This window comes from Peromyscus eremicus, chromosome 14 (genome assembly GCF_949786415.1).
Source record: "Peromyscus eremicus chromosome 14, PerEre_H2_v1, whole genome shotgun sequence".
NCBI classification, from domain to species: Eukaryota; Metazoa; Chordata; class Mammalia; order Rodentia; family Cricetidae; genus Peromyscus; species Peromyscus eremicus.
In genome coordinates, this window is record NC_081430.1 from 68,579,662 (window position 1) to 68,651,750 (window position 72,089).

Below are 72,089 nucleotides of genomic sequence, written 5' to 3' on the forward strand. Positions count from 1 at the left end.
TATCTGTGTGGTCCTTGTAACTACCATGTACCACAAGCGAGCATCTTTCAAGAGAACAGTTTTGGGGTTACAGCAGAAGCAGGTAGAATGCTCTGGTTAATCTTGTCCTTTTTGTCACGGACAACTGAAAATTGAGCAACCCATTGTGGTTGGGTTTTTTTGTTTGTTTTTTAAATCTTACTTCTCCATAGCAACAAATGCTTTTCTACCATCATTAATTGGGAGTTGCAGTCGGCAGTAAATGGTGCGTTCAAAAGTAGTTGTTCTCATCGGTTAACCTTTTTTTTTTTTTTAATCAAGTTGTTAACTTTTACCAATTAAAGATGAAGTCTGAGGTGGAGAGGTGGCTCAGTGGTTAAGAGCCTTGCTAAGGACCAGTTGGTTTCTCTGCACCTACCGATGTGGGTCAGCTCACAACTGCCTATAACTCCAGCCCAGGGGATGCAACGCTGCTGTTCCCCCTGGGCCCACACTCATGTACACATAACAAAAAAAAGGATCAAAAATCTCAACATTTTCAGATAACAAAACAATTTAAAAACTGTAAAGGTGTGTTGAGAAAAGCCAGGCTCTTTTAAGAAAGCTGTCCTTATAAGAAGGCTTCTTGGATTTAAAAAAAAAAAAAAAAAAAAAAAATCCCGTTCCGCAGACACTGCGGTTAGGGAGCAAAATGCAAGCACTTAGGTCTTGGATGCCAATCTTCCTATTGTTGAATTTCACACTTGGATATATTGACTACACTGGGTCCTGGTAAAATGGCTTCCATTTACTCAGTCCTGAGAGCGTGGGGATCTGCTGTCGTGTGCCATCTTGTGGTTTAGTTTTCTGCCTTAGTAACCGAAGTCGAGGGCGTGCTGATGGTGAGGCATTTATTGACCTTGGGTCTCATCCTGAATTCCCTTATCCTCTTGCCTGTCACCCTTATTAGGCTGTCTTTGGTGAGGAGGGCCCCTGAGGCATTGGGGCTTGCAACCCCGCACACTGTATGTTCTACCTTACCTTACTGAGGGTGGGGACTGGAGGGTGATGGTGATGGCAGTGCCACATCCCGGGTGTCATGGTAACGGTCTTGGCTGCCACTCAGCTGCTCAGGGTGTGCTACAGTCTGCATAAACACTTGTTCTTCCAAATCTATTTCATATGTGTGTGCATGTTTGTATGTGGGTGCGCACGTATGTGTGGACGTGTGTATGTTCATATGCTAGGGATCTCGGAAATCACCCTCCATAACCCAACCGGATTCTCTGTGGCAGGTTCTCAATGGAGCCTGGAGTTGTTGATGTGAGTCCTGCACATTGAGGACCCTGGGCCTGCCTTGTGAGGTTGGACTTTCAGAAGCCACTGGCCCACCCAGCATTTCCGTGACTTCTGGGGAGCCGACCTCCAGGTTTCACACATGCATGAAAGCAATTTAATGGCTGCCCCAGCTCCACACAGCCCCACAGCATAACTGCTGCAAGGGTTGTTTTAATGTGTGTGGGTGTTCTGCTTGCTTGCATGGCTATGTGTACATGTGTACCTGGTGCCCACAGAGGCCAGAAAAGACAGTCAGATCCCTTGGACCTGGAGTTCAAGAGGTTTGTGAGCCACCATGTGGTACTGGGATTTGAAATGCTGCCCTCTGGAAGAGTGTTTATTGTTTTTTTTTTCTTTTCCGGTGATTAATAGAAGATTTATTTATGCAAGAATAGTCATCCTTGCCAAACTTAATAGGAGATCTTTAAAGTTTGGTCCAATTTTCCTTCCTGGATAAGTCTTTCTTTTTTGTCCCTGTCTGTTTTGAAAACATAAAACCAGAAGATGTGGGGCCCAAATGCCGCCACAGCTCCTAAAAGTGAGTTCTTGGGAATGGGTCTGAAATTAGGATAAACATTTGTTGATCTTGCATAGGTCAACAAATCAAGGCAGGATCTTCGATTCGAGTTTGGGGTTGTTGTACTGAAGCAGATTTCCCGTTTAAGTCGGGCCCTAATGTCAAGTGCTCACCTGTGCCTTTTGGGTCTCCAGAGACACAGGGAGAGTGGCCAGGGGCGCACTTGGAACCCGACATGTTAGCTCCCTCAACACATCTGCCTGAAAGAGTGTTCTTAACCACTGTACAATCTCTCCAACCCCGAGATTGCATAATCTTTGATGTAAATTTTTTAGTTGAATGTCCTTCTAAATATAAATAATTGTGTCTGGCAGGTTTTGTATTTATTTTGAAACTTAACATTCCTAGAATTCCAATGCCATAAGAATGAAAATACCTCTTTAACACACAAGTGCACACACACCCAGACATATAGGCACATATACACACAGTCCTTAGTTCCTGAACCCTTGTAATTTCCTCAGTGACAAGGATTGCAGCAGCATCTTTTGTTAAAACATTTGGTCTTTTCCTACTTTATGATACAGGAACTTCTAGGCCCTTTGAATCACTGGAAGTGAGTGGTGAGGGTGTGTATTGATATAGATAGGTGAAGGCTGAGAACAGCCCCCGCTAGGGTATGGGCTCATTTCTAGAGCAGCATAGGGAACGGGTGGTTGTGCTCTACCCCTGAAGCACCACCCCAGTAGGCAGCAGGTAACTGGTGGTACCTGCCCTCCTGGGGGCATGGCTGAGGGGGACCCCTTAAGACCTGGGATGTCTCGTGCCCTTTGATGTTAGTGCAGGTGACTTGAAAATTAACTCTACTTTATGTTCTCACTTCAAGATTTTAATCAAGTTTGGCCAGAATTTGTCATTGCATCCCTTAAGAGAGGGTGATACTTTGAGGAGAGGGGATGACTTATCACAATAATCAATGATACAGGTCTCTCTGCCCAAGTGTATCTGTATCTAACCTGTGTTCTATCTTAGATGGCCAGCTACAGCCACAATGAGCTACAGCACATGGCCAGACTCAGGACACAACAATGGCGACTCCTTCACCTGCTGTAAAAGCCTGTCCTTCCATCAGGCACTCTGACTTCCCACAATCTCCAAATGACACCCACAGGGTCCTCATGCTCATGAGTCATGTTACATGGGAGCCTATCTGAATGCAAAAACAGTGCAACTAACTCCCCAAAAACATCCTCATGCCAGAAGCTGGACAGTTGATCTCCAAAGAGAGAGCCAGGCTAATTCAGACAAAGGTTTAACGCTTTTCATGCTTATCCACTGAACTTTCCAACATTCTGAATAACTACAGAGAATGCACAGTGGCCCCATGGCCATGTGTGCCCAGCAATCCCCAGTGTTGTGCGTCAGTCACGTTTTATACCCACCACCCCGTCATGAGAAACTCTGGAAACCTGGTGGTTGAGAGACTGCAGCTCCTGCACAGGGGAAGCATGGACTTGACAGAGTCCTAGGTCAGAGCAGGCTAACAGAACGAGCTCCCAACACTGCATAAATTGCAAGTGCATGTGGACAGTAGGCCTGAAACATATCTAGACAGAACGATTATTCACAAACACAGTTATTCAGGTGGAAGGCCCATTGAGTATAGGACAAGTAAAAGCAGGTGCTCCTAGGATTCTCACATCTTATTCTGGGCTCTGTCTGCAATTCATTCTATTGTGACTCATGAATGCTGTGTATTTATTCACTATCGATCTATATATTTTCGTACTGTTCCCTCTAAAACTAAGGGCCACTGGCCTTGCAGGCTAACACTCAGCTAACAACCCGCTACCCACCACAAGCTGAAAGATGAGTGGTGCAGAGGTAAATTAGGAAACGAGATATGGTTACATTTGGAGTCAGATGCAAGGGGCAGAAAATGGTACCTTGCAGGTGAGTGCCAGCGATAAACCGTGATGCCTATGGAGAATCTGAGATGCTGAGGCGAAGTGTGAGTTCAGACATTTGAGATGAGGAAGCAGCACTGTCAACTGTGTGCCTCCTCTCAAGGATGAAGTGACCTCAGAAAAGATGGAGGGCTGCCACAAGATGTACGTGATTCCCATGGAGGTGTCTCTGTGAAACACTTCCAGCTACTTTCCCAAGTCTATGTGTTTCCAAGGACACTTGACACAGTTTGGGAGAGAATAAGTATGGACCAAGCTGGGAGGTAACTGAGGCCAGGATGCCCTTTGTGATTCTCGAATGAAGTGAGGTGAGGCCTCTGAACTCACAGGTACATCTCTGCTGCAGTAACATCAGTTTCTTGCCTGAGGGCAACACAGAGTCCACCAAGGAGGGTTGGGATTTGAAGCAGGCCAAGTGTCTGGGTAAGTTTGGGCTGTTTTCTGGGACAGATGCTACCTGAAATTCATCGTGTGAGTGACTCAGTCAGTGTGGGGCACTTCTTCATTGAGGCCTTAAATGGGGAGAATGAAACATAGCAAGGTCCTTGAAGTGTTCCTGCCTGAGGACAGATCCTCCTAAGAACTAGAAAGATCAGGGATCAGACATCTCACAGCAGTGGGACTGGTCCCTCGAGACCACAGGGAGAGACACCCTTCGTCTCACCAGAGAGAGAGGCCTTCGGATGAAGCTGTACAGGTGTCTCGACCAGGACTCAGCATCCAGCAAAGGTAATGGAGAAGGATCCGTTCCTGTTTGGCCACATTAGACCATCACTCATGGCTTCTCCAGGGAAAGTAGGAAAAGCACCCAGGGACTGCCATCTGCTCTTCCTTGAGGACTCCAGTCCCTGAAGTAGCAATGTTTTCACTTGTACTCAACTGTCACAATATGGAAACAAACATTAACGTCACTATCAGAGAAAACGCCATGAAAGCACTCTGCCCTCTAATTCTGTAACCATGGACATTTGCACTTTGTATGTGTGCTCATGTGTGTGCTTCTGTCTGCAGGTCCATGTCATACGTGTGAAAGTACTTATAGGGGGACACTGAATGCTGTCACATATCTTCCCTACCAATATATATCATTGTTATATGAAGCAGGGTAATTTTATGTTCAGGCTTTGTTAATAAGATGAACTCACCACAGGGAAAGCCTTCCACAGTGCTGGGACGGAGTGTTCAGTACAATTTGGGAAAACATAGTTGTTCCTCATGCTACACTCAGGCACAGAGAAATAAACTGGACAGAGGTGTGGTCAAGCCTCTGTTGCTTCATGTAATAGCTCATTGCCAAGGTAAAGGCTGTGGTGTTGATGTGAGGGAACTCAGTATCTACTGGGGTGGGCTGGGATTCAGAGTTGCTTTCAGGTACGCAGTGAGGTTTGGGCTATGTGGTGGGAAAAATACATAGATTCCTGGGATGAAGGCCTAAGTAAACAGTGTGTTATACTGAAAAGTAGGAGGGTGTAATGTATGAGGCACAATGTGGTCCTTGAGGTGACCTTTAACAGGACCTGTGCTATAGCAGTAGAAAAAGTTGCAGTATCAGTGGGATGTGTGCCAAGAAATTGCCAAAATGAGGACTCAGGGAGATGACACCCACAACTCACCAGACAATGAGGCCAAGGGATGGCCACACCCAGTCTGTACTGCAGACTGGTACAGGGTGAAGTTCTGCTGTTGTGCTGTTCTACGGTGAGTGACATTTCAGAAGTCATTGATTTCCATTGCAGAACCAGGTAGAGAAGTTTTATGACATCTTGCTTTCTGGGCAATCCTACTTCAAGCTGTGTTTAATGTGGTGAAGGAACAGGTTGTGGGACAGTTTTATCAATCAGTTTGGTACCCAGAACTCAGCAGATGGCACACTCCAAATTTCATGATGAGAGACCCTTGCTGATAGCCAGAGCATCAGAAATGATAGACCAAGAATTACACTTTGCACATGGGGCTGAATATGCATACCACATCCCCACTGGATTTGCTCTTCCCAGGGGTAAAGTTCCCTAGAGGAAGAGGAGGCATGGATCTGAGTTTCTTCCCTTAAAATGGTCATAAAAGTCACCTTTGGATACTTCCCATAAGTACTAGCCCAAAATATACCTATGTTCCTGGACAGCCTCTGAGATTTCCCAAACAGTGAGCCTGGCCTCTGTGGCCTCACATGAAGGTCACTATCATTGTGATATGCCCTATATCTAAGGGCAGCAGAGTCAGAGTAGGCAAGGAGAATGCGGGCAGGGATGCATTTCAGGTAAGTGACACAGAAAATTCCTTAGGTGAAGAAGTGATCTCACACCAGTGTATGTAGTTGGCAGGGGGACTTCTGGAAGGGGGTTTTGAAGGCACAATTCAGTGTCTTAGGGGCTTTTGATGGATGAGACAGATGTGATCTTCAGAAGAATTGCAATTCAAGGACCAGAAAGAGATCCTCACAGAGCATGGACGTGCATGACATTCAGAGACAAGACACCTTATTCAAATCAGGGAAAGAGGCCTTGTGAATATTTGCACAGCCTCCAGTGCCTTAGCATGGCATCCTCTAGACACACAGAGAGCTACCCTCTATTGTAACTACCTGTGATATTCCTTCATAGGAGGGTACCACAGGAAGAAAATGCAGCATGATATCATATTGGGACTCTCTTGTGGGTCTCCCAACTTAGAAGCATCAGTCATTCCGTATGAGTTCATGGGCACTCCCCACCACAGGACCAGCAGCTGTGTAACAAGAAGGGCTTTTCCAACTCTTTGTTCCCTATAGATTTCATCTTTCTATTTGTGTAATGTAAAGTTATATCATCTGGATGGTGGGCTATAGATGTCTGTGTCTGTGCATGTTTCCCTGAGGACAGGTCAATGACATGCCATGAAAGAACACCAATATTATCCTCTATAATTATCCACAAGTCTATTGTTTTGTTTTTTTCTGTTTTTTCAGAAATGCTGACCATATATGAACACTAATGTAAAAGTATGTTTTGACCTACAAGAACTCAGAATGATCCACTACATCAGCTGTAAAGAAACTAATGTGTTTGACCCTGAGGATGGAGAGACCCTCAGTGGTAAGATATGTAGACATGTCCCAGCAGCTCAAATGAAAGAGGCCTTGAGCACTTAAAAAAATAGTGTGAGTGGGCCTGAGCCTGACCCTGAAAGGCCAAGCAGAATGCAAAAACAATGTGGTGCTGAACAATTCCTAACAATGAAGAATATTGTTATATTTGACACAGGCCCAAAATGAGGAGAGATGTGGGCCTGGGCCTACCCTTAAACCCAAAGAGTCCCAGGCCAAAAGAAGAAGAAATGTGCCAGGCAGTGGTGGCACACACCTCCAATCCCAGCACTCAGGAGGCAGAGCCAGATGGATCTTTTTGAGTTCGAGGCCAGCCTGATCTACAAAGCGAGATCCAGAAAAGGTGCCAAAGCTACACAGAGAAACCCTGTCTCCAAAAAACAAACAAAAGAAAAGAAGAGAAAAGAAAAGAAAAAGAAATGTGGGCCTAGAACTATCACTAACTCTAAAGAGGCCTGGGCCCAAAAAAGAGATGTGGGCCAAGGACAACCCATGATCCTGAAGAGACCTGGGCCCAAACAAGAACAGATATTGGCCTGGGACTTCTGATTCTGAACAGACCTGGGCCCAAACAAAAGACATATGCTGTGTGGATGTCTTTCTGTATGCTATGAATATGTGTTGCTCTGATTGGTTGATAAATAAAATGCTAATTGGTCAGTAGCCAGGCAGGATAAGCAGAGAGGAGAATTCTGGGAACAGGAAGGCTGAGCATTAGATGCCAGCATGCCATTCAGGGAGCAGCATGTAATGGCACACAGGTAAAGCCATGGAACATGTGGCAACATATAGATTAACGGAAAGGGACTGTAAGAGCTAGTCAGTGGTAGGCCTGAGCTGATGGCCAAGCAGTTAATTAATATAAGTCTCTGAGCAGCTGTAGGCTGGGTGGGACACAGAAAAATACTCAGCTACAGACATGTGGGCCTGGGGTTACACTTAAACCTGAAGAGTCCCAGGCCAAAAAAAAAAGAAATGTGGGCCTAGGCCTACGCATGATTCTGAAGAGACCTTGGCCCAAACAAGAAGGCATGTGGGCCTGGGCCTACTCTTTAACCTGAAGAGTCCCAGGCCAAAAGAAAAAGAAATATGGGCCTAGACCTGTCCATAAGCCTAAAGAGGCCTGGGCCTAAACAAGAAGAGATGTGGGCCTGGGCCTACACTAACACTAAAGAGTCCTGACTGACTCTGCCTCCCCCTCCCCCGCCCCCAATGCTGGGATTAAAGGCATGTGCCACCACTGCCTGACTCTGATGATATTTTATAAGTAAAACTTCATTGTAAATAACTCACAATTTTTTAAAAAATTATATAATGAGATTGATCAGACCCAAAGTCTATATATGCCAGTGAACTTCTGTACAGTTAGAATAGTCATTCTGAAGCTGTAGACCTTCATATTGGAATTCACACTTCCCTCTCAATTACAATTCCATGCACTTTCAACTACAAAAAATGAAAAAAAAAATCCATGAGGTTAAAACTAGAAAAACAATTAGCTTTCTGTCCTCTTTGATGGCGTGTGTCCATTACCTGATGTCATCCCTCCTCAGCACCGTTTCCTCTTGGTCCTTCTCCTTTCTACAGGTTATACTGGACCCACGTGTGCACACATACACATGGCTATGATCTGATATGTGGGAGAACATGCTTTTTTTTCTTTCTGAGATGGTGGAACCTTGCTTAATACATACTTAAAGTCTATCCATCTTCCTGAGAACTTTGTGGTTTCATTTTCCTTTAGTGCTGACTGACTAGTATTCTTTGTTATAAACATCAGATTTTCCTGTTCGTTCATCTGCTGATGGACAGCTGGGTTGATTCTATGTCCTTGCTCTACTGAATCAATGAGCGATAAACATGGGGGCGCAAGTATCCTTGTGATAGGGTGTGGAATTCTCTGGGTACATGCCTAGGGGTGAAATCGTTGGGTCTTGTGGTACCCTGACGTAGCAGACAATTTGAAACAGTACAAGAATTCATATGGAATCACCAGAGACCACAAACAGTCAATGCAATTCTAAGGAGTAAGAACACTGCTGGATACCTGATCTCAAATTAACACTGCAGAGCTATAGTGATAAAGGCAGCCCTGTCCTGGCATAAGAATAAACAGATAAACCAATGGGATAGAATAGGTGGCCCAAAAATAAAATAACAAAGCTGTGCCCACTTAATTTTTGACAAAAGAGGCCGAGGCGTACATTGGAAGGAAAGGTAGCCTAGCCAACACATGGTGCTGGGGAAACTGGCCATCCACCTATAAAGAATAAAATTAGACTCTTACCTTTCACCTTCCATAAAAAAATCAGTTCAAAGTGACCAGAGATCTTAGTTTAAAACCTGGAATGCTGAAATTTCCAGAAAACATAGAAAGTCTAGTCAAGACATTAGGGTCGGCAGGAACTTCCAAATAGAACTTCAACAGCTCAGGAACTAGCCCCAAGAATCAGCAGGTGGGATGGCATGGATATAAAAAGTTTCTGTTCAGCAAAGGAAACGATCAGCAGGACACACGGACAGCCCCCGGCACGGGAGAACATCTGACCAGCCACTCTTCAGACAAGGGGCTGACAGCCAGCGTTTACAAGGGACTGCAGAAATTAAACACCAAGGAAATAAAACTACCAGTTAACAAATGGGCCAATGAATCAAATAGCCATTTTTCAAAGAAAGAAACACAAATGGCCAATAACTAGTTTAAAGGGTGTTCAATATCCCTAGCCATTAGAGAAATACAAATTAAAACTACTTTGAGACACCACCTTATCTCAGTCAGAATGGTTGTAATCAAAAGCCCTGACAACAAATGTTGGAGAGGACGTGGAGAGGGAATCCTTGTTCGCTGCTGGTGATGGTGCTAATATCGGCATCTTCACAGACGCCAATATGAAATCTGGGAGACTGATTCAGTTCCGTGTCCTGAGTCTCTTGATGGAAGGGTTTGTCCAGCCTGAGTGGCATACTATAGCTATTTGTTTTTGCTCTGTCTTCCTACCTCTAAAGCCTCTTGTAAAGTAAGCTGAGAAAGCCTGAGGGAGAAAAAAGAAAGCAGCCAGAATTTCCCGCGAGTAGTTAGGCATCATTTCTCAGATCAGAGCTTGCCTTTACTCCTTCCACTGAGTTATATAACCTGTTCTCGGAGAGCTATTGGTGAATCAAACAGATCTTGGGTGGTATTGGGGACCAGAACCAGGGCAAGTTTTAATTTATCAAGCTAACAAAGCCCTGTCTGGCTTGCAGTGGGTAGCCAACAGGCGTTTGTATTACTAATCCAGTCACCAGTGGCTAGTCTGCTTTCTGTCCAAATTTCCCTACTTGGGTTGTCAAATACTTTGCTATGATATGGGGTCACCTATGAAGAATGTTCTGGTCCAGGCAATGGAACATACAGTGCCAAGAGTATTAATTAGGTGACTGTGAGACAAAAGAGGGCTGATGCATTTTACCTGTCAAATTGGACAGCGGAGGATGGCCTTTAACAACATGCTTGCACTGTAGGTCTGGGGCATAGTTTTGACAGAGACAGGAGCCTCTTTTTCAAGATAAGTTGATAGAGGATTTTAGATTCTTAGCTATCCTTGTGTTGTAAGCCACTGAAAGTCTAATAGGATGACTGTTTCCAGTCCACCAATAAACAAACAAACAAATCAATAAAATTACTTGATCTCTTTACAAGGAAACGGAACCAATAGAAACCGGGTACAGGGCCAACAGTCAGTTTTGTGTGCTTTAGCTGGACAATGAAGAAATAAGGGAATGTGCTCAGACAGATAGACAGACAAGTTCCTGGTTTGAAGTTGTGTAAGGTTTGTGATGAATAATTTTAAGGAAAGGCTACTCATGTCTGTTGATGTTAAGACAAGAGATCCTGCCTAAGTTTTTTCAAATATTGGCCCTGTACACTAACATTTGGAATCTGGGATTGGACATACTATTTCTAGATGCTTGGGCAGGTCTGTTACAAGGTGAAAACTGTGATATCCCACAGTGGATTATTAGAATAATTAGAATGAAAATTAGCCCAGAGAAAGTTCGGGATCTCTGAGAGCTTCGCTAAGTTGAGATTTAGAATTTCGTTTTCCTCTGCTTTCCCTGGATGTTGGGGGAGCACTGTGGAGAGACAACTTACTGAGTATTCCCACTTTATAGAAGCACCAAATAAAATGGATATCTCTGTCACTGGAGAGAAGTTTGAATCCTCCAGCTTGGGGACATCAGTATTTTTTCTAAGGCAGGGAGCCCTTGCTTCCTGGGGAGGAAAAGCTTTGTTCTCTGCTGAGAATAAAGGAAAAGGTCAGAGCACATTGGAACTCAAGTGCAGAATGTGCTTCTGTGAAACCCCTTTGTAGGTGCGAAAAGAGGCCAGCGTTTGGGGTTAGCAGTTTTAGTAGTTTCTCACCAGAGACCATCCAGCATAGTGGCCCATTCTCTTTCTTTTGTGACTTCATCTAAGACTTTCACCACATTCCATGCTGAAAGTTGCCGAAGGTCACCCTCATGCGGATTGCATCCGGGCCTCCCCCAGTAACCCTCTTCTGAGTCCTGATCTGATCGTTGACATTCTTCAGTGGCCATTTTGAACCTCTCCAAAGCTTTGCTCTCTGGAGATCTCCTAGTACTAGGATCTTAGCAGAGAAGGTGTATCTTACATGGTGACCAGCCTGGCATTTTGTGCATCCTTTGGAATGAGTTCTGGCCTTTATGCTGCTCACCCACCTCAGGATGTATTGGCACACTTAATTGTCCATTAGTCTGCCACCTGATGTCAGATTGAGAACCCAACCAGAGCCAAAGCATTCTGAAAGGGACCGCCTTGAGAGTGCATCTGCTACAAATGGACACATTAACTCTTACCTACACCTGGCTAACAAGCTCTACTGAGAGCCATGATTTCTGCTGTCTAGGGCCATTTTGCTTCATGTCATATCCTCTTATCCACTCTGACATTTTCCCACTTATGTCTTTAAAATTTGGCCTGACCAGTAAGCTGAACTTGGGCTTTTCCATTCAGCTGTGGTATAGCCCCTTCGCGGTCAGTCCTCAGTCACCAGTTTCTCCTTCAGGTAATGGCAGAATGTCAGCATCTCAGGTGTGACAACAGTGAGCAGAAATGTGTGAAAGACTAACAGGACCCCACATCAGGCTAATCTACAGTGTGCAACACAGGTTTAGAAGTGACGCTAGACCAGGACCGCAGTATGATTTCAGTATGAGGTCAGAGGTTTCCACAAGACAGATTGTCTAAGCCCTTGGCTTCTAGTGTTTCTTAGGAAGCTGAGTCAAAACATTTAAGCTTGTCCAGAATTTTCTTACATTAGCAGGCAGAAAGATGTATGATAACCAAGAAATCCAAGAATCAGATGCTGAAGAGCTCAGCCCGACTGTTTTGGCATAAACCAGCCATTTTGATAGCAAATGAGTAACTAGTTCTATTTTGGTTACACTTAATTTACCAAACTTATGGGGGACAATGGCTTAGAATGGCAGTTATCTTCTTTTACTGAAGAAGTCAGTCCTTTAGTGCTTACTGTGATTACTGATATATTCAGTTATTTCTACATCCTATAGTGTACTTTCTAAGTGTCCTGATTGTTGTATTTAATTTGCAGCCTATTAGTTACTTTTTGCTGTTGCAAAATATCTGACAAACAGAGCCTAAGGAGCGAGGGACTTATTGGGGTTTGTGGTTTCATGATTGGTGGGAGCGTCTTCACGTCATAGCACGTAGAAGTAGAGAGAGAGGAGTAGACTGGGTACCAGGCATAGCCTTCACAAGTATACCCCAGGTGACCAACTTGTTTCAACCAGGCCCCATCTCCCTAACGTTTCCAAACTTCCCTAAAGACCTCTAGGAACCAAATCCCCACATGAGCCTGTAGTGGGCATTTGCATTCAAACACTGAAGAATTTTTAGCTAACTTTTTTTTTAAAATTATAAATGCTCAGCTGACAGATTAGGCTTGTTTCCAGCCAGCTCTTACAACTTAAATTAACCCATGTCTATTCATCTATGTGCTGCCCTGAGGCTCATTTACCTCACTTGTGAGCTTCCCATGTTGCTTCTCCCGAGTCTGACTCACGACTCCTCTTTAGCTAACTTTTTAAATTTTATTTTTCTGATTTTCCTAAAGGTTCTTACCAGTCTGCTTAACAAATTCTACTGTTGCCAGCCCTCCAAATATATTCCGTGATTTTATTGTTGTCTTACCCAGTCAGTAGAGTTCAGATTTATCTCCATCTTTTTTGTTCACCTTGCTTGTCTTTATTTCTTCTATCACAGCCCTTTGGGGGCTTGTTTTACTTCTTGTAACGGATCCTCTGACTCTTAGAAGCCAGTCTAAACTGATTTCTTTCTGGATGATTTGTGGTTTTCACTCTGGCTGCTGTTGGACTCTGTCCCCCAGCCCCTTTCCTTTCTAGTCTGAGTAAAACCTGTTTAAGTCTTTTAGGGTTCTGCAGGGCTTTTTGATCTGAGGATTTTTGTCAACTTTCAGTTGAGGAAAATTTTGGTCCTTATGTAATTGAATATCGTCTCTTCCTATCTTCTGTTTCTTTCTTCTGGCCTTACTAGAACGATGGTAAACATTCCTCTCTGCCCTCCATTTCTATTCAATCCCTTCATAACTTTCTCTTCTCTTTACTTCACTCTGAGTAATTTCTTCAGAACTATTTTCAAATTTATTAATTCCTTCTTCAACCACACCGCTTCTGTTTTACCTTCTCTACTTCGGACTTCAGTGGCATATTTGAAACTTCCAGGCACTCTATGAGATGAGCCCATTCACGCTTTGAGTGCGAGCTTCTCGCATTTAAACTGGGAACTGAGTCCCTCACATCCTTCTTTTTCTGCCGTCATTGTCTCTGGTGCTGGTTTCTGCTCAGCTCTGTCAGTCATGGTGATTCGTATCATCCTGTGTGTCTGGGACATTGACCCACAGTTCCCATTTACTCATGTGTAAATCCGCCGAGGCCCGAATTGCAGGTGTGCCCGTCTACTTCAGGTGTGCCCCCTAGAATTTGCACTCACGTCTACCAGTCATGTGGCAGTGTTCTGAATTTCACCCCCAAGAATAGGCAGAGTTTTGTCCTTGAGTACAGGCCAAGGTGAAATGGGCACATTTTCCTGTAGTGGGATCTCAGCACCGGTGAGTGTGAGGTTCTCATCTGACTCTCCCTCCAGGTCCCTACATCTTTCTCCAGCAGCTAAAGGCCCACCCAGCAGCTCCATGGACAGCTGTCACTTCTTGGCCTCTGGAGAGGGTCTCAAATGTCTATTCATTATTTTATAGAGGTTTTTAAACAATTACTCAGATTGTTTGGGTGTGTCTATCATAGGAGTTTTTCAAGTTTTCCCTCTTACTAAAGTACCTGGAGCAGACATACTCTCTTGATATAATGGGTTCATATTTTAACAAGCTTCCTTCCCTTTAATTTAGTATTTTGTGAACATAGAATATGAACAAAGCTTTTATTGTAGAAGATTACTCTTCCATTACATCAGGGAATCTGTATACTGAAGCATAAGGACAATGATGTCACAAACACAGAAAGAGTTTAAAGAGTTAAATATGGCTCTCTCTTTGACTAGCAAACATTACTAAGTCAACTGAGCGTTTGTGTTCCTGCTTTGCACTCAATTAACTATTAGCTGTAACTAATACATTATTTTTTTAGTGAAAATGCAAAATATGAAGTATTATGAAAATATAAATGCAGGGGTTTTTACTTCTGTATATACTTTTGATAAAGTTAGCCCTTACATGTCCTGTGTTGGTGTGTCCAGCCCATGGCCTGTGAGCCACATGTGTCCCAGGATAGCTGTGAATGTGGTCCAACATATTGTAGATGTATAATGTGAGAAGGTTGGACATCCCTGTAGAGAGTGACTTTTCCCAGAAGAGGAATTGTAGTAGAAATGCTTGAGAGCTGCCTTCTGAAGATCTCAGATAAAAACTTATGGTATATAACACAGGGCAATTAATTTGGTAAAGTTAATTAACAGAGTTCATTAATTTAGTAAAAAGTAATTGTTCTTTTATCTTGGAAAAGGTACATCTGTAATTAGTTTTATTGCTGAGAGAGGATTGATGCTTAAGAAAAATTTAATTCAATTGGCAAGATGTGAGCCTTGTTTATTTGTAAAGAACAGTAGAGCTAGGGTTCTGAACTGTGATCTGGCCCTTCATATGACTTGGGTTCCCTTAATGTATGTAGAGTTTTACATATATATGTTTTGTTCATGCATTTTCTAGTACTCAACTTTCCTTGGTCCTCGGGTCCTGTACTGGCTAGTTTATGTCAACAACACAAGCTAGAGTCATCAGAGGAGGGAGCCTCAAGAGAGAAAATGTTGGGGTTTTCCATCAGGTTGGGGTGGAGGCAAGCCTGTAGGGCATTTTCTTAATTAGTGATTGATGTGGGAGGGCCCATTCATTATTCCATTATTCCCTGGGCTGGTGGTCCTATATTCTATAAGAAAATAGGCTGAACAAGCCATGAGGAGCAAGCCCATAAGCAGCATCCCTCCATGGCCTCTGCATCAGCCCCTGCCACCAAGTTCCTGTCTGTTTCAGTTCCTGTCCTGACTTCCTTCAATGATAGACTACAATGTGGAAGTATAAGCCAAATAAACCCTTTCCTCCTCAATTTCCTTTTTGGTCACGGTGTTTCATCACAGCCATAGAAACCCTAACTAAGACAGAACCTTTGGCCAGGTTTATTGTACAATGTACAACCTGGGTAACTGATGACCTCTGTCTTACTTGAGTGGAGTTTGCTATTTGAAAGAACGTTTTAGGAAATAATATGTTTCTAACAGCTTTCATCCCACTCTTTAAGAGATTGAAAACAGTAAATAGAAATGACACTCAGTGTGATTTGACATGCTAAGGGAACACACCTTATGAGTCTGGGACTTAGACACCCATGTGCCCCTCAGGTGTGTTAACACTGGATGTTGCGAAATATTTGTGTACACTGTAAAGATGTGTCTCTGCCTAAGGCACCTTCTGATTTGTTTAGTAAAGAGCTGAATGGCCAATAGCTAGGCAGGAGAGGATAGGTGGGACTTCTGGGCAGAGAGAGAGAGAAACTGGGAGGAGGAATCGATGCATGATTTTACCAGCAGACTCAGAACAAGTCGGATGTGCCGTACTAAGAAGAGGTAACCAAGCCATGTGGCAGAACGTAGATTTTAAAAATATGGGTTAATTAAGTTATAAGAGCTAGCTGGGGGAAAGCCTAAGCCAACACCAAGCTTTCATAATTAATAAGTCTCTGGATCATTATTTGTGGGCTGGCAGGTCAAAGAAATTCTGATATGAGAACTTGCTACTGCTGGAGGTAATAAAAGGGAACCTGCTGGAGTCTAATAGTTTCACTTTAGAGTAAAATTCTCTGTGTCTCTTTGTCTCTGTGTCTCTGTCTCTGTTTCTCTCTCTCTGTTTATTATACTTAGGAAGGATCATTCATCATAGAAGGAGTCCTCAGGCTCAGTTACCTCAGAACTTTGTCTGGTCCTTTGAGACCAGACTTAAGGTGTACTATATTTAGTGGCTATTCCTAACTCTTATCGATATATTTTTTTTCAAGGCAATAAGGAACTTGGGCACTGGCTAAACAAACATTAACTTCCTAATTCCTGTTTCGCTCTTCTTCAGGGAAGTAGCTAATCTTCTCGATGACAAGCAGACATTGCCACAGGATAAAGAGTCCTGGGTACCTGGGGTTGGAGCTCAGTGGTAGAGTTTGCCTAGCACTTGGCCAACACTACAGGAAATAAAGAAGAAACGGAACTATGAGAAGAGTCCTGGGTACCTGGGGTTGGAGCTCAGTGGTAGAGTTTGCCTAGCACTTGGCCAACACTACAGGAAATAAAGAAGAAACGGAACTATGAGAAGAAGCCACGTTTTGAGTGTAAACTTAAAGCATCGTGGCCCTGGCTGCCAGTGCAGGGCGGCAGCTGTTTTGTTAAAATCAAGTAGCAGTAAGTCTGAATTTACTGACAAAGGATGGGTTCTACTGTGTGTTTCTCTTAGGCTCCTCTTTATAAAAAACAAACAAACACACTATCTACTATCTTACAAGTGGGGAGTATCTTTGAAAAAAAATGGAGCACATGTCTTTCACATCAATAAGCCTCTTTTTCAATCTAGGTCAAAATGTCATTTTTCATCATTGTTGATACTTGGTGACAGGAGCCCAAGAAGTCTGGGAGCAGGAGCAGCGCCGAAGGTGTCTTTTGATGTCTGTGCTTCTCTGTGTGGCAAAAAAAAAAAAAAAAAAAAAAAAAAAAGAAAACTCCACTTGATTTACTTCCTGTGTTTTCTCTCCATGACCATGGAAAGGCCTCTTGGCCTGTGCTTTCTGCCCCACATTGGACTCTGAGAGTTTGATCATGGAGTAGAATTATCAGGCACTGACATAGTAATGGCTGTTTTGTGGATTTAGTAAATACTCCTACTGATTGGAGTTTATTTATCTGTATCTATAAATTGTCTTTAAGGGAGGGCCTGTATTGTTTTCTTCACTTGAGTCCCCATGACCTCTCTCTACAATCCCCTAAGACAAAGACGAGTGAGCAAGTAGGTCATTTGGAAGTGATCCCATTAAGCTGGCGTGAGAGACTCGAAGGAGCTGAACGGGGCCCAGGGGGAAATATTAAGATCTATCGCGGAGTTATTGGTTTGCTGGTGACTGCTACCCAATCCTTAATGGGATAGTTTCAATTTTCCTCAGATCTGCTTGCCTGGGTAACAAGACATGGAAACATTTATGCATTGGTGTCTGCCTCCTGCTGGCTAAACCTGGCCGCTTCAGGCATTACAAGAAGTGGAACCAAAAGGATTTGTAGGCAGTCTTTGTAGTGTGTGACAGGTGTTCCACAAGACGCTGGGGAGTTAGCGTGGCTCAGCTGAGTTCTGGGTACACAGTATGCCTTTGGTGACGACTTTCAGCCTTGGATATTACCTCTGTGAAGATAGAAACCACCCATGATTCCCGTTTTCACAGATCTGCCAGAGAGACAAATGGGATGTGCTTTATTTTTCTGAAACTTTAAACAAAACATTGTTCTGCTGACTGGAGATGGTTTGCAGCACGCTTCTGACATGATTTACACATCAGAGTCTGAAGGTTTCAGTCAAGCAATAATAAGAAGGTATTCCATGTGGCCATTCCCTAAAGAATGGAACTACTTTGGAATATTCAACCCCGAGGCTCCAATTATTTTGAAATATGTATAGGTTCACAAAAATAGACTTGTAAAAAGAATACAAAGAGCCCCCCTATATCCTTAATCAGCTTTCCCGCATATTAGTATGTATTCAACAGAATGATAAGGAAATTAACATTGCTACCATAGTATTAATCCACAAATCTTACTCAGATTTTTAAGTTTTCCCAGGAAAGTACCAAGGTTCTGCAATGCTTTTAGTTAGCACTCTGAACACTCTCCAGTCTCTCTGTGTGTCGTGGTCTTAATGCTTGTGAAGGTCACTGCTGTTGTTACATAGACTCTCCCTCTACTGGGGTTTGGGTGGCATCTTCTCACAGAGTGAGATTAGACTGTTTCTAGTCTTCAAATGTGCCAGAGATGTCAACTTGTGTCCTTCTCCAGGTATGATGTCCAGGCAGAGCTGCTTTCAGAATGCCTCACCACAGGGTGACACTTTTTGATCTCTTTGAGCTGGTGTATGGGTCCTCTGCACTTAGGTGCATTGATGACCTTTGTCATCAATGGGTGCTTCAAGACTGGTGACCTGTTCCGTTTCTCGCAATATTTTAGCCCACGTTTTTATCATTCATTGCTAGTTATTTATAATAGTTATTCAAGAGATTTGCTTGACGACGATCATCTACTTCTATTATTTCTTCCTCGTTTTTTTTTAGTTAAAATGCTAATTTATTTGGGCTGATGGGCAGAATCTACTGTGATTGTAATATGGACTGTTACTGTGTTCAGCCTTTGCTGTTGGGAGCATCTCTGAGTTAGCGCCTTTGTCCTTGGAACGAACGTTCCTTTCTTACTTTGAACACTTCCTTTCTGGTATCATATCCTATTCTGGAACTGGAATCAATCCTTTTTCCAGTGAGCTTTAATTCTGTTTATTAGAGAATTTTTTTAGTTTTTGTTTGTTTGTTTGTTTAGTTTTGATACTGTGTAACCCTGGCTAGCCTAGAACTCACTATGGGGACCAGACTAGCATTGAACTAAGGAAAAAAAAAATCTGTCTGCCTTTGCCTCCCAAGTGCTGCCACTGAGAATGTGCTTCACCACCCCATCCTGAGAGTAGCATTGAGAATCTAAGCCCTTAGAGATGTGTTCGGTGCTTCTAGGCTGTTGTGGTTTGAACTGAATGTCTCCCATAGTCTTGTGTTTTGAATGCTTGCTCACCAGACAGTGTTACTATTCTGGGGAGTTTGGAACCTTTGGGAAGTGGAGTCTACCTGGAGCGGTAGTCCGCTATGAGTGGGTCCTAGAGTATCTCGTCCCCGTCCCCTTTCTGTCTCACTCTCTGTGTCTTGGCAATTGTGACGTGAGCTGTTGACATGTTTTCTCCGCTGTGTAGTTCTCCCAAACTTGTGAGAAATGACTGGACTGAGATCTCAGAAACTGGGGTTCCAAACAAATCTGCTCCTCTGAGTGTTTTCCTCAGGCGTTCTGGCCACAGTGACACAAAAATCAGTAATGCATAGACCCTCACAGAAGACAGAGCTTGGCAGTACGCGGGTGTGTACTAAATACACACATTCACACATGCACAGTTCTTTTAAACATTTTTATAGTAGTCACAATCCTTGGAATCACTCTTTTCTTTCATGCGGCCATAATATTTACCTATAATGCAATTAAATTCATTTGCTACTGTTTATCCCACTACACGCTTCCCCCAAATCGTGTCTTATTGTAGTCATTTATTTATTTGAGTATGGGAAATACTACATGCTTCCCCCCCTCCCCCGCTTTTTTCATTGAGACAGGGTCTCACTCTGTAGCACAGGATGACCTCAGACTTGCAAATAGTTCATACTGATGGTCAGCTTGATAGGGTCTAGAATCACCCAGGAGGCATGTCTCTGGCATGACCGTGAGGGGCTTTCTATAGTGGTCTAATTAAGGTGGGAAGACCCACCCTGAATGTGGGTGGTACCTACCCATGAGCTAGGGTCCTAGAATGAGTAAAATGGTGAGAGCAAGCTGAGCATCAGCATTCATCTGCCTGCTGCCTGACTGTGCCTAAAATGTGCCCTGATTCTCAAGCTCCAGTTGCCATGATTTCCCTATCATTCTGAGTGTTTCCATCAACTGTGAGCCATAACAAACCACTCTCTCCTTTTTTGGGGGGAGGGGAGCGGTTTCGAGACAAAGTTTCTCTGTGTAACAGTCCTGGCTGTCCTGGAACTCACTTTGTACACGAGGCTGGCCTCGAACTCACAGAGATCCACCTGCCTCTGCCTCCTGAGTGCTGGGATTAAAGGCGTGTGCCACCACCACCAGCACAAACTCTTTCTTAAATTGCCTTTGTCAGGTATTTTGCACCACGCTGAGGAAGAAACAAAGAAACAGATGCTGGAGATTGACACTGGGCCGTGGGGTCCTTGCTGTGATCACCTGACCACATGGCTCCTGCGCTCTTGGAACTGGTTTGTGAGAGGAATGCGGAAGAGTTTGCAGCTGCAGGCAAAAGAACTCCTAGTGCAGCGAGCAGAGCTGGATGAGCCAGTCTGGCCCGGGGTTTGGAAGGCGATAATGCTGAGAGACATACAGACCGTGGAGGACTAGACTATATACCGGCCTTTCTGGCTACGCATTGCCAAAGACTATGGCTTTATTTTTGCCGTGTCCTGAGACCTTGGTTGAAGCTGAATTTAAAAGTGATTGCGATAATGAAAAGACACGAAGACCACCCTAAATGTATGGGTAGCACCCTTCTATGGGCTGAGGTTACCGACTATGTGAAAAGGAGCACCAGGATTCATCCCGCTCTGCTTCCTGGCCATGGAGGTCATGGATTTAATGTGGCCAGTTGCTACAACCACCTGCTGCCCTGACCTTTCCCATGACCTTCCCTTGAACTTTAGACAAAGTCAAATTTTCCTTCCTTAATTTGCATTGGTCAGCTGGGATTACAGGCGTATACCACCAAGCCTGATGCTATGCAGTATTAGTTTGTATTCCCTGATCACTCCAGATGTTGAACAGTTTTTCAAAGTATTTATTGGCCATTTGTGTCTCTCCTTTTGAAGCTTGTCTATGGTTCAGTAATCTACTTGCTAGTTGGAATATTTGTATTGGTGTTTAATTTTCATGCTCCTTTGCATATTAGAGACATCAAGTCCCTGTTGTAAATTTGACAACCAATTTTCCCCATTTTGTAAGCTGTCTTTCACTCACGTGATTTGCCCTGCAAAACCTTGTCAGGTTCATGTAATCCCATTTGTCAATCATTAGGATTATTTCCCGTGCGGCTGCAGTCTTTCCAGATAGTCCTTGCCTATGCCTGCATCCTGGGTGTTTTATCTGTGTTTCCTTCTGGCAGCTTCATATTTTGGGGGTGGGGAGGTCTTACATTATTACTTTCATCTGTTTAGAATTGATTTCTGTGCCAAGTGTGAGAGATCTCATTTCTTCCTTCTGAGGTGGCTGGCCAGTTCCCAGCACCATTAGTTCAGAGAGGCTGCTCTTTTAATGTATGGTTTTGACCTTTTGTCTAAGTGTACGTGGCTGCAGGTGGCTATGGATGACTGCCTGTGGCTGTCGGTGGCTGCACATGTGGATTTATTTCTGGGTCCCTCATTCTATTCTCTTGGCATACCTGCCCGTTTTGCACTGATTACATTATTCAGGATCTATAGTGTAACTGAGATTAGATACTGTGATATTACCAGCATTATTCTTCCTGCTCTGGCTATTTGGAGTCTTTGGAACTTCCATATGAATCTTAGGACTATTTCCTACTTCTGTGAAGAATGTCATTAGAATTTTTATAGGCATTGCATTGAACCTGTAGACTGCTTTTGGTAATACGTTGTTACAGTATTAATTCTGCCTATTCATGAGTGGGTGGGGCTTTCTGCCTTTAATGTCTCCCTCAGTTTCCTCAGAATCATACCGTTTTCATTCTACATGTCTTTTAACTCCTTGGGTAAATTTCTTTCTGGGTTATTTATTTGTTTATTATTTTGAAGCTGTTGTGAATGAATTTTCTCATCTAATTGTTTTCTTGGAAAGTTTGTTATTAGTATATAGGAACGCTAATGACTTTTGTATATTGATTTTTGTAGCCTACTACTTTACTGAAAGTATTTATAGGTTTTAAGAGTTTTCCTTCTTCTCTTCTTCCTCTTCTTCTTCCTCCTCCTTCTTCTTGTTACGGAACTTGCTCTGTAGATCAGGCTGGCCTTGAACTCAGAGTTCCTTATGCCTCTTCCTCCTGGGTGCTGGGATTAAAGATAGGTTTTACGAGTTTTCTGGCAGTCTTTAGGGTCTTGTTAGTCTTGGACCATGTCATCTGCAAATAGAGATAATTTGACTTCTTATATTGCTTTTATTTCTTTTTCTTTTTTTCACTGCTTTGTCTAAGACTTGCTGCATTATCTTGAATAAAAGAGAGTAGGCACCTGGGTCTGGCTCCAGATCTTAGAGAATGCTCTCTCAGTCTCACCCAGTCCCCATTTGATGCTGACTATGGGCTTTTACCCCAAAGGGATGTTGAACTTTGTCAAAGACCTTTTCTGGATCAGTTGAGATAAATCATGGGACTTTTGCCATAAAGTCTATTTCTGTATTTGTAAGCTGAATTACACTTATTCCTTTGCAGAGATTGAACCAAACTTGCATACCTGGGATAAAAACCAGCTTGGTCACGATACACATTGTAAAATTAATTTTAAATTCAGCTTGTATTTGGTTGAGAATTTTTGTATTTATGACCTATGGTCATTAGGAAAATTGGTCCACAGTTACTTGGTGGTGGTTATGTTTTTTCCAGTTTGGGTATCGTGGCAATACTGGCTTTGAGTGTGAGTTTGGTGTTTTCTCTCCCATTTCTAGTTCATGGAACAGTTTGAGAAGTACAGCTCTTCTTAAAGGTCTGGTAGAATTCCGCCGTGAATCATCTGGACCAGGGGTTTCTTTCGGGGAAGACTTCCGTTGTTGCTATGGCTTCAATCTCATCACCCATTGTGGATCTACTTAAGTTGCTTATTTATTCCTGACTTAATTTTGTTTGTTTGTCCATTCATTTACATTATTTTATTTGGAAATGTTTTAACAGGACAGTGAAACTAAACTCCAGAGACAATGGTTGTCATTAGTTTAGCATCATCAGTTTGCTATAAAAGGGAGGCATGGGCCGGGCGGTGGTGGCGCATGCCTTTAATCCCAGCACTCGGGAGGCAGAGGCAGGCGGATCTCTGTGAGTTCGAGGCCAGCCTGGGCTACCAAGTGAGTTCCAGGAAAAGGCACAAAGCTACACAGAGAAACCCTGTCTCAAAAAAACCAAAAAAAAAAAAAAAAAAAAAAAAAAGGGAGGCATGGAAATTATTTACATGATGAAGAGTTCAGAATGTCAGCGGAATGGGCCGCTTCGTGTAACACCGTTTCAACAGTGATTTCAGTCCACATACTTTCCAAGAATGTCATCATCTCTCTAAATAAGAAATAATCCTTGTTGTCTAGAACTACTTTGGTGCCTCCGTATTCTGGGAGAAGAATTTGGTCTCCGACTTTCACACTGGCTGCATCTCTCCACCCTATCCCACAGCCACTACTGTCCTTGAGACTTTTCCGGAAGCATCATGCCACCTCTGGCTACAGTTTCCGGGGCACTCCTTTTAACCAGTACTCTGTCAAAGAGCAGGAGAAACTTTCTGAAAGCCTGTCCAGCCGTGACCTGTGCCACTGCAGCTCAGACTCTGAACTCAGGCCGCTGCAAGGAGAGCCTCTCCTGACTTAATTTTGGTAGGTCGTGATATTTAGGAATCTGTCTAGTCCTTTGGGGTTTTCTGATTTTTGAAATACAAGTTTTGGGAGTTTTCTTTAATGATTCTTGGGATTTCGTTGGAGTCTGTTGCACCATCTCCTTCTCACCTGCACTTTTATTAAACCTAGTTTTCTTTCTCTTTCTCCTGATTAGATTGGGCAGGGCTTCATCAACCTTGTTTACCTTTTCAAGGAACTAACTTGTAGTTGGAATTTTCTTTGGGCCACCAACCAGCTCCCAAATAAAGACATGGAGACTTATTATTAATTATGAATGCTCAGCCTTAGCTTAGGCTTGTCTCGCTAGCTCTTTTAACTTAATTTAACCTGTTTCTAGTCATTTATGTTCTGCCTTGAGGCTTTTTACTGTTCTTTCAGTCTGTATGTCTCACTTTCCTGCTTCCTCTGTGTCTGTCTGGCTGGCCCCTGGCATCTCCCTGGCATCTCTTTTTCTTTCTTCCTCCATCCTAAATTCCTCCTCCTACTTACTCACCTTGCCTGGAAGTCCCACCTATACCCCCTTCCTCGATACTGTCCATTCAGCTTTTTATTAGACCAATCACTGTCTTAGGCAGGCAAGGTAAAACAGCAGCACATTTTTACATAATTAAACAAATGCAACACATCTTTACATAGTTAAACAAATGTAATACATCTTTGCACAGTTAAACAAATTTCCACAATACTAACTCTTTGTTCAGTTCTGTGTATTATGCTTACAGTCTCTAATTCACGGACTGTGCCTTAATCTTTATTATTTTTTTTGCCATTTATTGCATTTGTGTTTGTTTTTTTCTTGATTTCTAAGACCTTGAGGTATACTATTAGGTTATTAATCCAAGAGCACTCTGATTTTTTAAATTTATTTAATTTTTAATCATTCACATGTGTGCATATTTGTGTATGGCTATGTGCACACGAGCGTAGTGTCTGTAGAAGCCAGAAGAGGGCATCAGCTCCCCTAGAGCTGGATTTACAGGCCATGATGTGTGTTTGATGTGGGTGCTGGGAACAAAACTCAACCTCCACAAGAGCCAAAAGTGCTCATAACCACTGAGCCGTCTCTCCAGCCGACTCTCATTTTTTTTTATTAAGTATTTATGACTATAAAATCGCCTCTCCTGCCTTAGCTATATCCCAGGGGTTTGGGTAAATTATAATGTTTTCATTTGATTCTAAGATTTAAAAACATTTCTTCCACGAGCAAGTGCTTATTTGGAATGAACTGTTCTATCTTCAAGTGTTTGTGTAGCTCCTGTGGTTTCTCCCGCTGTTGATTTCTTGTTTTATTTCATTATGATCTGACTGGATAGAAGTAAGTAATTGTCTCACTCCTTTTTCATTCATGAAGTATCATTGAGCGTTGTCAGATTTCCTTCCAGAAGGGTGCACCAATGCTCATTCTCACTAATTATGTAAAGTCATTTCCCACAACTGTGCCTACAGAATACATTGTAATATATATATGCTGCCCAATAAGTCAGAGATAGCACTGTAGTGTTGTTTTTGTCTGCATATTCTACCCATCCTTATTTTCATGTACTTAAGGGTCATTGACACATTTAGGTATGATTCGTCTATTTATATTGTTTTCTCTCCACTAATGTTCAAGAACTCTTTAGATAGGAGGGATATGTGTGGTGTAATTATATACACTGTGTTTATCAGTTGTCTCTTTACATGGGAGGTGTAATTAGGTGTGGCGTAATTATATATGTACACCGTGTTTGTCGACTGTCTTTTGCTTGTTTCTATCAGGCTTATTTCCTTTCCACTATATCTTATTTTGTGTGGCCGGCTTATCAATATTGTGTATTGCCTTTGTATTTTAAATCTTAGTTTCTACTCCAAAATTGGAGAAATCCATGGTTTCTTTTGACCGTTTTTTTGCATAGTTTTATTTGTTACACTTAAATCCCTGATAGACGTGGACTTTATTCTTTTGAGTGGCGTGAAGCATAGATGTAATTTTATCCTTTTCTCCAATGGCCTCTCATTTGTCTTGATCCCTGTGCTGGCTGGTCTTATGTCAGCTTGACACACAAACCGGAGTGATCCGGAAGGCGGTAACTTCAACTGAGAGCATGCTTCCACTAAGATCTGGCCATAAAGCATTTTCTTAATTAGTGATTGATGGGGGAGGACCCAGCCCATTGTGGGTAGTTCCACCCCTGGGCAAATGATCCTGAATTCCATAAGAAAGCAGGCTGAGCAAGCCAGTAAGCAGCCCTCCTCCACAGCCTCTGCATCAGCTCCTGCCTCCAAGTTCCTGCCCTGTATGAGTTCCTGTCCTGACTTCCTTCAGTGATGAACAACAATGTGGAAGTGTAAGCCAAATAAACTCTTTCTTCCCTAACGAAGACAATATCCCTTTTTAAAATTGGTCTTAGGTCAGGCATAGTTGTGAATAACTTTAATCCCCACACTCAGGAGGCAGCGGGTGGAATCTCTGAGTTCAAGACTAACCTGATCTACATAGTGAGTTACAGTCCAGCCAGAGCTATATAGTGGAAGCTCATCTAAAAAAAAAAAAAAAAAAAAAAAAGTTATCTTTGTCCCACTGATTTGAGATGACACTTATATGCCTTTAAACTTCCCTTTTTCCTCTTTTATACTTTGTCAGTGTGCTTTTTCACAGTATCTAGAATGTGCCAGAGGACTTCATGGCGTCTATTCATTGCCTTCGGCCATAGATGGATGATGTTCTGATGTTTGTTCCTCAAGAATAGTCAATTATTGCAGCAATCATCTTTAAAGCTAGAGAAATTCACCTTCCGGCTGTGTATTTATGAAACACTTACCTGAACTGAACCCACTGCTATGAGACGTTATTACGCCTTCCTTCTGTTCAACTATCAACAGTATCTGTTCATTGCAAAACCATCAGGGCGGGAGGGATGGAGCTTTAGAAGCGTGGCCTCGGTGCTGTCCTCAATCACTGTCCTGAAACGGAGCCCTGGCTTCATCAAGGTTTAAACTCCAGGACTTGTTTCTGAAATGCAGCTGCAGGATCCAGGTGGACCGATCCTAACATGGTGATTACTGCCAGAGTAGAACTGTTAGAATTATGAGGCACTTTACCTTTCCTGTGGATCTACACTCAGAGGCCAACGTTGCTAGGAATCATGATGCCTTGTTTAAAAGCTTCAGAAAACCCAAAACAAAGTCCAAAGAGTGTCCTCCTGGAATGACTTTTCACTGGGGTGAGAGGAATTCCATTTAAAGGGTCCTTTCATGCAGATAATGTGATTAACGGCCCAGGCAGGACGATGAGTAGAGGCCGTGCTCTATAGCATCTTTTCCTCACCACACGAGGTCAGGATTAAGTATTTGTTAGTGCCACAGATGCGGCTTTGCTTACAAAGTAAAGCCTATTTGGGGGGGGGGGTCAAATTTCAGAGTATATAGGAAGGGGCAGAGGCATAGGAAGTTTTTGCTTTTATTTTTCCCCTTCTATCTTAATACTGACTTGTTCTAAAGTGTTGAAGATGCCCCACAAATTAAAACTGCAGCGGGCATCTGCTTATGAGACAGACCATGTGGCATTTGTCCTTCTGGGTCTAGGTTACATCATTCAGTATAAATTTTTCCAGTTTCATCCATTCCCTCATGAATGCCATTTTTTTTCACAGCTGCATAAAATTCCATCGTGTGCATTAACCACATGTCATTATCCACTCATCAGCCGATGGACATCTAGCTTGCTTCCATTTCTTTGCTGCTTCAGTGACCAGCAATGCACATACACGTTCATGTATCTCAAGTGGGGTACAGAGTCCTTTGGGTATATAACAAGAAGTGGTATAGCTGGGTCAAATGGTAGTTTTATTTTCAGTTTTCTGAGAAACCCCCATACTGACTTCCAAAGTACTTGTCTATCTTCCACTCTCCCCATATCCACACCAGCCTGTAGCTGTAATTCTGAACGGTCTTATTAAATAAGAAACACAGAGCCAAATGCAGAGCTAAAAGCCCAGAGACCAGAGAGCAGTAGCCAAGAGCTGAGACCACCTTCTTACCACCCGCTGCCGCTGCCGTCCTTCCCCTGAGAAAGAGACCTACTTCCTGTGTGTCTGTCTTTTTATTGACTTTCTGTTCTGCCTTCTCATTGGTTCTAAACCCAACTACATGACCTCCTCGTTACTGCCTGTCTATACAGACCTCCAGGTCTCTATGGTTGGTATTGAGATTAAAGGCATGTGTCTCCAAGCTGGCTGTGTCCTTGCACACACAGAGAGTCTGCCTGCCATGTGATCGGGATTAAGGGCGTGTGCTACCACTGCCAGACTTCTGCTAAATGGCTTGCTATTAGCTCTGACCCCCAGGCAACTTTATTTATTAACATACAAATAAAATCACATTTCAGCACAAATAAAATATCACCATACTAGCCTTAGTTGTTGATGCTATTTATGATGGCTAATTTTCACTGTCCACTTAACTAGACCTGGAGTGAGCTAAAAGGCAAACTGCCGGGCACCTCTGTGAGGGATTTTCTTGATCAGCTTATTTGAAGTGGGGTTTCCCACCCTGAATGTGGGCAGCACCTTCCAGTGGTTGCCCAGATAAAAGGCGAAAGAAGGAATCTTTGCTTTTGCCCACATTCCCCCCCCCCCCCCTTGTTGGCAGGTTTATCGACCTTGCTGCGTTCCTTTGCTGATATATTAGGGCCTAGCTTTTGCCCTCCAATGTGAAATGAAGGTCGCTGGCAGCTCTCCTGGGATCTTCTGGGCCTTCAGTGCCAGACTGTGACTACTTAGACATCCAGCCATGGGAACTGAGTAACTCCTAGGTTCTTCTTGGCCTCTCTGTTTTGAGACGGTCGTTGTTGGACTATCCATATCATATCCTGCAAGCCAGTCTAATAAATACCCCTTGTGGCGGTTTGCATAAGAACGTCCCCCATAGACTCATTTGTTTGAATGCTAGGCCCACAGGGAGTGGCACTCTTGGGAGGTGTGGCCTCGTTGGAGGAAGTGTGTCACTGTGGGGGCCGGCTTTGAGGTCTCCTAAGCCCAAGCTATACCCAGTGTGGCACACGGTCTCTTCCTGCCTGTGGATTAAGATGTAAAACTCTGAGTTTCTTCTCCAGCATCATGTCTACCTGCATACCGCCATGCTTCCCGCCTTGGCGATAATGGACCAAACCTCTGAAATGGTAAGCGAGCCACCACAATGAAATGTCTTCCTTTGTAAGAGTTGCTGTGGTCATGGTGTCTCATCACAGCACTAAAACCCAACCTAAGATGAAATCTTAAAATAGTTTAGTCTGCATTTCCCTAAAAGCCGAGGATGCCAAACACCATTTCAAGTGTTTTCTTGCCACTGGCCTTTCATCTTTGGAGAACTCTCTGTTTAGTTCTTCTCTATTGTTTAATTGGGTTGTTTGTTTTCTTGGTGTTTAGTTTAGTTCTCGTTTTGTTTTTTTTAAGTTCTTTGTTGAACAAGGAGAAGGAATACCTGTGAAAGCCTAGAAACTGGGAACAGGTCATGGGAAGATTGCCTTCAGTGATGCGGGGAGAGTAAGAACATAGGTAGAATAAAATTATGGAGGGGGAAATGCTGTGGATAGAACGTTTTAAACAAGGCAGGAGGACTGGGGAGATGAGGTCAGTGTTGAAGAAGGGAGGATTAACTTGGACAAAGAGCCAAAGGAAACCTGCTGCCTTGTCACAAAACGTATACAAGAGGACCGAAGGGCAGGATTCTGCTTGGTCCAATGGGGGCTGCTCCGTGAAACGTGTGCTACTAAATACAGTTCCCAGTTCCAAATGTGGGATGCCTATGCTGGAGCTTGCCAGGGTACACTGGAGGCCCCCTAACCAATACTGGCTCTTGTCCGTTCTCTTGGTTGCCTAACCAGAAGTAAGAGGATAAGAGCATACTGTAGAAGGCACGGCCCACTTTGGTTGTATGATGTAAAGAAGGCAAGCTGAAACTGAGCCGGCCTGGCTCTCCCATCCCCACACCGACGGGCTAGCCTTCAAAGGGTCTTAGCGAGCTGTGCATGCTGCTGAGAGAAAAAGGCATCAGCTCTAAACAAGGCATTTACGCCACTTCCTTCAAGGATCAGGGAACATTGTGGAAGAGGCGGGAGGCAGAACGTAAAATTTTAAAGACATTGTGAAGGGCAAGGAAATGCCATCCCTTAGACCAGATTCCACCCTGGCAATCCTTAACTCTTAGTAACTGCGTTTACTTGTGCCGGGCCCATGCCAGACCGTCCCAGTCCATCAATCAAGGGAGGGTGAGGGGTCCACAGAGCCCTGCTCTTTACCACTGAACCTTAATTGTGTACCCACCAGGCTCCAGCTCAGCCCACCAGACTCCAGCTCCAAATTGAGTGGGTCACAAAAATGAATGAAGACATGGACATAAAAAGAAAGATTTGAGGGAAGGGTGGAAATGGCGATGGACATGGGTGGTAGGGAGATTTGGGATCAGGGCGCAGGGAGAATAGTCAGTATGCATTGCGCGCATGTGCGAAATTGTCTAAGAACAAATTTAATTAATAATAAAGAAACTGCCGCTTTTAGGACTCTTCGGCAGAGATGTTATCTATGCTATTGGCCTCTAGAGGGAGCGCGAAGGTTGCTGTTTGTAGTAAACCTGAAAATGAACTCAACTTCCCAGTCCTCTGTAACTCATGGAAACCTGTTTCAGCAGGTGGGGCTGTTCCCTTGCAAATAGCCTTAAGTTTTGTTTTGTTTTGTTTTACTTCTTATTTCTCTGTTCTCCTCATCCTTGCCTGGCAATCAAGTTAAAGAGGTCTATGAATTCTTTTCTTCCCGATCCCACCCAACAAAAAACGTGAAGATGCAGCGCTCCAAACTAAACCCTGGGATATTTTGAGTACCTGGAGAGCCCACCCTCCAGATGGTTTCTGGCCTAGAATGTGCGTGTGTTAAAATCCTTTCATCGGAGCCGGGCGTGGCAATGTACACCTTTAATCCCAGCACTGGAAGACAGAGGCAGGCGGATCTCTATGAGTTCGAGGCCAGCCTGGTTTACAAAATGAGTTCCAGAACAGCCAGGGCTCTTACACAGAGAAACCCTACCTCGAAAAACAAAACAAACAACACAATCCTTTTATCGGCTGCCAGTCAAAGCCTCTGGAGTGGGCATTGTTCCTTTCCTACATCCGCTTCCCCGGATATTTTTTGGGCCCGATTTTTAAATCTTCTGTGAAACCTGAGAGCTTGCCTTGGGGTAGACTTGGGGTCTGGTTGAGATTTTGTTTATCCTTCTTTGTCCCGAAGAGTTGATCCACATTAACTTTGGGTCCTTCGTAGCCAGGAACTGTCTTCGTTCTGTGTGCTCAACGTTAAGACACCATCTGTATGCTGGCGGCTCCCAAATTTCCATCCCCGTCTCTTTGGCTGGAATTTCAGGTTGTTTGAGAACAGAGCCCCTGCTTTGCTTACATTAGCCTGTTTCTGCCCTAAGAGTCCTCACACCAGAAAGCGGCCCACCGTGTGATTATCACTCCTACATGTTTCCTTCATTCCCTCTATCGTCAGGTGCATTGGCCAATTCTGGAGGTTCTGCTCAGGAAATATTTCCTTCTCTGCTTCCTTCTCTGTCTTTCCTGCTCTCTACTCCACTACAGCTGTCTCACCCAGAACATCCGGATACCTTCCCACAGGAGCAAAGATAGCCGTGATTTGGAAAAAGCAATGTGCTTTTCTCTTTTTCCCGATTCTGTCTTCAAAAATGCAAGAAAAAAAAAGTGGGGATTTGATTTCTGACATTAAAAAAAATAGAGTTTTGCAGAAAGACAGGAGGGTTCAGAGTTTGCCTTTGAGGGAGACAATAGCTTATATAAATGTTTTTGGTTTCCATTTACGCAGCAAGGATTAGCCTGGAAGATTATACATTTCTACCATAAAATAGGAAATGCTTATTATACCAATGCCCAGTGGTAAGACTCCAGTTCAGAAGTGGAGCCTGCCCTTCAGTCTGAATGAGCCATTGGAGAAGACACAATCTTGTGGATGTCTAATTTTCCCTTCAGGCTGTAGTCTGGGGACTGGCAGGAAAGTGGAAGGGAGGTTCCCTCTTAGGCATCAGGCTGGTCACCAGGAGTCCAGCTAGGGGACCGTCTTGGCCACCCTGGAGGGTGATGAGATGAAATAAGCTCAGAGATGTCACAAAGAATGACCATCTAACCACGTCCCTCTGCCTTTCTCTTCCCCCTTCCCCCCCCCCCCCCCCCCCCCGATGGAGCTGAGAGCCCCGATGGAGCTGAGAGCCACCAGTGCCCCTGTGGGCCTGGTCACATGGGGTTTAGAGGCACCGGGGCCTGGGAAGCCAGTGAGAGCTGAAAGGAGGGAGGCAGGGGGACCACCAGGGACCCATGCCGCTGAAAGAGAGGACAGGCAATGATGTTTACCAGCTGCATTCTCAGCCATCTCCCCTAATGACACCACTGAGGACCCGCAACAACGTCTGAGAACACAGAACACAGCTCGGGAGCCAGGGGACCCCAGCGGTTTTGAGGACTCTTTCCTCCTAAATCCAGGAGCCATCCCCATCCTTAGGGACCGAGCTGGCAGTAGAAGTAGATTCAGCACATTCCCCCCCAGGGGTGATTAGAACTGTGTTGGCCTGAGGCCTCTCCCCTGCCCCACCTGTCTCCTTGGACTGCCAGCAAGAGCAGATCTAGACAAGTTTGGGTCTCGTTTCTGAACCCTGGAGTTCTGGGGTGAGTTCGTTCCACCCCAGTTCCTGTCTGCCTTCACCCTTCCCTTCGTAGGGCGCACACTCCACGCAGCAGGCACAGGACCTTTAAAAGTGTGAGAATCGGCTACCCCAACTAGGCCTTTCCAGTTGGACCCTGAATGAAACACCAGCACGTCACCGCGGCCTCCATGGACCTGCACCTGAGCTTGTCTTCCCATTGCCCTCATTCTGCCCCTCTGTCTGCTAGACACAGATGGCGCCTGCGCCTCAGCAGGCAGTGGTGTTCGTCCCTGTCTGCCTGCCACCCCCCCCCCCACCCCCCAGCCTCTCATAGTTCTAGATAGCTAGCTTCATGAGCTAGCTCACATCCCCAGCGCCTGCTCTGTTCTTTTATGGTGCTTCCTGCCAGACCAGCCGTCTCCAGCCAGCCCCTCTGCTTCTTCTGCAGCCCGCCCCCCCCATCCCACCCCCAGGCCATTTCCTTCACCCTGCCTTTCAGCTCTGGTGCTCTGGAGAGCACTCCTTAGGCAGCAGCATGGAAATAGTTCTGTGAGCCCCTTACCATCCAGGCCTCCCGAGACAGGGTCTAAAGGTTGGGTCGGGAGTCTGCACTCTATAAAAGTTCTGCAGGTACATCTGGGATGCAGCCAGCCTGATAGCTGCTGGACCAGTAAGAGGAGGACAGACTCTGTTTAGCTCCATAAACTCGGGGAACTAATTGCATTGTTTTAAATGTCTCAGTTAGCACGAAGCTGGTGATTCAAACACATTTTACATTTGAGTCAATAGACATTGGCTGTCCTGTCTTGGGAAGTATTTCTTAGTAGCAATTGGAGTCTTCAGAATTTGCCATTTGAATGCTATTATCAGTTTCAGTTTATAAAGTAAGGAACCAAAATTGAAAAGGCTTGCAAGCATCTTTCACTGTGGCGGCGGCGGCCGCACCGACAGTCTCTCTCTCCCTTTAAGCCGCATAACTCCACAGTCTATTGCATAAAGCCCCTTTTACTTTAAATGAGATCCCTGCTGGGTCCCAGAGACAGTTGGCTTTGTGTCCTCTCCTTTCTCTCAGTACTCCTGGGCCTTATATCTGTAAAGAGCCGTGTCATCACAAGATTAGCATTTCTAGACAAGCCCTGTCCTCAGGAACCTTCTCCAGCTCAGCTCTTGTTGCTGCTTGTAAAATAGCAGGTGGGCATCTGTGAGCGAGGTGGATGCGTTCTCTGGTCCACATCACGTGCTCTCAAGTTAAACAGATTTATAGAACACCACAGTCATAAGTCCATGATAGATATCTTCCTTTATGGTGTGTGTGTGTGTGTGTGTGTGTGTGTGTGTGTGTGTGTAGGCCAGAGGACAACATCAGCTGTCATTCCGTAGGTGCTGTCCATCTTATTTTTTGAGATAGGACCTCTCACTTCCTTGGAGCTTGTCAAGTAGGCTAGACTAAGCTGGTCATGGAACCCCAGGCATCTGCCTGCCTCACTTCCTTCTTCAGTGCTGGGGTTACAAGTGCATGCCACCACACCCAGCTTGGCTTTCTCTTCATGTAGGTTCTGGGGGATGGAGCTCAGTTCTTCATGCTTATTACACGAACACTCTACCAGCTAAGCTATCATCCCAGTCCCTTCCTTGGATATTCAAAAACCTCTTTAGTAAGGCATCATTGACCCACAATGAACTCTGCCCATATAGGTGAAGGCAGTTTTGTTACCAAGTAAGAGTTTATAATTGTTTGCAACGAGTTTCCTCATGCCTACTGGGGTCAGTCTTTCATCTCTGGCCACAGGCAACAGTGATCTGCTTCCTGTCCCTCCAGGTCGATTTGCATGATCTAGAATGGCAAACACACGATATCACACAGAGACATGGTTTTGTACCTAGTTTCTCTGGCTCATCGTAATAGTTTTTAAATGTAAATACTTCTCATTTTTCTCTAACCTTTTGTTTCCTTACTGTTGTAGTTTCCTGTTGCTGTCATAGAAAGCTTTGACAAAAGCAGCCTAAAGGCTTGAACTGTGGTTCGAGGGTACAGTTTATCACAGCAGGGAAGTCGAGGCACCAGGAGCTTGAAGCAGCAGTTCACATCCTACCCACAATCAAGAAACAGAGTGATGAATGAATGCTGCTACCCAGGTCCCTTTCTCCACGCACACAGTACAGGATCCCATCTAGGGAATGGTGCTGCCTGTGGTGGACAAGCCTTCCCCCTCAACAAGCACAGTCGAGATGATGTACCACAAGCATGTTCAGAAGCTCATTCATCTCCCAGGTGATTCTGCATTCTGTCAAATGGAAGGTTAGTACCAACCATTCCACGTAGGTCATCTCTCCAGGACCCATTACCACCCTCACTCTCCTAAATCTGATGACTTAAGCTTGCTATGTGTGTTTCCATCCCTTCTGTCAATACGCACACTAGAATATAAGAGGCCCTGGGTGATTTAGCCTACAGAGATCATTTTTGGAGTACACAAAATAGGACAGAGAAGGGCAGAAGGAGGCATTTGGAGGGGCTTATGGAGAATACTCAACAGCAATAGGTAAGCACTCCTGCAAATCAGAAAACTCAGAAACTCAGGAGGAGCCTGTCAGTGACAACATCAACATTTTAACCATGCTCGCTGATTCCAAATCCCATCTCATGCTTCTTCCCAGAGGGTTTAATGCTCCATAAAATTTGGAAATTCTCACAGGCCATGAAATTTCAGACCTGTGGCAAAGATAATGGTGTCAGTGAGGATGAGGTGGTAATGGTTATAGTGATGATAGTATCAATGATGGGGATGATGGTGGTGATGATGGTGAAGATAACAAGGACTGGGATAATTAAGATGGTTATGATGTTGGTGATGACGGCAGTAATGACAAAGGTGATTGGATGGCAGGGATGATGAGGATGATGAGGATGTGTGGTAATAAGAATGGTGGTATTTTCAACAGTATTCATCTCTCCAGGGAGAGCTGAAGGTAGATGAAACCATCTTCCCATAGTTCTTTCCCCTGTTTTTGCCCATTTCATTTTTACCACCTCCTGTGAGATGCGCATTATCATCCTTCCCATTTCAGAGGAGGGGCCTGAAGCCAGTGCGGTTTCCCAACAATCTCGAAGAGAAGCTGTAATAAGCACTTAAGTCACTCCTATATTTCGGTATTGGTGAAAAATCAGCTATGGGCATTTTAGCGGCCTAAAAACCACCGATTTTTCAAGTTTAAAGTAAAAGCACATTTTCTTCACACCAAATCGTTTCTGAGCCTTTGAGAGAGAGAATAAGTTGAAGTAGGTTACCTTGGAGGTATTTCAATTTTGCTGTTACCAGTGTTACTCTCAGACGGCAAACTGAAAATACAGATGAAGGCATATAGCAGATTCTGCTTATTTTATTAAATGAAAGTTCAAAATATTGTCCCCTGGCTTGGCCAGTCTGTAACAGTTTCAGATCAGCCTGTGGGAAGGGAGAGTGGTTGGGGGGTGGGGAGGTTGGTCCCCTACCCCTGCTCAGTTCCCACCTTGCATGGTCATGACTTAGATAGATGTCCACAGTTCCTGCAGGGAAGCCCGTGTGCTGTAGCCTGGCCCTAAGGGCCCTGACAAAGCTCCTCTAACCCGGTGGTTCTCAATCTTCCTAATGCAGATTCTACCCTTTAATACAGTGCCTCATGCTGGGGTGACCCCCTCCCCCCAGCCATAAAATTATTTTTGTTGCTACTTCATAACTGTAATATAAACATCTGAAATGCAACCCCTGTGAAGGGGTTGATCAACCCCCAAGGGGTTTCCCAACCTGTAGGTTGACAAACACTGTTCTGACATATTCCGTCCTTTTGCCCTTGGGCTCAGGGGTGCTGACTCTTCCTCTTGTACCATCCCTATAACCTTGCCATGCTACGTGCTCAGTATTAAGCTAACACTGTTCAGCTCCTTACCTGTCCCTCTCTGTCCTGCTCTCTGGTCCCAAGCTTGATACTTCGCATGTCCCCTTGGCCGGCAACCCTATCCGGTTTGCCAACGTAGACCGCTGCAAGGAGCCCAGAAGACGGAAGGAAGCAGAAGGGCTCTGTGTCTCCCTTTGCTTCTTCCTCCTGTCACAGTCCGCTCAGTAGCCACCCCCCTCCCTGGACACTGGTGACGGGATCCAGTCTCGGGGTCCTCCTGTCACCCCCTGTATCACCCTCATGGTGAGGCTGTCCAGAGCTGGTAACAGTAGCTTCACCTGTCCATCGGGGCCTGAGTCCAAGATCTGTGTCCCCCTTGGAGTTCTGGGCTGTACCGCCCAAAGCTTTGCTCCCCAGTCATGGGATGCTAGCTGCTTTTCCACACCTTTTTTTCCAGGGTGTTTTTTTTTTTTTTTTTTTTTTTTTGTGTGTGTGTGTGTGTGTGTGTGTGTGTGTGTTCTCCTTTACATATTCAAATCCTATTCCTACCCCCATGCTCCTACTTTGTGCTCGGATTAGCTAATACTGAGATTCCTGTTAGCTGCTCTGTCTCTGGAAACAGTCCTATCTTTAATTTTCAGCCAAAGACTTGGAATGTTTCATCTGATTCGTCTGATTCCTGCTGGGATTCAGACAGTTAATCTTGGGATTGTTGGGAGAGAGGATTAAATCAAGATCAAGTTAAAGTGATGGCGAAGTTGAAAGTTCCATTAACTGAAAAGCACTGCGTGGTATTGCTGCTGTTGGTGGCGGTAGTCTTCCAGATGAGACGACACTGGAAGGTCTCCGTAGTCCCAGTGTCCCCTGAGGTGCTAGTGTCTGCAGAAGAAGAATAACCAAGCAAACAGCTGAGCCTTCGTCTCAACAGAGCCTTGGTGGGACAGAAAGAGAAGCGAAGACCAGAACCCTGTCTCCTGCCTAAGAGAGCATGTGGGGAACATAATCAAAAGCCCATATTTCATATTCCCAAGTTAACGTAGGGGAAGAAGCCGGCATGTCTGTGTCCTTAAATGATACAGAGTCCAGCTCCATCCAACAGGCTCCGACCCCATTTGTCAGTCTCCAGCACTTCAGCGACACTTCAGTGTCCCCACTTAAAATGAAAAATAGGGTTGCTTCTCCAGAAGAGTCAGAGACTGGAAAATCCCTGACAACCTGCCAGCTCCTAATCACCAGGAAGCCTAGCCCTGGCCAGAAGTTTCCCTAGCAGGATGTAGTGGGTCCCCGACTCTTTCAGGAGGGGTCTTCCCTTCCAAGGGAGCAAAGGATGTAAGGAGATGCAGTGGTCTCTGCAGGAGCTGTACATGGCTCGAGGATCACAGGGCAGGATGGGAAGGGGTCAGGAAAGCTGTGGATAATCCCAGTGACGAGGACCTTGGTTTGCTTGCATGATGGCTTGGTGGATTGTACATTCAGAAAAATATTCACCATCAGCCCCTGCCTGAAGACCAAACAATGTCTAGGTGAGAAATTCCGGAGCACCTTTAGCAACTGTTAATGAAGAAAATCTTGTTTTCTTGAGCAGGATTTGTTTATCCTCCAATGCTGGCTTGGTCTCTTTGAATTCGGTAGAACCAAGCACGTTAAAAAAAAATCCTCATGTCTGTGAATGCTGTGACACAGGCCCATGTGGTTCCTCAAATGTCCAGGAAATGTATGAAATCCAATAAAGTATTTGCAGGATCTGTGTGAATGTATAGGGATCCAGAACATTTTGTGGAAACTGTCTTGTGAGTCACCAGATCCATACCCACTCCCTGGCTCTTCTCTCACCCCAGAATTCATCATGGAAAGACATCAGGACTTTGACCTTGAGTCTCCGTCAACATCCTGACCAATGTGCTTCATAGAGTCGTTCAGTGATGGGTCGTTAAGTGGAGCACCCCCAAACAGGCGTCCTTCAACTTCCACTAGTACGTCCTTTCCACCATGAAGGCTGGCTTGTGATGAGGGACTCTTTCGGGGATCTTAGCAACAGTGTCTTGTATTTGGGGGATGGCTCTTCCCACAGTGGTCTTGAAATCAGACATTCGATGCAGGGTTGGAAGGCAGAGTGCTGGACTGGTTTCTCCACCTACAACCCGTTGTCCTGTGCTGTCATCTGCAAAAGCATAGTCTTTCCCCTTCCTCCTACTCAGTGAAAGTGTGATGGAGACACATGATAGAAACGAGAAGAAGGGCCGGGCGGTGGTGGTGCACGCCTTTAATCCCAGCACTCGGGAGGCAGAGCCAGGCGGATCTCTGTGAGTTCAAGGCCAGCCTGGTCTCCAAAGCGAGTTCCAGGAAAGGCGCAAAGCTACACAGAGAAACCCTGTCTCGAAAAAAAAAAAAAAAAAAAAAAAAAAAGGAATTCTGTCATGAGCTTGTAGTATTAGCTTTGACGGCTACTAAACATGAGTCGGCCATCTGCTTTAGCTTTTAAGTCGTTAGGGAAGAAAAAGGTAACTTGAGGGAGAGAAAAGTAGTTGGATAGTGTCATGAAGGTCATGATAAAAAGATACACTGCAGGTGAGTAGGTCAGAAGTAACTTTAGGATGGAAGAGTAGATGAGGCTGGAGAGATGGCTCAGTGGTTAAGAACACTGTCTGCTCTTCTAGGAGACCTGGGTATGATTTCTTTCTTTCTTTCTTTCTTTCTTTCTTTTTTTTTTTTTTTTAAGATTTATTTATTTATTATGTATACAGCATGTATAACTGCAGACCAGAAGAGGGCACCAGATCTCATTACAGATGGTTGTGAGCCACCATGTGGTTGCTGGGAATTGAACTCAGGACCTCTGGGAGAGCAGTCAGTGCTCCTAACCTCTGAGCCATCTCTCCAGCCCTGGGTATGATTTCTAAGACCTACACGGTGGCTTACAACTGTAATAACATCAGTCCCAGGGGATCTGACACCCTCTTCTACCCTCCGTGAGTACCAGGTACTCACAGTCATTCACAGATACATATGCAGGCAAAATACCCATGCCATAAAATAATAATTTTGTTTAAGAGATGGAATAATGGGCGAGGGAGCTTGAGTTATAGCTAAATGGTATAGCACCCGCCTGGCACGCGGAAGGCCCTGCGTTTATTACCAATGTTGCAGGCAAAACAAGAAACAAGATGGTGGAAATGACTGGTAATATTGCAGGAAGGGAGATTGGTCACTTCCCATTATCCTGTCTTAGTTGGAGTTATTTTCTTCTCTAGCTTTGCTATGACCACCGATGGGCTAGAACATTAACGTGCAGACAGGGTTATTGAGTTGAACCATGTTTGAGTGATTTTTAGAATGCACGTTTTTCACATCACAGCATCTCTGGGGATCAGTTGATGGTGATCCAGGCTCAGTGGGCATGCACTTGTTAATATGACTTAATCATAGCAGCTTTTCCTGTCATCCCTTCAGCTGAACTGAGTGCTTTGAGGGGATGGTGGGACCTGAGTTCAACTGAGTTTAAAAGGTCCCCAGGAAGATTACACTGTGATTTGACACTGAAAAGAAAAATATGACTTCCCTTTCAGAAGCAGAGCAGCAGGGCTTGAATTTGGTGTCTGTGAAGCAGATATGCATGCTCTGAGGAATGAACACATCAAAAAGCTTCACAGAATCTAAAGCAGGAAGAGCCATCCCTTAGGTAGACAAGGCTATTGTTTCGGTATATACAAAAGAGTTGGGTATCACAACCCAGCCAGGTGGCAGGCAGTATTTCTACTGTTTGCATCCTGGTGAGTGAACCATGTAAGCAACCAGAGGTTGGTATGGCTGTGGAGGCCTGTGGTTGAGGCATCACATCGTGAAGTTTAAAAGAAAATATTTTTTTTCTTGGTGGTATGTGAGAAAATATACTTTACAAGCTATAGAAAATGGTACAAATGCAGTATTTACAATATTCAGGGCGCTATCACCATCTCCATAGGAAAATGATGACCGTCCCTTAACTGGGAAGCTCCTCTGCTGAGACAGACTGCAGAGTTGGCATGCAGCTGCCCAAACAGTGTGAGAGCAGGGACATGTTGTATTCCTACGATCCTCTGTGCCCACTTCATGAATGGGGAAAGGATCTGTCCTCCTTTTAGACGTGAACTCGAGATTCACAAATCAAATAGACAAACCTAGAGATCTTGATTTAAGCAAAGGATGTTGGGTTTGGAAATGCCAAACCGATGTACAATTCTCAAAGGTCTAGCCATTCCAGTACCTCCCAACACACATACATGTCTTAAAGCAAATCTGACTGGTAAATATTTAATTATCTCCAAGTTATACCTTTAAATTTACCCAGCATGATTATTTCATGAACATATTAAATTCTATATAATCAATTATTAATGTCTCTAAAATAATAAAACTAGTTGACATTAATAAAAGCACCAGCAAATTAAATGTTGCAAATGTCTGCTTCCCTGCCAAATTTCAAATAAGCGGGACAGGGAGAAAGAGAATACTAACACATTGGTCTTATTCAGCTTACTCATCACACCGTGACTGTCCTTCACGTAGATTAAAAAAGTTCTAGACATTTCTCCATCATATGTATCATAATTATTAATCTGGGCTCCTGGGCAGAGCGCCATGAATTGTCTCCAAAAAAGCCATGTATCTCTGTAGTCATATGCACACTCTTGGCTAGCTTAAGCTGCGTGGTGATGCTAGGTTAAGAGGTAGATTTTGGGTGCTGTAGATGTATTAAATGTGCTCGGATTTCAAAGGAAGATAGGAGCCAGGAATCGTTAGTGAATAGTTCGGATCTGTTGCATCCTTGGCGCCTCTCAGAAAATAAACACTTTGGATGAATATTTTGATTTAGAAGGAGACCAGGCAAGGAGCAGTGACAGAGGACGAGACTCATGAGTAACAAGACACTTAGAAAATGGCATTTTGATCCTGTCTTGGTTTGGGAATTGGCAGCCAAAATGTCCTTGCTCAGAGTAAACAAGCAAACTCCACTGCATTCCTATGCCACCCAGGCCTTGTCTGGCACTTTGAACTGTGTTTTTAAGTGACAAAGCCCAGGTCCAAGCATTTAGTTGTCCTATCTTCCTGACTGGGTCAGAGATAGTCCGTGTGTGATAAGATGGGGTTTCAGAGGTTGTCCCCGGGCTGCTGTCACTGTTTCCTGTAATTTGAAAATACGGAGGGGGCAGGCCTGGTGGGCTATTCTTTGCTTCCATGGGATTCCTCTACTTCAGAGGCCTGGCCTGGCAGATGATGGTGCTCAGCCTCTGGATGCCCTTCACTAAGAGATGACTCAGAAGATAAGAGTGTCTCCGAGTCCAGCACAGAGCAGTGCTTGTTCAAAACAGATGCCTGGATCGTGCGAGGGGGATGCTTGTCAGGAGTCTTGGAGTTGGCTTTGGCAACTCTGATTCTGCAGGTGATTTTAAGAAAGAAGTTGTAAAGAATTTTGGTCCTCTAGATGTCGAGATGGATGAAGAGATAGACAAAGAGAATAATGATAAAATGAATGAAGTGATGAGTGGAGAGAAGGATGCCTTGTTTCGGGAATGTTCTGCCCTTCCTGTGTTCAGTCTGCTGGGTCTGAGTCTTTGGCTTGTCTTTGGAGGATGGCCTGAGAGGAGGCCTGGGAGACTTCTGCGTTTTTGGAGATGTGCTGCAGGGAGTTCGCCCCCCCCCCCCCCCCCCCCCCGGGGTCTCAGCAGCTGGTGGTCCCTGCTTAGCTCTACCACCACTCCATTAGCATTTCTTTTGAGCCAAGGAGAGCATGTGATGTGCTGTCTGGGCCAAATCCATAACCAAGAATTGCATGCCAAGCTATGCTTTTCCCAGCTCCTGACCCATCAAGGCCATGCATGCATGCATTAGAGGTCTGGAGAAGAAAACATCTATAGCAACAGTTCTGCAGTCTTCTACCTAGGAAGAGGCAGAATGGCGTAGTGGAAGAGTAATGGCCCAAGAACCCTAAGACATTTAGCCATTCATTCATTCATTCATTCATTCATTCAGCAAATACCTGATTGTTTATCACGGACTCAACACTGTATTAGGACTCCAGGGTGGATGAGGCACAGTCCCTGTCCTTGAAAGGCCTCATGTTTGTCCAAGTGGATCTGAAAGTTTCTACAGGAGAGAGGATTGGAATTGCATTCTAGGTTTAAGAAACAGAGAGAGGGGCATAGAGAGCCTTGTTCTAGCAAGTGATCCTCTCACAAAGTGGCAGATGATCTGCTGATTTAAAAAACTAATGGAGATGTTGAGTGGTCAAGGACACTTCTTCCTACCTATCCGACATAACACCTACCTTGATTCCTACAAAAATCGTGATCAAATCCATTTTTAAAAGCTATCAGTTGGTTGTTTAATGATAATTGTAAGTGCTGAGAGGCATGTGGCATCATGAGAGCTCATAAAAGGATTCCTGGTTCAGGGTTGGATGTGAAGCAGAGATTTTTTACACAAGTAACTCAAACTGAAACCAGAATAAGAGGAGTGTGGATTGAATGCTGTCCTGGAACCTCGCCACGAAGACTGAAGCCTGGGAAAGTGTTCCAGCAATATTAGAGGGAAACAGGTAAGATTGCAGAGATTTTCTTTCTGCTTAGTGTATGATTTTGAGATGTTTTCTCATCTATAAAAAGTCCCACCTGACCAGCCGCAGCAAGGGTTAGAAGCTGTCTTGCAGAATGTAACTTTACTAAAGCAAATTATCGTGGGACTCGGTGTCTGAGAACTCCTATTTCCTCTTCTGAGAACTATCAAGTGGTTTTGGTATACCCTCAGCCACGCAGGAGGCTGTCTGTGCTGGGGAAGCTGGAATATTCAACCTGTTACTGGCCTCAAGACATCCTGTCCAGGGTCTCCTGTGAACTCAGCCTTTCTATAGCTGGCCGGCTCCTGGGAAGGAGCAGCCTTCCTAGTTTCTGGGGTGCCCTCACTTTGATTTACTCTTTCCATGTTTTCAGACTCAATGAATCCAAGCCTGTCCTCTCTTTGCTGAGTTTTAAAGAGGATGTTTGAAATCAGCAGCTTATGTTTAGATAAGCATCCATTTTTTTATAACCCATGAGGTTCATATTAATAAAATCTGTAGACACTGATGAATCAACCCGGCATTTGGTGGTAGGTGGCCTCACCAAAATGGAGTCACATCTCCCATTTGTTTAAATTTTATATATCAATTCCACATGGTTCAGCAACGCCAGTGGAGACTAGATCTAGGCTGAAGTGAGACCTCTCTGCTCATCCCCCGTGCCATCTACCCTCCTTAAAGGTGAGTGGATACCTCATGCGGATTTTCCAGACTGAACATGGTATCTGCCCTCAAAATACAATTTCCTCTCTGCAAGAGTTCACGGAGCATCTCTCTTCCAGTGCACGCCGGTGCCATCACATGAGCTCTTCTCCTTAATTAATGAAGGAGGCATAGAAAAGCTCTCTGGGGCCCAGACACCTAATGTTGACTTGTTCGCTGTGTGGCGTTATACAGAATGAACTTGACTGCACGTAACAGGAAAATTGATCGGGGAATCTTACACAAAGAGATCAATTGATTTAGTCAGTCAGTCCGTCAAACAACAAAGCTGAATGTCACCACCTTGGTTGGCCACCCAGCGGAATGCTGTCATCCAGCCCCAGGTTCTCTGTGTCTCTCTCTTTTCCATTAACCTTAGCATGTGGCCATTTTCTCCACATGCTTATGGCTTTATTCAAAAGATGTCCGTGCCCATGCCTGCTTTATACCCCCTGTTTCCTCTCTAGCAAGACAAATAGGGCAGGGTACTGGTTCTATATTTGTTCTACCGTATAAGAAAGCAGTTTTGAAAGAAATTGTCAGTGCTGGAGCGGTGGCTCAGTGGTTAAGAGCACTGGCTGTTCTTCCAGAGGTCCTGGGTTCAATTCCCAGCAACCACATGGTGGCTCACAGCCATCTATAATAGGATCTGACGCCCTCTTCTGGCGTGCAGAGCATCATACATAAAATATAAATAAACAAAACTTTAAAAAAATGAAATTATCTTAGCAGATACCACTTGCCAGAGTATCATGCATCCACTTCTAGATGCAAATGAAACCAAGAAAATGATTTTCCTTCACCTCATAGGGTAGAGGGTGGCAAGGAAGAAGGCTTGGCCAACCCTATGTGATTATCAATGAGCAGTTTCTGCCATGAAGTCTGCAGACGATTCATGGAGTTTTGGATACTGGTTTCCTCACTTAGAAAATGAGGTGTCTTGATCAGAAGCTAGATGGCTTCTGGGGGTCCCTTTGGTTTAAGGCATGACTTCTGGAGCTAAAATAGGAGCACAGATCACTTGGCGATCTTGTTAACGAGCACTGTGATGGATACACTGGGAAGGACAAGGGTTTGGAACCTGAGCTTCTGCTGTTCTAACAGGCTCCCAGGTGGTGGCGAAGATGCCGGGCAGCCCTTGATTTGCAAGGTTTGAGAACCCTGAGTCCTTAAACATCTTTCTGCTTTTCTCACTAGGCCGAGCTGGCTTAAAGCAAAGGCCGTATAAAGCCCTTAAACTGCCTAAGATGATTTGAATTCACAGAGATGCCCTGTCCATTAACATACGTGCACATTCTATTTTTTTTTTTTCAACATCTGAGCTAAAGCCCCCATCTTAAGGAGACAAAGTAGCTACAAGAAGGAAAGGATCATGGGAAAGCTTTTCCAATTCCATTCTTGTAACGACCTTAGGAGGCCGGTGTGGCTGTGCTCATCTCCCATGAGAGTCAGACAAAGTGGGGTCAAGTTACTTTCTGAAGGTCAGATAGCCCGTAGATGACAAATTTAGGTTCTAACCTGGGTCTCTGCTGTTAAAAGTCTCTGTTCTTTCATTTCACAGCATTAACTCTTGCGGAGCCCTACATGTCCGAGGCCCGAAGGATAAATGCAAGATCTCATCTGAGTGATGATTACTGCAGTAGAAATCTGTCTGCACTGGTCGGTCTCCAGAAGCCCTGAAGATCCATTTCCTACCCTCCTCTGCGTCTCCAGGGGAACCGATTGCTCCTGGGGCTCTGGCCTCCAGCTGGATCCGGCCAGTAGGAAGCACCTGCAGGAGACTGAGGAGATGGAGTGGGAATAGTCCCCCTGAACCCCCTGCTTTACTATTGATCCCTAAGTGCAAAAGTAAAACAGGGGTCTCAGGGTCAAACCAAATCAAAAGGTGGGTTCTGGGACGAAAATAATAATGCTAGACTGGGGTTGAACTCAGAGGTAGAACATTTGCTTCATGTGCATGGGGTTCTGGCTTTGACTCCCAGCACTGCAAGATAATAATGGTAAAAATAATGGTAAGAAATAATGTCCATAGTGTGTGCTTGAGTTAGTGCCGTCCTGAGCACTTTACATGAACTAACTCACCCCCACCCCCACCCTGAACAGCCTTGATTATCCTTTTCAAGGCGAGAAGAAAATTGAGACCTGGAGGGTTGAAGATGCAGTTTCAGGCCACACAGTTGCTAAGTGGCCAGAATCTGACCCTCTGTGCGCTGGCTTTGAGCCTGTCTCCTCAGGATCATGCTGCACTCAGGCAAGGACTTCCAGAGGCTGTCGGCTGCCTTAGAGCTGGTATGCACCCTGAAGAAAGCGATAGTCAAGACGGGGGAGCCTGGGTGTGCGGGAGAGGTATGGGGTGCGGGAGTCCAGGACCTCTGCGGAGCTGGCACTTGAGCATGCTCAGCTCCTCGTGAAACGCTCAGGAGTCCCTTGCTCTGCGCTTCCGTTCCTGCCCGTTCCTGGGCAGGATTAGGGAAAGCCTGTCTTTCTTTGTCACCTGGCCCAGGTCAGAATTCATGTTCCTTTATCTCAGTGAAGGGGAAAAGGAAAAGTGGTTAATGAAGATGGCTTCCTAAACCAAGATGGCTTCCTGAATCAAGATGGCTGGCAGCTGCCAGTGTTGCCAGCACCAGTTAGCATAAGATCTGAAAGTGGCGACTGTCTGATTGTCCTTGAACCCAGGCTGCCTCCTCTTCACAGACAAGAGATGCAGAGACAGACTGTGAGGTGTTGTTCTAAGACCCCCCACTGGATGTCGGAAACTTCAAGCCCTGCAGAGTCTCTTTTTCCTGTGCATACACACCTGTATTTATGATTGATAAATTAAGCCCACTAAGTGACTGGCAGCAACAACTCAACAGAGCACTTATAACAATCAAGTGTAATACATGCTTTGAGATGTACTGCTTGTTTCTAGAATTTTCCATTTCCTGTTTTCACGTTGTGTTGCACTGTGGGTAACTGAAACCAGGGAATGCAACTGCAGATAAGGGACCCTAGTGCATTGCTTTTAATTCCTCAGAGCCAAGTTACTTCAGCAGCTCTCCATGTCTGCGCTGGTCTCTGCCCTCCAGGTGGAAGCAGTTAGCCTGAGCCTTGTTCTCCACATCTGTACAACGACGGTGGAGCACCCAGGTGATGACACTGAGGTCCTCATTGTGCCGTCACAGCACAGAAGTGACTTCCTTTCCAACACACAACTGTAGTGAAGGCGTTAACCGGTAACCCCCCTCTTTCCTTCCCTGCCAAGGCTTACTGTGGAAACTTTCAAAACTACATAAAGGAAAGGAAGGGTAATATGTGCCTTCATCATCCTCATCACCAAGATATGACAGCACCCAACAGCTTCGTGCATTTGATTTATCTATTTTCTTTTGGTGGAAGCATTTTAAAGCTTTCCCAAATATCAAGAGTCCAATCTCCAACTATGTATTTCTAGAGAGTATGGTTTCTTACTGTGATGTATTACTTACACCTAACAAAAGAACAACCAGAAAGAGGTCATATCTAACCAAATTCAAGTGATTCTAATTACCAATAGGCTTTTAATGGCTCGTTTTTTTCACATCAAGATCCAAACACAGTGACTAGAGCAAGACAGAAACCAGCACACGGGGTTTATAGTCCTTAGGAGTTCAGGAATTTCTTTGCCTCGCTGGTGATTCAGCTTTGCCGATATAGTGCACCCTGACATTTGTGGTTTTGATCATCTGGAAGCAACTCCAGAAGTCTGTGGCATTCAGCAACGTTTGCTAAGGCACAGATGTGGCTTCAGGGTTCTTAGGCTGTTTCTGGGATGTCTTTGTTAATCTCTTGGGTGCACATGGCTGAAAACTGGTACTTAGCTTTCTCTTATTTTTTTCTAACCTCATTTTGGAGTTCACAGACTGGAAACCACTGGAATCCTTTTGTTTTTATAGATTTATTTATTTATTATGTATATTGTGTTCTGTCTAACCTCATTTTGAAGTTCACAGACTGGAATCCTTTTGGTTTTTTTTACATTTATTTATTATGTATACTGTGTTCTGTCTGCATGTATGCCTGCAGGCCAGTAGAGGGCACCAGATCTCATTACAGATGGTTGTGAGCCATCATGTAGTTGCTGGGAATTGAACTCAGGACCTCTGGAAGAGCAGCCAGTGCTCTTAACCATTGAGCCATCTCTCCAGCCCCTGGAATCCTTTTTTTTTTTTTTTTTTTTTTTTAAGTGTATCTCTTTAGGATTAATGCTATTTGATTTTGCCTAGTGAGAGCATTAACATTGTGTTTTTAAATATTTTATTGTAAAAATTATATATCTATGGGTGGTTATGTGCACATGTGAGTGCAGGTGCCTCGACTGTCTGGAAGAGTGCTGCTTTAGTTTGCTTTCTGTTGCTGTGATTAAAGACCACAACCAAAAGCAACTTGGAGAGGAAAGGGTTTATTTGGCTCACACTTCCAGATAACAGATCACAGTCCATTTTGACAGACACCAAAGCAGAAGCTCAGGGCAGTAACTGGAGGCAGGAACTGAAGCAGAGACGATAAAGGGATGTTGCTTACTAGCTTGCTCCCCATGGCTTGCTCAGCTTGCTTTTTTATACAACCCAGGGCCACCTGCCCAGAAGTGGCACCACACACAGTGGGGTGGCCCCCCCCGTAAATCAATCATTAATCAATAAAACATTCTACAAAATTGCTTACAGGCCAATCTGATGGAGATATTTTTCTCAATTGAGGTTTTCTCTTTCCAGACAATTCTAGCTTGTGTCAAGTTGACAAAGAACTAAATAACACAAGGGCATTTGGTTCCCTGGAGCTGGAGGTACAGAGAGTTGTGAGCCACCTGACCTGGGCCCTCTGCAAGAGCATGACATGCTCTTAACCATTGAGCCATCTCTCCAACCCCCATTACCAATATTCTTTTTTTCAAAATCACCTTTTACACAGGGTGGTGGTGGCACACCCCTTTCATTCCAGAACTCAGAGGCAGAGGCAGGTGGATCTCTGTGAGTTTGAGGCCAGCCTGGTCTACAGAGCAAGTTCCAGGACAGTCAATCAGGGCTACCTAGGGAAACTGCCTCAAAACAAAAAAACAACAATAAAAAAAAAATATCACCTTTTGCTATGGTTTAGATGTAGTTCATTCCTTGAAGTTCAGTGTCCAAAGCTTGATTTCAGAGGTGAGGCATGTTGGGACATCATTATTGGCCCCTCTCATTTTCTGATTTTGACTCACCATATGATCTTTCCCTTTTAGGCATGTCCCTGCCATGGTGGTGATGGTTACGAGGTGATGCAGTCAGAGGAAGACTCTCCAGAGCCAACACTATCCTTTTTGGATCGTTAGCTCTAAAATCTATAAGCTAAATAAACCACTTCCCCCTTTTATTGAAAATGGATTTTTTCTTACACAATATATCCTGATTATGATTCCCCTCCCTCTACTTACTCCTCCTAGTCCCTCCCTCCCCCCCCCCATCCAGATCCACTCCCTTTCTGTCTCTCATTGAAAAACAAACAGGCTTCTTAAGGTATAATAATAAAACATAATAATAAAATAAAACAAAAGCTACCTCATCAGAGTTGGATAAGACAAAGAAACTGAAGGAAAAGAGTCCAAGGAAAGTCACAAGACTCAGAGACCCACTCATTCACACACTCAGTAATCTTATAAAAGCATTCAACTAGAAGCCGTAATATATACTATATACGCAGAGGATCTGGCATAGACCCATGCAGGCCCTGTGCATGCTGCTTCAGTCTCTGAGTTCATACGAGCTTTGATCATATTGATTTAGAGAGTGTTGCAGAATATTTGTTTAACTAGGTAAAGATGTGTTGCGTTTGTTTAATTATGTAAAAATGTGTTGCTGTTTTACCTTGCCCTCGGAAATGATAGGGAGACATTAGGGGCCAGTCAGACACAGAGGAAGCAGGAAAGTAGGACATACAGAATGAAAGAAAGGTAAAAAGCCCTGAAGCAAAACATAAATGAATAGAAACAATTTAAATTAAGTTAAAAGAGCTAGTGGGACAAACATAAGCTATGGTTGAGCATTCGTAAGTAGTCTTTATTTGGGAGCTGGTTGGCGGCCCAAAGAGAATGCCAACCAACTACAAGAGAGTCTTGTTCTCTTGGTGTCCATCATCCCCTCTTGTAGTATGAATCCTAAAGGGTCTTATTAATAAAAACAAACCCGGAGCTGGGTATTGGGGTGAATGCTGGAAGATCAGAGAAGCAGAACAAGCCACAGCTACCTCACCTCGCCAGTTCCTCAGCTGATCCTGTTTCCTCAGACTGGAAGCCTCTCAGTCCTCATCCAAAATGAATCTCAGCTGAACTGCTGCTTAAAGCCTAAAAGCTTAACCAGCTCCAGTTCCTGGTCCTCATGCCTTATACACCTTTCTGCTTTCTGCCATCACTTTCTGGGATTAAAGGCTCACTTCCCGGGATAAAAGACGTGAGTCACCATGCCTGGCTATTTCCAGTGTGGCTTTCCGAATGGATCTCTGCCTCCCAAGTGATAGGATTAAAGGCGTGTGTGCCACCATTTTCTGGCCTCTATATCTAGTGGCTGTTCTGTTCTCTGACCCCAGATAAGTTTATTAGGGTGCACAAAATTTTGGGGAACAATATCACCACACCCTCCGGCTCTTACATTCTTTCCACCTCCTTTCTGTGGGGCTTCCTGAGCCCTGGCAGGAGGGATTTGATAGAGACATCTCATTTTCAGCTCAGTGTTCTAAGATCTCTCACTCTCTGCATAATCTCTGGCTGTGGGTCTCTGTATTTGTTCCCATCTGCTGTAGGAGGAAGCTTCTCTGATGATGGCTGAGCAATGGACTGGTCTATGAGTTTAACAGAATATAGTAAGAGTCGTTTTATTGCTACATTTATTTGTTTCTAGAATAGCAGTATTTGGTTTTATCCCTGGGCTATCTAGTGTCTGGTTCTTGGTCACCCAAGCAATGCCAGGTATGGGTTCTATCTCGTGAAGTGGACCTTAAGTTAAATCAGTTACTGGTTGGTTACCCCCACAAGCTCTGAGCCACCATTGCCCTAGCATATCTTGCAGGCAGGACACCATTGTAGATCAAAGGGTTTGTGGCTGGATTGGCGCTTACATTTCTCTTTGGTAGCTGCAGAGTACCTTTTTTTTTTTTTTTTTTTTTTTTCCCGAGACAGGGTTTCTCTGTGTAGCTTTGTGCCTGTCCTGGAACTCGCTTTGGAGACCAGACTGGCCTTGAACTCACAGAGATCCACCTGCCTCTGCCTCCCGAGTGCTGGGATTAAAGGTGTGCGCCACCGCCCCCCGGCCAGAGTACCTTCCTGTACCAAAGATGCTCTATGTAGGTACCAGCGTGACTTTTCCATGTTCAGTGAGTTGTGAGGTGCTGTCTTCAGGAACATGGCCTTATTAGTTGTGCAGAGCAACCTAGAGTCTTGGCAGCAACCTGGGTGGTTTGGTGATTCCCATGGGAGCCTTTGGTCAACAACTCAATTAGATGTAACCCAATCCTGGTACTAGAAGCTTCATTTGGTAACAAGAGATGTCCAGTTGGAGCTCTGTCTCCCCATTGCTTGACAATTTCACTTAGATCACCTTCATATACGTATATATTTTAGGAAGTTTCTACTGTATTAGGTTTCCATAACACCTTTCAAATAGCCTTAACCTTAATTTTAGATGTCTCCTTGTATTCCCTCTCTTGTTCCCCTCTTCCCTTCCCATTCCCACTTGATCCTCACACTCCAGTGTCCCCTCCACCATCCATCCATAACTATCTATTCCATTTTTCTTTCTAGGGACTCTATTGGTCCCCCTTAGTACCTTACTCTATACCTACGCTCTGTGGTTCTGTGGACTGTAGGTTGGTCATCATTGGCTTAGCAGCTCATATCCACGTATAAGCAAAGACATACAACATTTGTCTTTTTAGGTCTAGGATAACTCACTCAAGATGATTTTTTCTGGTTCCATCTATTTACCTGCTAATTTCATGATTTCATTTTTTAACAGCTAAGTAATACTCCATTGTGTAAATGTACCATATTTTCTTTATCTGTTCTTCTGTTGAAGGACATCTAGGTTGTTTCCAATTTCTGACTCTTATGAATAGAACATCAGTGAACATGGTTGAGCAAGTGTCTCTGTGGTAGGATGAGTCATCCTTTGGATATATGCCCAAGTGTGGTAGAGCTAGATCTTAAGGTAGATTGATTCCCATCTGCCTGAGGAATCATCATACTTATTTCCATAGGGGCTGTACAAGTTTTCAGTCCCACCAACAATGGATGAGTGTTCCACTTACTCCACATCCTCACTAGTATGAGCTGTCATTTGTTTTATTGATCTTAGTTATTCTGACATGTGTAAGATGAAATCTCAAAGGAGTTTTGATTTGCATTTCCCTGATGACAAAGGATGTTGAGCACCTCTTGTTTCTCAGCCATTTGAGTTTTCTCTTTTGGGAATATAATGTTTACATTTGTACCCCATTTTTAATTGGGTTACTTGTTTTCTTGATATCTAGTTTTTGAAATATATACATATATATGTATATACACACATATATAACATGTGTGTGTGTCTGTGTGTCTGTGTGTGTGTGTGTGTGTGTGTGTGTGTGTGTGTGTGTGTGTGTTGGATATTAGTCCTCTCAGATATGTAGTGAGTAAAATATTTTCCTGCTCTGTAGGCTACCACTTGATTTGATTGACTTTGCCTTACAGAAGCTTTTCAGTTTCATGAGGTCCCATTTATTAATTGCTGATCTTGATGCCCGCACTATTGGTGTTCTGTTCAGGAAGTTGTCTCCTGGGCCAATGAGTTCAAGGCTGTTTCCCACTTTCTCTTCTACCAAGTTCAGTGTGTCTGGTTTTATGTTGAGGTCTTTGATCCATTTTGAGTTGAGTTTTGTGCAGGGTGATAAATGTGGATTTGGATTCCTCTACATGAACCCATCCAGTATTACCAATACTATTTGTTGAAGATTCTGTCTATTTTCCAGTGTGTGTTTCTGACTTCTTTATCAAAAATCAGGTGTCCCTAGTTGTGTGGATTTATGTCTGATCTTCAGTTTGATTCCATTGATTGCCCTGTGGGTTTTTGTGCTAATACCATGCTGGGTTTTTTTTATTATTATTCACTTTTATTGATTCTTTGTGGTTTTCACATCATGCATCCAGATCCCACCCATCTCCTCACCCCACCCCTCTAAATCCCCTCCTCCCTTGCAACCTCTCCCCAAAAGCAAAACAAAATTTAAAAGAAAAACCAAAAACCAAACCAAACAAACAAACAAAGCAAAACAAATCAGAAGATGAAAGAAGAAAGAGAAAGAAAGAAAAAATAATCTCGTTGTGGAAGCTGTGGTGTGGCCCGGTGAGTCACCCACACATTCTACCCTTTAGTCCTTCCGTCTTCATTTGCAAATGTTCATGGCCATGAGTCATGCGTCTGGTTCGAGGCCTGTGTCCTCTGTCACCCCATCGACAATGGGCTCTCACCTGGCTCGCTGCTCCCCACGGCCCTCCAGTTCGTGCCATTGTCCAGTGTCATGGAGATCCTGCAGTCTGGGATCTGTAGGCTGGTCCCCTTCTCATGCTCTAACAGTTCATAGATGAGGTGGATGTTGGGGTGGGCCACCTCACAGCCCCGGTCCTGGGCCTTGGTGTCAGCTGGACTCATCAGCCTGTCAGCTTTCCCCCCTTATCACCTGCCCCCTACCCCTGCACACTCTCCATCACTGCCTCTGCCAGCCCATCCAATGCAGCCTGTTCACCTGCTCTCAGGCCCCCGGGTAGGCTCACTCACACCACCAGGACCAGCTCCACTGTTTTGCCCAGGCAAGGTGCAGGTCGCTCTCCCCCAAATGCTGTAGAGGTGTAAGAGTGGGGAATCAGCTCTCCTACTCTCATGCCTTCAGGGGCGACTCATCAGGTCCCTGACAACAGGGTCATCTCTAGTGTGCTGCCCAGGTGAGGTGCAAGCCTGTGGTGCAGGGTGGGCCATATTTCCCGAGGGAAGGGGTGGGAGGGTAGCTCTCCTATTGCAGTATCCTGTGAGGGGCAGGGCCAGCCATCCCAGGGCCAGGGAGGAGTGTGGCCAGCTCATCTCAGCCCTCAGATTTCAACACAGTGGTTCCTATGATCCCTTGTGGCGACCCAGGCCATGGACACTAGCACAGACCCCAGCTGCAGCAGGACTATGGACCTAGACATGGCCAGCAGCAGCAGCAGCTCAGGCCTGGACGTCTCCATGGCCCCAGTGGCAGCAGAGGCCACCAAGATCAGTGTGGTTCTGGTGGCTGCATGGCCCTCAGACACCAACATGGTCTCAGGTGGCCGACTAGATCCTGGGCATCCCTTGGTGGTAAAAGGAGCCTTGGATACCATCTCAGATCCTGGCCACTTCAGGGCCCCAGACCCAGACATGGCCCTAAGCAACATCCCAGGCCCAGATGTCTCCATGGCCCCAAGTGGCAATACAGGCCCCCCATATCAGTATAGCCCATGAAGTGACATGGCCCTTCGACACCAACTTGGTCTCAGGTGACTGACCAGACCCTGGGCATCAGGAGCCACAAACATCAACTCAGACTCTGGCTGCAGTAGGACCATGGACCCAGCCAGACATGACCCTCAGTAGCAGCCTTGGCCCAGAGGACATCATGGTCCTGGGTAACATTGTAGGCCATTCAGATCATTGTGGCCCTGGTAACAGCACAGCCCTCAGACACTCACATGGTCATAGGTTGTGGCCTAGATCTCTGGCATCCCTGTGGCCTTTGGTAACAACATGGGCTGCAGACATCAATACAGCCCTTGGCTGCGGTAGGACCATGGACCCAGACACAGTCCTAGGAAGCAGCCCATGGCTCCAGGTAGCAGTGCAGGCCACCAGATTTGGCATGGCCCCCGTGGCAGTGTGCCCCTCGGATGCCAACATGTCCCCAGGTGGTGACCTTGACCCCCGGCCTCAGCATTGCCCTTGATGGTATTAGGCGCCATGGACACCAATGCAGAAATGGCTGTGGGAGGGCCATGGACCCAGACATGGCCCCTGGCAGCAGCCCCATCTTGGACGACACCATGGCCCCGGGTGACAGTACCGGCCACTCAAGTCAGCATGGTCCAGTGCAGCACAGCCCTTGGTTGGTGTGGAGCTGTTGCTGAACTCCTCTAGCAGGCCTGGGGCTAGAAACCCGGAGCTGTGTTTGGTTGAGTCTTGCCCACCCCAGCTGCAGGGCATAGGGTGGAGCTGCTGCTGCTGTTTTTATTGCTATATCTCTATAATACAATTTGAGGCCCGGGATGGCGATATCTCCAGCAGTTCTTTTATTATTCAGGATAGTTTTAGCTACTCTGGGTTGTGTGTGTGTGTTTTTCAAGATTTGTGGGGACTGGAATTTTGATGGGGATTTTTTTTGAATCTGTAGATTACTTTTGGTAGGATGGCCATTTTTACTATATTGATCCTATGGATCCATGAGCACAGTAGATCTTTCCATGTTCTGATATCTTCAGTTTCTTTCCTCAGTGTCTTCAAGTTTTTATCATACAAGTCTTTCACTTGCTTGGTTAGAGTAACCCCAAGAGATTTTATATTATTTGAGGCTATTGTGAAAGGTGTTATTTCTCTGATTTCTTTCCCAGTCTGTTTGTCATTTGTATATGGGAAGACTACTGATTTCTATGAGTTAATTTTGTATCCAGCTACTTTGCTGAAAGTGTTTATTATCTGTAGGAGTTTCCCAGTGGAATTTTAGGGTCACTTATGGATACTATCATATTACCTGCAAATAAGGATACTTCGACTTCTTCCTTTCTAATTTATATCCCCTTGATCCCCTTCAGTTGTCCTATTGCTCTAGCTAAGACTCCAAGTACTATATTGAATAGGTATGGAGCAACCTTGTCTTGGATTTTAATGGAATTGCTTTGAGTTTCTCTCCATTTCAGTTGATGTTGGCTATGGGCTTGCTGTAAACCACCTCTATTATGCAGAAGTACGTCCCTTGTATTCTTTATCTCTCCAGGACTTTTATCTTGGAGAGGTGTTTGATTTTTGTCAAAGGTCTTTTCTGCATCTAATGAAATGATCATGTGGTTTTATTTTTCAGTTTGTTTAGATGGTGGATTACATTTATCAATTTACATATGTTGAACCATCCCTGCATCTCTGGGATGAAGCCTTCTTGATCATGGTAGATGATCTTTTTGATGTGTTTTTGGATTTTGGATTTGAAAGCATTTTTTTAAAAAAAAGTTTTACATATATTCATAAGGAAAATTGGCTTGTAATCCTCTTTCTTTGTTGGGTCTTTAATGTTTCGGTAGGGTTACTTATATTTTCTTGTAAAATGCTTTTGGATTAATAGAATACTAACATTAAAAAAAGAGAGATTAGCACCTCACAGTGGTCTGAGTTTGTTAAAGAATCATACTAGTTCCATTTAACTATACCAAAACATTAGTCTCTTCTCAGTGCTGTCTTTTCTGTTATGTTTTACATGTGTACACACACACACACACACACACACACACACACTCACCCACTCACACACACAGACTGAACCAGGGTGGAGTTCGTCAAACTTTGTCGTCTCTGCCTTTGGATATAATGCTATGAGATCCTAGCTTTGTGCATTCTCTAAGAAGAGGAAAGAGAGGAGGAGCAGGAGAAGCAGGAGGAAGAGGAGGAGGAACAGTATGGTTGTATTGATTGCCCCAGATACGGGAACTAATTGCCTACTCTCAGTCTTAGGGTCCAAGAGAAGGCAGAATTGGCAGTGATTGTGGGCTGAATGAAAAGTCAAAGGCAGTGTGCCTTTGCTCTGAGTGACCAGGGATTATGTAGGGAAGACAGACAAAAACTCTTAACAAATAAAAAGATGTGATGGTGTTCGCAGCTTATTCCAGTCAATTTAAGGATGCTATGAGGGGAAATGTTGCAAACCAAACAGAAATCTGATAGCTGTTTCTTTCAAAATAATTAACTCATAAATATAAATTATACATGTTATTATTTCATAAAGCCTTTCGAATTAAATGGGATAAAGGAAGATGAGTTTGGCTGCCTGTGGATAATTTTTCTTTGACACCAGCTTGAATATAACAACTGGTTGCAGGGTTCATAATGTGACGGGGAAACAGAGGCACGGGGTGGATTACAGGTGATGCGTAGGCCACGTGCAGTGAGCATCACACCAACAGGCCAGCTTAGAGGAGAGCCCAGCAGAGCTGGAAAGTAACGGGACAGCAGCATGAGGGTACCCAAGCTCAGTGATGCCTGAGTGTGTGTGAAGAGGACTTTCCGGGTGGGCAACATGACACTTATTAGTCGGCACAGAATGGCTGACGTTAGCTGCCCAGGGAACCGAGAAGGAACCAGTGATGTAATCTGTTATGTAACCGTTTCTGTAGGAATGCCGCTTCTGTGTGGACAGTACAGAACTATGGCCTTGCGAGCAAAAGCCATCACCTTCACTTTGCCCTTGCCAGCCTGCCTGTGTGTGTCTGTTGCTGGCCTGCAAGCTGCCCACCTGTGGCTTATGTGCCAGTCTACGTGAGTATCCATGCCTGCTTGTGGTCAGCTCGTGTGCTCTGGCATGTTTCTGTTTCTTCTGTGCGGCAACCTCATCGCAGAGTGAATAAAGTGTGTCTATGTGTCGTCTGCCATGGCCCCTCGCAGTCTTTTCAGCCTCCCAGGCTGTCGTTACTCTCTTCCGTTCCTGGCATTCGCTTAGCTTCACATGCTAAGTCTTAAGTCTCTCCATGTTCTTTCACCACCAGATGCAAATCGTTCTCAATTCTGGTTTGCAGCTTCTCCTGAAGGAGAGATTTCCATTCTTTATTTTTTATTTTTATTTTATGATCATTTGTGTCTTGCCTGCATGTGTATCTCTGTGAAGGTGTCAGAAGCCCTGGCACTGTTACAGACAATTGTGAGCTGCCATGTGGGTGCTGGGAGTTGAACCTGGCTCCTCTGGGAGAGCAGCCAGTGCTCTTAACCGCTGAGCCATCTCTCCAGCCCCTAGATTTCCACTCTGTAACCAAGTCATCTTCATGCCAATGGCGAGAAATGGTGAGATTAATTCATATTCCTTCATTACAAACGATGGAAAAAGTAAATGCTGAGAGAAAAAGTAAGTAACCATTTGAGGAGAAGGTCTCCACCTTTATCCCTTTGACAATTTCAGCTGCAAACCCAGAAAAAGGCAGATTGCTCCCATGAGAGTTTAAATGTGATTGAAATCTTGCAAGATAAAACAAGGATTATTATCATTGCTGGGAATTCATGCCATTTATCTTTGGTGAGTCCTTCTGATCTTGAACAATGAATTTCCAATATTTACCACTGGGTTGATAACAAGTTTCACAGGGATTTTTGGATGGAAAGTTCAATATGAACTAAAATTTCTCATTTCTGACTTCCTTTGCAAGTCAATTTGAACAGCAATGCAGGATAACCAGGGTCCCCGTGCTCAGTCTCACGTTCCAGATCCAGGCTGGTGAGCTCCGTGAGGGAGGCGGTGGGACTAGTAGTAAGTATGTCTTCTTGAGGGATGTGTCATGTTCTCCCATGGCTTGAAAGCTCTGAAACCACGACCCTGAGTAAGTCTTTCATGGCTATAAGTTGGGTATCTTGCAGATTTTTAAAAACTTTTTTATATTTATCCATTTTGTACTTTCTCTCTCTCTCTCTCTCTCTCTCTCTCTCTCTCTCTCTCTCTCTCTCTCTGTCTCTCTCTCTCTCTCTGTGTGTGTGTGTGTGTGTGTGTGTGTGTGTGTGTGTGTGTGTGTACATCATGGGAACCAGAGGACAGCTAATACTGTTCTCCCCTTCCACTATTGCAGGTTCCGGGGATCAGGTCAGGTCCGTGGGTGAGCACCCTTACCCACTGTGAAATCCCACCAGCTTTCTCTTCTATTTTTTTTTAAGTGATGGAAAGCTGGATTATGCAACCTGTTACTCTTTTCTCTCAAAGGCCTCTATTCACATGGCTTTATCAAATGTGTCATGGGAAAGGCTTCAGGAAGTTGGCAAACTCTGGGGAGCAGCCCTTGGTTCCCCTGAGGTAGAACAGTTAGAATGGGAAGGTGGCGTAGCACCAGGAAGAACTCAGGACAAAGCCTTTCTGTGAAGGCCTTGTTCTAAACACACAAACCCAGAGCCTCAAAGAATGAGCAGATCTGCAAGGCTGCAGTTTGATTTACTAAGTGCATTCCAGAATTACAAATACAATGGGTGATTAAAAGAAACTAACCAAGTTTCTGCAAGAAGTCTAGCACACACAGTTCTTTGTGCCTAATCCACATGAAACTTCACTATGACAAAGCCATTTGACTGACAGCACTCGGGCCCACCTCCTCTTTAGAACAGCCATTGGAACAATCAAGAAATCATCCATCGTGATTTCTTAAAAGAAGTATAGCTTCTTGTTTTTAAAACACTCACTCATGTGAACAGATGACTTTTGGCACTTGCAGGGAAATGGTCACCGGATTGCCCGACACAGCTGGAGGAAGTGACTCTCCCAGCAATGACCCACTAGCTCAGACACAGATTTGGAGCAAGTACTTAAGGGGCATTAAAAAGTCCTGTGTGATTAAATCCATAGACCAAACACACTGTCTATGGATTATATCTTTGCCTGCATCTTCTCTGGAGAAAGAATGTCTTTCTCTTTAGAAATCAGCTCTCAGGCTAATTAAAGTAAGTTTTTGATCGGTTTATACAGCTCTGCCTGGGGTTGTTCTGGTTTGATTGCTTTAAAATCCCAAGTCTTAGAAAATTTCCTGGATCTTGGTTAAACTGGGAGCATTAGGAAGTCTACTTTTTGTAGCCACAAATTCCCTTTGGACACACCCTACAAGAGACTTAGCTTTTAGCAGGTTCTAATCTCCACTGTGAGTTAAAGTCAGCGTCCCCATATCCTTTTCCTACTCTGTCTTCATCAACAGTAGTTCATTCTCTCTTCTACCCCATAGCTCTGGGTATCCAAAGACTCACAGTCCGCTCCATGCTTCCCCAGTCTCTCCTCTCTCCTCTGAGTTAAGTTGACCCACCCCTTCACCTGCTCCTCAAATGTTCTTCCTATTAACAACCTCATTAAGCCCTCTGGGCAGGCTCATCTGACTAGATCCCTCAAGTAACACACAAGTTGAGCTCATACCTCTGCGCACTCCTGGACTAAGTCCACGAGCTCCATGCCATGCTCCATAGCATGTTCTCATGTGGACAGATTGACATTTCTTTAGCTCACTTGGCTGCTACCTCCCACGGTTGGCTAATAATAATTCATGTCAACAGAGAAGCATGGAGAATTTTTACACATGCTGTTATTGGAAGTTCTACTCTCCCAAGATTGTGCAACTGGCCTTTAGATCCAAATACCACCCATTGATCATTTAAAGTGAACCCATTATTCCAACCCATGGCTCAGCTTTGGATCATAATTCCATCACCTAAATTACTCACTCCAGCAGCTCTGTTCCAGGTTCATGTAGTCTGCAAATGTTCTCAACGTGTCAACATCTGTAGTCATTCAAGTGATTGGCAGAACTGTTGACCGGGTCAGGATTGGAAACCAGAAGATTAGTCAGTGATTGCTGTTTCTGCATAAAAGCAGGTACTTTTATACCTTTAGATTTTAAATAGAGTACCTGTGTACTTCCTTGAAAATAATTTCAATGGCCTTCCTTTCCAGATTTTGGAAGAGAATCTGAAATATGGAAATACAAATACATTGTAGCAATACTTCATTTCAACAACTTCAGTAAAACAGCTGTAGATCCATGAACATCCCTGGGGGGTACTCTCAATAATCCAAGTACCTTTTACAAGAGCCCGCTTCATCCCAACAATGCTACCCTGGTGACCAAGACTTCAATACATGGATTTTGTTTGTTTGTTTGTTTTTGTTTTTGTTTTTGAGACAGGGTTTCTCTGTGTAGTTTTGGTGCCTGTCCTGGATCTCGCTCTGTAGACAGACCAGGCTGGCCTTGAACTCATAGAGATCTACCTGCCTCTGCCTACAAGTGCTGGAATTAAAGTCATGTGCCACCACCGCTCAGTCAATACATGTTTGGTTTTTTTTTTAATATTTATTTGTATTTTATGTACATTGGTGCTTTGTCTGCATGTATGTCTGTGTGAGGGTGCTGGATCCCCTGTAACAAGAGCTATAGACAGTATGAGCCATCATGTGGGTGCTGGGAATTGAACCCAGGTCCTCTGGAAGAGCAGCCAGTGCTCTTAACCTCTGAGCTATCTCTCCAGCCCCAATACATGGGTTTTTGAAAGAGGCTGATAATCATCTGTTTCGGATCCCAGAGTCAAGCAGAGAACTGAATGGGAACCGTCTATGCAGTGTACCTATGTTCCGGGTTCCTCTTTGAATGTATGTATACACTAGGCTTGCATTTGCCCTTCTCTGTTGAAGTATAGTCACGTGACTTGCATTATCCAAAGACAGGGGTGCAGTGAAATGCATTGTACACTAGCAGAAGCTTTAAAAGCCAGCTGTGTGGGTTGTCACATTTCCTTCCCACTGTTGTTTGAATCATGGAGGAAGGTTTCAGGGTGAAACCTTAACCTGTGTCCTTATGACCAGATTCCCTCTTCTGATACACATTAGACAGGCAGGTTGGGAAGGAAATGCTCACCCCGAAACTGGAAGCTTTATTGTTACATAAGGATGTGTCTTAGTTAGGGTGACTATTGCTGTGATGAAACACCATGACCAAAAGCAAGCTGGGGAGGAAAGGGTTGATTTGGCTCACACTTCCACATTGCATTCATCACCGAAGGAAGTCAGGACAGGAACCCAGACAGGGCAGGAACCTGGAGGCAGGAGCTGATGCAGAGGCCATGGAGGAGGGCTGCTTATTGGCTTGTTCCTCCTGGCTTGCTCAGCCTGCTTTCTTATAGAACCCAGGACCACCATCCCAGGGATGGCACCACCCACAGTGGGCTGGGCCCTTCCGCCATCAATCACTAATTTCAAAATACCCTACAGACTTGCCTAAAGCCCAATCTTTTTTTTTTTTTTTCCCCCTCTTTTGCCTACAGGCCAATCTTACGGAAGCATTCTCGTAGTTGATGTTCCCGCCTCTCAGAGGACTTGAGCTTGTGTCGACTTTGACATGGAACTACTCAGCACAGGACGTAAACGTAGAAAAAGACATGGGCTTCTGTTTGCAGGATGCTGAGACTGGAGAGGGAGAAAGTACATCCACAAATACGAAAGTAAGGACTGAACTGACTCTGGTGAAAACGTTAAGTTAGAAGGCTGGGATAATTAGCGATGAGATGTGGCGCTAAAGAAAGCGGCTCAGACAGCGCGGGAGTCAAGTAGAGGACAGGTCGGCATGAACTTTCTGTTCTCGGCAAACATTTCCCTCCCATCAAACCAAAGGGCCCGCAGGATTAGACAATTTACCGAAAGGGAGTCTAGATAATGGCCCTCCAGATAGGTTGACGCTTCTCTTTTAAAACTGTAATAAAGGTGTGGGCTTGATTTACGGCACCGCTTTACATGTATTTGGTTTTAGCCTTTTCAGCAGCTACCGCTAACAAAGCACTTAGGCTTTTCTTTAATGGATGTGTTATAGGTCTCTGTCCTTCAGAACCACAGACACACCACACTCTGTGCAGACAAAGAGCTCACCCTCCCCAGGGGCTTTACAGGAATCTCAGCAATTTTGATAATGCAGATAGAATGGAGCTGATCTAGGCACCCACTTAAAATATGATTTACTTTCTCCCATAGAAAGGTCTATGGTTATAAGCATAAAAATAAATATACTCAATATCAACTAGAGTGCTCTAGCAAAAATGTGGCCTTGTTTCTTTTAAAAATATATTAAGTATGCCATTTCACAGGGTTGGAGGGAGTTTGGTATTAGGTAGAACATTCACTCATTCATTCATCAGAGGTTCGACGAGTACCTGTTCTCCCAGGGACACTGCTGAAGCTGACTGATCATTAACTGGCAGGACAGTTAAGCGTCTGTCTTGAAGGAGCTTACAGAATAGAGGAGCAGGGTGGGAAGATGGGCGTGTTTATTTTGAGACAGGACCTTACTGAGCAGTTTGGGATGACCTTGAACTCACTATCGTCCTATCTCAGCCTCCTGAGTGCTAGGATTAGAGTCACGTACCCACTTAGAAAGCCTATGAAAAAGATGGCATTTCCACACCTTGAGCCTGTGATGGGTGGTGTGGTCATGCGGATTCCTGAAGTGGACTCCAAGCCTGTCCACTAAGATCCCAGTGGGAAGCACTTTTTCCTTTAGCAGCATTAGCAACTGTGCCTTCCCACCCTCTGCAGCCACACCTTCACAGGTACACCTTTGAAAAACGTCAGGTTTTACTAATTCTCCCCTCCTGCTCTCTCTCGTCACCGATTCTCACTATAAATGAGCTCCAAGTAAGCAGTAGTATTCATGATATGGCCTGGCTCCAATCTGCTTTGAAATAGGACAAACTATTCCATTACACTTAAACTTGACCTCCAATAATATGCCAGGGTCTGGACAGAGTGCATCCTTATCCTTCACAAGGGACACCTTTAGTCTAAAAGATTCCCTATTTCCATCTGAGTTCTCATTGATGTGGCTTCTACCATCACATTCTTATCAATAGTCTGGTCTTCAGATCTCCACCAAAATTGTTTTTTCTAGCTGACTTCCCCAAATTTCTCCAGATGCCTCTCATAAACCAACTCCAACACCATCTCCACATGGTCAGGCAAACTAATGCTATGATGGTATTGTCTGTGGTAGTTACTTCTGACACTTGAACAAAACACTTGGGACAGTTTTTCATAGAGAAGGGTTATTTGAGCTTGTAGATCCAGAGGTTCTAGTCCTCAGTTTCCCTTTTTCTTTGAGCTTGAGGTACTGGAGCACAAACACAGTGGAATGTGTAACAGCCAAATTACTCGCTGGTGTCCAGGAAACAAAGGAGCAAAAGAAAAAAAAATTCCTGGGGTCTCATGATTCCCTTTGCCCAGTGATCCAAGGACCTCCTCCCATAACACCCCACCTCTCAAAGGTCCCAACACTTCACCAGAGTACCACTCTAGGGAACACTTGAGGCTAAAACTATAGCAAGGGAAACCCAGCTGAGAGTGAGCACACCCTGAAGACAGACTGTCTAAGAATATGTCTGCCGTGTGCTCCCTAGTGAGGGAGAAACACAGGAGTGTCAGAGGAGATTAAAGCTGAGTGTGTGACCATCATGATTGCAGATGGAGTTTTGAAAATAACTAGAGATGAAATTAACATTAGGTAGACCCCCATGGGCCTTTTAGCCCAGGTTAGAGATTTGTCCCAAATGTCACCCCAGGTTTTGAAGAGGGGGTATGACAGAATGAAATTTCTATTTTAAGAAAGTCTTCTGACACCTGCATGAATAATGGATTAGAAGGAGAATAGAGCTGGGGGACAAAGAAGAATTAGTTATTGCAACAGTTCAGGCAAGAGGTGACAGTCACCTAGACGGGAGTGGGTGCAGAGGTAAGGGCATGAAGTACGCAGACTAGAAATGCATTGAGAAGGAAGCTTACCAAGGTTGCATGAATGTCAAAGATGGCAGATGTGTCAAGAACTCCCAGTTTCTGACATAGATAGTGACGGATGGATGGTGGAGTGGGGGAGCTGGAGCAGGAGGGTGAAGGGGGAGGGGGGATGAAGAGGGGGACAAGAGAGGGAATACAGGGAGAGACAGCTAAAATTAAGGGCTGTTGGAGGGGTAGTATGGAAACCTAATACAGTAGAAGCTTCCTAACACACACACACACACACACACACACACACACACACACACACACAAAGATGATATACGTGAAATTGCCAAGCAGTGGGGAGACAGAGCTCTAACTGGACATCTCTTGTTACCAAATGAAGCTTCTAGTACCAGGATTGGGTTACGTCTAATTGCATTGTTGACCAAAGGTTCCCATGGGAATCACCAAACCACCCAGGTTGTTGCCAAGACTGTAGGTTGCTCTGCACAAACTGATGACAAGCACCTCACAACTCATTGAACATGGAGAAGTCCAGCTGGTGCCTGTATATAGGGCCTTCATCCCTATGGACTAGAGTCTTTGGTACAGGAAGGTAGTCTGCATCCTATCAAAGGAGAAACATAAACACCAGCCCTGTCACACACCCTTTGATCCACATGGTGTCCTGCCTGCAAGATATGCTAGGGCAATGATAGCACAAAGCTTGTGAGAGTAACCAACAAGTATCTGATTTGACTTAAGGCCCACTCCATAAGATGGAGCTCATACCTGACACCGCTTGGGTAACCAAGAACTAGATAGCCCAGGGATGTATGGTAAAACCAAATACTACTGTTCTACTAAAAGAATGCAGTAATAAAATGATTCCAAATGACATTCTGCTCTACTCATAGATCAATGCCTTGTTCAACCATCATCAGAGAAGCTTCCTGGCATAGATGGGAACAAATACAGAGACCCACAGCCACACAATATGCAGACGGTGAGAGACCTGGGAACATTCAACCCTCCCCTCAAGGCTCAGGGAACCCCTCAGTGTAGGATGAAAAGGGCCAAGGAAAAACACCCTGCTCCTGACTAGCCCTGATACCGGGGGCCAAGGAAAAACACCCTGACCCTGACTTGACCCCAGGACCAGGACTTGAAATCCCAGAGTGAGGCTGCAGAATCCCACCAATCCCTGAGCACAAAATTCCACCAATCCCTGAGTTTGCCCCAGAATCAGGCTACAAAAATCCACCAATCCCAAGCCACCCTGGAAAGTTTTTTGCGGGGGGGAGGGGGGGGGAAGGCAAAACCCTATATAAACTATATAAAAGTTCAGTTTGCTGCTGCTTCTGACCCTAGAGGAAGTCACCCTCCTGGATTCTTCCTTCCCAATAAATCTCTTAAATGAGGTTTGTTGTGTGGTGTGACATTTTCCCTGGAGAAGAGCCCAATTGTAACAACTTTTGCCCAAGCAGGAGAGGAGCTGAGCAGAGCTGAACTGTAACTCTTTCAGTGGAGAAACTTTCCCCCAGCAGAGCAGAGTTGAGTCGTTACACTCTGGGGGACCTGAGCAGAGCTGTAACACTTCTCCGGAGCACAGCTCTAACAGCTTCCCTGGGGAAACCCTCCCCTGCCAGAGCTGAATTGTTACACTTGCATAGAGGAGACCTTTCCCCAGAGCCTGGCTGTAAGCTGCTATGCTTACAGTGACTTTGTGGTGTTCCTTGGCTCCCAACTGCCAGGATACCTTTCCATCCAAGCTGCAACGCTTACACTCAGTAGAGGAGGCAGAAAGAATCTAAGAGCCAGAGGGGATGGAAGACACCCTCTAAAATCAACAAGATCTATGCCCAAATGAACTCACGGAGACTGAAGCAGTATGCACAGTGCCTGTACAGGTCTGCATCAGATGGGGTCCTAGAGCTGAAAGGAGAAATGGACACTTGCATCCCTAACTGGTAGCTGTCTCCAACTGATAACCACTTGAAAATGAAAATTTAGTTTTTTCCAAGGGAGTCTCACTGGAGAAACAAACTGCTCTTGAGGTCAGACTGTATGCCCAGCAGTTAATGGCCAACAGAAAATGAACTCAGTAGCATCTTTGGAGGTTCCTTGTCTTACAACGTTGTGTCAAGATTTTTTTTTTTTAATCTTATGTTTTACTTTTAATTTTGTTTATTTGTTTTGTTAATTTGTTTTCTCTCTTTTTATCCTACAGGTCCTTTGCATATATATTATGACTCCCAGTTTAGTGTTTTTCGGGATTCCTGAGTGAGTGAACGAATGGATATCTGCATCTTATATCTGTCTCTTGGGTCTTTTCTTGGGTCTTTTCCTGCTGTTTGTTTTGTCCTATTCCAATATGTTAGTTTTTGTTCTATCTTATTTTGTTTTATTATTATCCCTTAGAAGCCTGTTTGTTTCTAATGAGAGAGAGACATTGGGTGACTCCAGATGGGAGGGGAGGTGGGAAGGAACTGGGAGGAGTAGGGGGAGGAACCATAATAAAAGAAAAAACAGGACATGGGAATTGCCTGGAGGAAAACGTTAAGTGAAAAAAGCAAGGCTATGAAATGATGTCTGTGAGACCTATTTTTATACAAAACAACCCCAAAACAGACATCTATTAATCAAAAACAAAAGAAAATACCTAAATATAATTTGTTTTCCCTGAAAGCTGGATTCCTGTTCATTCTCAAATTTTTTAAATCTATCCCCCGAATTGTCTATAGGAAATATGCATTACTTTTATGATCAAAATGTTTTGAACAAACGAAAACATGCAAGATGATATATTAATTTCAGCAAAATGGGGCATAATGTTTGGAACCATTGTTTCATTTTCTTGAAATGAAAGGCTTTAAAAACAGATTAGCGCCATACTTTTGTGGTGATGTCAAATTTTCTGGTGGGAGTTTGATGAATGGAAACATACTAATAAATCAGACAAGCCATCACTCATCTGTCATATACATGCTTATTTTTAAGACCCAGAATTCCCCCTCCCTCCCCCCGACAATTTCCTGTGCACCCTACTTCACCAACACTAATTCAGTACAGCCACTACCACAGTGTTGCTATGACCTGTTCCTTTCCCTTCCAGGATTGTACCCAAGCCAAGCATTGGTAATTGTTGACCGCATGAATGCCAAGTGCGTTAATAATCAAGCACCTGTATTATGCAGTCTCCTTCTGGAGTTCTTCTCTCCAAGTAAACTGAAGCCATTAGGTTAGCCTTGATGGAGTGACAGCTCAAGAGCGAAGCAACTCAAGGCAGAACAAGGGATGGATTTGTTTTTTACAACCTCTATGAACACTTTTCACATGTTATCCCATCCCCGTCCCTCTCCTGTTGGTGGCCATGTCACCTGTATTGCTTGCTCTTCACATTTCCTAAGAGAGAACAGGAAAGCAGGAAGGAGGCTTCATGCGTCCTCTGCTCCTGAGCTCTATGGCTCCACTGCTGCTGAGGCCCTCTGACCTCATAAGCCTAATAATAGCACAACAGCCAGCTAGTGCAAGACGCTGAAGGGAAGAGCTTTTTGTTTCTCATGTGCCGGCACCAATAGATGGGTGGCTGGACCACAAGGAAGGGCTTTACTAACAAGCCAGTGGTGCCGTGAGGGGGTTCCTGAACAGATGGCTGGAACACAGGACTCCTTCTGTGAGCTGCAAATTCCATTCCTATGGTGTAGCACTGACCAATAAGACATAGGTCACACTCCGGCTGAGCCATGCCACGCTCGCAATTCCTGTTGGAATCAGTGGGAGCTAGCTGTGTGTTCACAAGCTGAGGGCAATCTGGTTTCCACAGACGAAGAGGAGAGAGAGGAGGGGAGAAAGGAAGAGGGTGAGAGAGAAGGAGGGAGGAGATCGAGAAACAATGAATATTAGTTTTTCCCAGGAGGAAGGACTAAGGATGTCCCTGTGTGCATTGGGATGGCCTTTTCTTTGCTGTTATGCATTACTCCCCTAATAGAAAGAATGAACAAGTATTCTATCTGTCTTAAATCCCATTTAACATTCATGACCAAAATAAACTGAGTTTTTGCCCTAATCTGGCTTGCTGAATGCTGTTTTTCAGCCCCAGGGAGAGGATCATTCCGTTGGAATTTCTTCCGGGTGTTTAGAGAGAAGGGAGCAGCAGTGGAGAGAAGGAACAGGCTGCTTCTATTCCAAGAGAATAATGAATACAGCTGCCCTCTGGGCCTGATTCTCTCTGCAGCAAGTGGCTCATCCTGGTTTTCTGAAGCATGTACCTCCCAAGAGCCATTCAAGGTCACCACGACTGGCCTTCTCTGAAGTATCTCCCCACTCTTTGAGGATAAATCTCGATTTCTGTTTTTCTTTCCTCCAAAGGATTGCGAAAGGTTCTTCTGGTTTATCCCCAGATTTACAGTCTGTTGCCAGGGAGCTATCTACATGGCGCAGACACAGCCCCGAGTGTGCTTTCTATTTTGTGTAGAGACTCTTCCAGGAAGGGAAGCAGAGGATACAAAACCAGGATGACCATAGATGTCTTACCAGCACTTTGGGACAGTGCAGGGCCTGCTGTGTCCCAGGAGTACCACACCCTCCAACCTGAACACCATTCTTAATTAATATAATGTCACAACATGTTTTCATATAGGGAAAACATGCTGGTATCTTCTTTTAAAAATATTTTCAGATTTTTTTTGGATAATCCTTCACCCTATCTTATCCCCCCCACTTATCCTCCACCCGACCCCCTCCTTTTCCTAGGGCTCCTAACTTTCATGTCTTTTTGTTTTATTTTTGTTTTTGCTTTGTAGCTCTCTAGTTCTAACAAGGGCCATTCATGTGGGCACGGATGTAACGCCATCTATTCAAACATCTTAGCAGATGCTGTGTCACTGAAGACAGTGACTTCTCCAGCAGCCCACCCCCAGACTGCCATGAGCTCCCCTGGCCCCATGACTCCTCCCCTAGTTATGACTGAACAGTTATGGGCTTAGTCTTATGTGGGCCTTATGACATGTATGCGTCACCTACTGTGGGTTCATGAATGTTGTGGCCATACCCACCAGGCAGTCTTCTCCCTACCATTTGGTACTTCCTTTTTTTTTTTTTTTGTCTTTGGTGATACTCCCTAATCCTTGGAAGGACTAATATGGGTATGTCATTTAATGCTTAGCACTCAACTGTCATCTGTTCTCAGCCCCTTGACCAGCCATGAGTCTCTGCCTTAGCAGCTGTTTGCTTCAAAGAGAAGTTTCTTTCTTTCTTTCTTTCTTTCTTTCTTTCTTTCTTTCTTTCTTTCTTTCTTTCTTTCTTTCTTCCTTCCTTCCTTCCTTCCTTCCTTCCTTCCTTCCTTCCTTCCTTCCTTTCTTCTTTCTTTCTTTCTTTCTTTCTTTCTTTCTTTCTTTCTTTCTTTCTTTCTTTCTTTCTTTCTTTCTTTCTTTTTTGTTTGTTTTGCTTTTAGAGACAGGGTTTCTGTGTGTAGCTTTGGAGCCTGTCCTGGAACTTGCTCTGTGTAGACCAGGCTGGCCTCGAACTCACAGAGATCCGCCTGCTTCTGCTTGGATTAAAGGTGTGTGCCACCATGCCCGGTGAGAAGTTTCTTTGATTAAAGCTGAGGATAGCCCTAGTCTATTGATATAAACATAAATATTTAAGTAGTTCGATTTGTCTTTTTAGCCAAACAAAGGTATTAGGTTCACTCTTAGTGTGGGCCTTTGACTGGATCCCTGGTACTGGCATGACTCCCTCCTGTGGAGTAGATCTCAGATCCAATCATAAATCGGTTGCTTGGCCCTTTAATAGTCATGACACAGTCGAACCAGTAAATGCCTCTTGCCTGGAAAGTTCGTGCTGTAACATGCAAGATCTAAAGCTAGGGAAGACCATTGCTGACTTTCCTTCTCCTTACCTGCATGACAACCTCTGGTACTATGAAGGTTAGCCAACAGGGAGAAAGCGCTGGGTCAGTTACAACACAATTTCTATGTATTCTGCAACCAAGGTATGTTGTATCTTCGACAATAGGGTTTTTGCCATCCAGTTATTGCGAACATCTGACCGCAATAGCCAAAACCTGTATAGTTTGGAGGACCTCTGGGACCTTACTAGCTAACAATTCCTATCTAGGTGTCCCAAGCTTGGCACTGAGATTTTCATTTTATAACCTATAGCTTCTGGGATCAGCTTTATCCATCCATGGGCCCTAGTTAGCTTTAACTATCAACTTGATACAATCTAGAGTCGCCTGATTAGGGAGTTTCAATGGGGGATATCCTAGATCTTATTGGCCTGTGGGCATATCGATGGGGGATTGTCTTAATTGTTGATGCAAGAGAGCCCAGTCCAGTGTGAGTAATACTATCTCTGGGCAGGTGGTCCTGTATGGTAGAAGAAGAGTAGCTAAGCATGAATCTACGAGCCAGCTGGTGAGCAATGTCCTCTATAGTTCCTACTGCACCACTTAGGCTGTAAAGTTTCTTGGTCAGAGGTAATGCTGTGAGAAATATCAAGCAGACCTACCTCTAAGTTCTCTGATTTTTTTTTTTAAGTGGGTTCTGGGAACTATAAACTTTCCTCTTAGGACTGTGTCATTGTGTACCATAGAGTTTAGTATGCTGTCTTTAATTTTCATTCCATGGTAGGATTTACAATTTTTCTGTAGGTGGAGTTTTTCGTCAGGACTGCCAGTCAGCTCTGTTCCACCAGCCCACTCCCAAATAACCACACAGAGACTTAATATTAATTATAAATGCTCAGCTGATAGCTTAGGCTTTATACCAACTAGCTCTTGCAACTTAAACTAACCTGTATTTCTTATCTACGCTCTACCACATGGCAGTAACTTTTTTTCAGCACAGCATGTTCATCTGCTTTCTCTGTGTCTAGCTGGTGACCCCACCCTCCTTCTTCCCCATGCTCTCTCTTTGTCCACAATTCCTGCCTAACCTCTACCTGCCTAGCCATTGGCCATTTAGCCCTTCGTGAAACCGATCTGAGTGACCAGTCTTCATAGTGTACAAAAGGATTATTCCACAGCATGTGTCCTTCTTGACTTCTTCAGTGATCCATTCAGCCATTTCAACAGTATGCTGTTCAATCACCATGTGTTTGGGTGCTTTTGTGGTTCCTATTATGTGGTTGCTATTCATGTCTAGCTTTATCCCATTGTGATCAAATAAACTGTAAGATGTTGTTTCAATTTTCTTATAGTTGTTGGAGTTTGCTTTGTGTCATAATATATGATCTATTTTGGGTAAAGTTCCATGGGCTGCCGAGACAAGTGTGTATTCTCTAGTGTTTGAGTAAAATGGTCCGTAAATGTCTGCTGGATCTATTTGTATTATGGTATCACCTTATGTTTCTCTGTTTATTTTTTCTTTTGTCTAGATGATTTGTCTCTTGATTAAGAGGGAGGTATTGGAAGTCACCCAATATTAGTGTGTTGGGGTTAATCTGTGACTTGACATCTAGCAGTGTTTGTTTTATGAAGCTGGGTGCACCTGTGTTTGGTGTCTATACACTTAGAATTGTAATCTTGATGGATGGTCCTCCTGAGTATGAAGCAACCTTCTTTATCTCTTCTGACTCATTTTTTGAAGTCTATTATGTCAGATATTAGAATAGCTATGCTTGTTTGTTTCCTAGTTCCATTTGCTTGGAATATCTTTTTTGTTATTTTGCCTTTTTTTCCCCCGCCCCCCGGAGCTGAGGACCAAACCCAGGGCCTTGTGCTTTCTAGGCAAATGCTCTACCACTGAGCTAAATCCCCAACCCATGCTTGGAATATCTTTTTCCACCCTTTTACCTCCAAGGTAGTGTCTATCTTTGATGGTGAGTTATGTATGTTTCTTGGAGGCTGCAAAAATATGGTCATGATTTCTACTCCAATTTCT

At 44.4% G+C, this 72,089-nt stretch overlaps 1 pseudogene; it reads right to left on the bottom strand.

Moving 5' to 3' along the window:
* Positions 1 to 23,481: 23,481 nt before the first annotated feature.
* Positions 23,482 to 35,481, bottom strand: LOC131923990 (10 kDa heat shock protein, mitochondrial-like; annotated as a pseudogene).
* Positions 35,482 to 72,089: the final 36,608 nt, after the last annotated feature.